Raw genomic sequence first — 72089 nt, 5'->3', positions numbered from 1 at the left:
CCAGGTGGTCCTGTCTCACATGTTATATTCAACATGTCACTCTAGATTTGGTGTAGAGACCCATATTTCATTACTTTATTTAGCTGCTTGGAGGGAGAGGTATATGAAATGAAACATTCTAAACTCAAAGCCCATCTTTATACTAGTATATATCTCTATGGGTTTCCAGGTATAAGTTGAAATATGAAAAAAATCCTACTGTAGAGCTCTAGGCAACCTGGATTTTAGATGATGGCAGGGACTGTGGTCATGGACCTCAGCCTCACTTATATCATGGAAAGACCTGAGACAGAATTATAGCTGAAACTGACCTTTAGATTCAACTACATGAAATAAAAGATTTTTTTTCAATTATTTTCTTTGGCTTCTGTTAGTTTTTATTCTTTCTTTACTTTTTCATTTTTAGTTTTCTCTTTCTCCCTCTCAAGCAAGAGTCTACAACTGCAGAATACTTATTTTGGGCAAACCCTATTGGGTGCTTTTTAAATAAAGAAATGGGTGAGAAATGGTGAACCCTTAATATCAAGTAGCTTATAATGAAAATGTGTGTACATGCATGTGTGTGTGTGTGTGTGTGTGTGTGTTGTTGTTGTTGTTGTTGTGGGCTGGGGCATGAAGAAAGAAAGGAAACCACTGAATAAAGAAAAATAATTGTAGCCCAGTAGCAGGAAGTTTCTATTGGGGAATTATGTAACTAGCTTATAGAAATACAGGAAGCTTTGTGCTTAAATTTCCATACATATAGAATGAGAAAGTAGGATTAGAAAGGTTTCCTCACTGGTTTCCCTGTCTCCTATTTCATCCCTGTCTAGGCTCTTTTCTCTGTTTTCAGAACATTATTTCTTAAATTCATTTCTCACTTCATCACTTCCTTGATCAATGAGTTTCAGGGTAAAGTCCCTAGCTCAAAATAATCTTGTCTCTCCTCTCTCTCTAACTCCTGTTTCCAAATGTGGCTATAGCCTTTCAATCATGATCCCTAACTCCCACTTAGCTTTTTCATAGCTTAGCATTTATATATGCTATTTTCCTGCCTGGAGTGCCCTCTAATTTTTATCCATTGTTAACGTCTACTAATTTTTAAATTATCTTTGGAGGTGAAAAATACACTTTGCTTATTCTCTTTCATGAGAAAACTGGTTAGCTCTTTCTTTCCTGTATTCCTATAACTCAGCATATTTAAATGTTCACTGATTATCAAGGACTTGTATTAGCTATAGCAAATGACTATTTAATATTTTTAAACTAAGTTATTACTATTCACTTTATTATTGCTTTATTTTTAAAGACTAGCCACCATCAACTGAGCTTCTGCTATGTGTAAGTAAGAGAGAAAATATAGCAGTCTACACTGTAACATGCAGTTATAAGGGCTGGGAATTTCACATATGAATTTTGAAGAGCCTTTATTAAGCTGTATTTTTTGGTTTGATTTACTTTCAATTACTCTCTTTAATTGGCTAGGGTAACCTATTTCATTTAAGATCCAACACCCGGGGGCTGGAGGGAGGGAGAAGGGGAGAACTAGGAGTAGAAAAGTACTGAATACTATGTCAGAGTGGGGAAAAGGATCATCAAAGTTTCTCCACCACTCCTAACCCCACCTCCCTGTAGGAAGACCTCAGCTGAGGTACCAGAGGAAGGCCTGTGAACTTAGGTGCATGGGCTAAGAATGTAAAGATGCATAAAAACATGACCAACCCGAGAGGATTGAGTCCTTGGCTGCCACTCCCTTTAGAGACTGCGATACACTGGCTGTGAACCAAATCTGGTGATGGGAGGCCAGCTTTCCTCTGTGAGACCTGCCAGGTAAAGCCATTGTAATTGCCTATGGTTTGGCCTGAAATATCATACATAGTTTTTTTTTTTTTTTTTTTTTTGGAGGGGGGAGTGATTTAAACTTGGCATTGACATATATATACTACCAAATGTAAAATAGATAGCTAGTGGGAAGCAACTGCATAGCACAGGGAGATCAGCTCCGTGCTTTGTGACCACCTAGAGGGGTGGGATAGGGAAGGTGGAAGGGAGGCACAAAGAGGGAGGTGATAAGGGGATATATGTATATGTATAGCTGATCCACTTTGTTATATAGCAGAAACTAACACAACATTGTAAAGCAATTATACTCCAATAAAGATGTTAGCAAAACAATTTAAACCCATACATAGTTTTTAAACCAGGAGTTTTATTACTCTACTCGTTATTGAGTTCATTCCAAGCACTCCTTTTGGGCAACATGCTTATGTTGGCTTCAGGAGAGACTAAGCAGTAATTGGCTCATATCTCTTCTATCTTTTCTACAATAATGCAGCTTTCTCTTCTTGTGTTGCCACTAGTGCAGGTAGCCAGCAATAGTCTTTCATATGTATCCTCTTTCAATGATGGGGTCTTCAGGATTTCATAGTTGAAGGTCTAGGGTGGTCCCACTGAAGCCTTTCACCTTTACCTGGATGTAAGAGGGAAGCACCCATTCCCATGCCCCATAAGAGGGGATATTATGTCACAGTACTGCAAATTTTCCAAAGAAATTCTTGCTCTGAGTTTCTTTATCTTCAACAATTTTATAACTATGAAATGAATATAGGTCTAAGTGCTATCAAAACCCAGTTTTTGGTTATCTTCTTTGCAAGTCCTACATAGTACATAAAGTCCATATTTTTAAATATTGCAACGTTATTTTATGTTCATCCTGACACATAAGGGTAGCACGAAAGACCCCAAATAGCCAAAACAATCTTGAAAAAGAAGAACAGAACTGGAAATCACACTCCCTGACTTCAGACTATGTTCATCCTTTTGGGAAGCTGGCTAAAACTGAAATATAGTATAAGATTCCCATTATACTTAAAACACTGCTGAGAAGGAAATAATGTAATTATTCATTCTTGATTTTATAGTTGAAAAAAATAAGGACCAAAGAAGTGCAATAGTGTTTGAATCATTATTACGCATACTATCAGGATCCTGGAGAATTATTTATAATTAATTCTAGCAGTCATCCCCATACAAGTTTAACTAACAATATAATTTAGGGGAGAACAAATAAGGACTTTGAGCTTCAGGTTTTTCATTTTTCACCTAATTTTCTTTTAACATTAAATAAAATAATAAAAGTAAATTTGCTAGCATGGGGCTGATCCATTGTGTGTCCAGAAAGTATAAACACTGTCCTTTCCTTATTACTTTTCTTCATGTTCCCTCTCTAAATCCACATATATTTCTAAAAAAAAAATCATATAACTTTAAAATAAAATAAAAATCACTTAACTTTTTTTTTTTTTCATTTGCAGCTAGGATAAATTTTGAGACTCCTTATTCTAATGCAGGTCCTAGGGAAGGAAGAAGATAACCTAGAGGGGGAATTATTGCATCTCAATGTGAAGAAAGGAGGGAAAATTATACAACAAATCGTGTTTGGGTGAGGGACTAAAAGAGGAAATGAAGGTCTGGGATGGAGAAACAAATAACAGTAAAGGAAAAGATCTTCATGTAGCACTGAAAATATAAACTGGTGGAGAGATCAAGGGTCTCAGGCAACTAATGATTAATCTATAAGCATGGCTTGATTTGTAAATAAATAACCTGGAACAACATTAACTTGACCAGTTAGAGCTCTGAACACACAGATGCAGTTAAAAAACTAGAAAATATTAGACAAGACAGCAGAAGAATGACAGTGCCTGGAAGGAGCCAAGTGCATCATTTATTGAGTATATGACTTACATGCACTATAAGCAAATGCCATATCTCAGTAAATGGGGGTAAATTTATCCTATTGGAAGGTCAAGATTATTTTTGGTTTTACAATTCTCACAGCTGGCCTGCTGAGAAAGGATTTTGTAAAAATTAATGCCCACTGTGAAATTTAAGTTTTGTAAAATATCTGGTGATTATCTCAGAAGAAAGATGCAATTCCAATGTGAAATTTATTCTGAGCTTGTATCACTCCTGGTCCTAAGTTCCTCCCCATATATAATTAGGCACATCAGGAATAGCAAATTATATCTTCCTGCAATGCCAATTTCTCTGTCTTATTGATCAAATACCTACTATTAGTCACTATAACAGGAAGCCATGCCTGACATCTCTTTTGACACACTCCATAAAATGGCATGCTAGTTCTGATGAAGCTGTATTTCCTGATATTCCTCATCCTTTTTCCTGTTTCAATCAATGATGTTATTTCATCAGTGGTGGTGGGACCAGTGGACTCAAGTTCTGATTCAAGGATCAATTATTGGTTTAACTTGGAATCAGGCATGCTTGTACATATGGATGAAGTATGGGGGAGAAATAAATTTGTACTTGATTTGGAGAGGCTCTGTATCATCATTGGACAATGCTGCAGAGAATTGGCTTGGGTCCAAACTGATTTCAAGTCACAGTATCCCCAGAGTCAACTCAGGGGTAGATCTTTAAGACTGAGGGTTCTGCTCTGAGAGGCCAGGTTCCAAAGCTCTGATATGGATATCTGAAATAAAAATCTCAACTTATTTTCTTAATAGAAAAATAGAAAGAAGCACAAACTAAGAGATAGAATGATAGAAATTACTCAATTTGAAAAACAGAGTGAAAATACACTGCAAAAATAAGAGACTCAGGGACTTGTGGGACTGTAACAAAAATGTAGTAATATTTGTGTCATCAAGCTTTCAAAAAAAGAGGAGTGAAAAAGCAGGGTTGGAAAAAGATTCAAAGAAATTATGGTTGATATTTCCCCAAATTTGGCTAGTCATAAATGTACAGATTCAAAAATTGAGTGAATTTCCAAAGAGGAGAATCTAAGGAAATTCATATCAAGTCCCCTTATATTCAAACATTTACAAACTAAAAAAAAAAAAAAAAAAAAAAAAAAAAAAAAAAAAAAAAACTTGATTAAGTGTGAGAAAAACATCTTACTTATAGGAAAAAAGGATTTGAATGACTGTAGATTTTCCACCAGAGACCATGAAGACTAGAAGGAATTGGCAAAACATTTTTCACATGCTGAAAGAAAAAAAATCTGTCAACCAGAATTCTGTATCCAGCAAAAGTAACATTCAGGAAGAGGGGGAAATCAAGATATTATCAGAAGAAGGAAAACTAAGGGAATTAGTTGTCAGCAGAACTACCATGAAAGAATGGCTAAAGGAAGTTATCTAGACTGGAAGAAAGAAAGAAAAAAGAAATCTTGGAACTTCAGAAAGGAATAAGAAACATGATAAACAAAAATATGGATAAATACAATGGACTGTTTTTTGCATTTGAGTTTTCTAATTTATATTTGATGATCAAGGAAAAATAAAGCACTGCTGGATATGGTTCTAAATATAAAAAGAGGAAATATTAAACACAATTTAATTATAAACAAAGCATGGTAAATGGATGTAAAAGGGTATAAGATTTCTCCACTTCACTTGAACTGTTAAAATAATGACATGAGTAGACTTGGATAAGCTATGTATATATAATATAAACCTAAGCAACTGCTAAAACAGCTACACAAAACACTACATGTAAATTGAAATGGAATTCTAAAATTCCTTCAACGGGGGCCAACCTCAGTTCCTTGCCACATGGGCATCTCCACCATGAGCAGCAAGGGAAAGAATCTCCCGTCAAGATGAACTTTACAGTTTTATGTAATAGAATGAAGGAAGTGAAATAATCACCTTTGCTGTGTCCTATTGGCTAAAACAAGTCTCATGTCTCAACTGGAAAAGAGAGGAGATTGCACAAGGGCAGGGGATAGTGTGCACCACCTTAGAGCCTGTCATTCACAGATGACTTCTTTGAAGCTTTTGTATTTCTTTATCCTTTTCAGCCATTTTTCTTTTCAGAACTACATTTTCTATTTTAAGTTCTATCATAACTTCAACTTGTACTAATTTTCAATAATAAAATTATTTTTAAGTGCAATTGTATTTGAATGTATGTTCACTAAAATTAAATTAAAATTGGTATGATATCAACTAATTTAAAATTAGCTTCATATAGTTTCAATGTTCTTTTTGTTGTAAGTTATTGAAAACTATGTATTAAAATTAAAATGTAGAACACAAATTATGTTAAGTAACGTCAAAAATTTAAATCAAAATAATTGAAGTAGAGCTGTCATTTTAGTTCATTTTTAAGAAAATATAATTGAATTATATTAAATAAAAATGAAATTATAACTATTGTGATATTCAATATATTTATAGATACTATAAACAATAGATATTTTATTCATGCATTTAACATTTTTACCTACATATTTACAAGGTTAAAGTTAAATGTCAATTGTAGAATAGTGCAGAATGTTCCTTAGCTGTTATGTCCAATTGGAGAAAATACTGTACCTTTCAAATCTTGAATGTGACCAGGAAAAAATGTAATAGAATGGAATGTGAGCTAAGAAATTATACTTCTTTATGCAAAATTCTATTGCCTTCATACTGAGAAAAAGGTTAGAAAAATTAATTTATTACCAAGAGCTTCCTCTTCTCAAAACTTTTTTCACTTAGACACGATGTCTGTCTCCAGTGTTGGAAGTTGAACAGCACAGACCCTTTATGGCAGTGGGATACAGTTACCTCTGTTTTGGTCATGGGTCTTGAGCCAAGAGGGTAGATGTTTTGGGTTTTGGATCATACATTGTTAGTCCTGATTTATCCTTCTGTTCTCTAATAATTTTATTTATTTTAACTTATTAATGACAGTACAATTTAATAATTTCATTTATAATTTGTCAATATGTGGGGCCTGGAGTAAAAGCCTCTTGCCTGGGTATAAGGGTGATACTAACCAAGGCCACCAGGAAAAGATTCTGCAAAGCCACAGACATTTCCTTCTGCTGAAAGGATGAGTTCATAAATTGGGGTGGTCCAGCAATTTTTCCTACAAGTAGACCCACTGCTGGGGAAAACCAAAGAGCTCTGGAAAACAGAGGAATTTACCTTCTATGGGCCTTAGTGTTCACATCGTTTAAAAGCAAATGATGATGATATGGTGAAGATATATATTCAACAAGAATACCCTGCAGATAAAACAAAAAATTGTAGAATGAAGTGTGATGGTGGAATTGTGATCCCATCAAACTCTGCCAAACTATTGTTCTTGATAGAAATACAAAAAAGGCTGATATTTCTCTATGATTACTTCAATTTCCCTTTTCTATGTTGTTTCTTTGTTTTCCACATGGCAGGGATCTCAACTTTGTTAGGAGCCACAAGTCTATGAATATTTCAAAAGTTTGTCTTTCATCTTCTACACCAAATCCTATTTTCAGGAAATAAACTGATTAGCAATTTCATCCTCAGGAGACACAAATACAAGAGACTATGATGTTCCCCTTTTCAAAGGACTTTGTATTTTCAAAGGCATATCCTTAAGCCAAGGAATACATTTCTAATGTTTGAATTTTGGGCTTCAGGGAGTGAGTAGAAAAAGCTTTATTTGGGGAAAGAGAAGGGAAGTTCTTAATCTGCTGAAGTGGCTCCTCAGTGCTTTTTCTGATCGTTTCTGAACTTGACTTAGTCATAGCTCACTATTAAGAACATTCATCAATCAATACATGACCCAACTCCTTAATGGTGTAACTCTGTTAAGTTTCCATGACAAAATTCATATAGTATTTGAGACTATAAGAGTTTCTTCTCAGGCATCTCTCACAAGAGAAGAGAGAGATTTGTGGGAGGTTGAGGATGTACAGGGTATAATCAGGTACGTTGGTAGCTGCCCACCCTGTAGACGTCTGAGTCCTTCTGTGCAGAGGCTCTATAATCCCCTAGTGTGTTCTGAATTTCAAGTAGTCCTTTCCCTCATGGATTTTTCAGCAGACCTTTGATGCTGGTCTGGTTTATACTCCAGGAGCCAGGCAAACTATAGCATTAAGCAATCAGAGTGCCACCATTCTCTGTTCTGTGCCTTTCCTACAACAGAAAAATGGCAGAGGCGGGTGAATTAGAAAAATAAGAAAAAAAGAATCTAAAGAACTTTAAGTTACTCTAGAGGACTGTTCCATTCTAATAAGACATTTTTTGTCTATTTTCCACTATATTCTATTGTAGCTTTGCCTATTCTCAGGGAATAATCACTCTAGGCCATTGCCATCAGTAACAACCACTGAAGTAGGGTGTAGGAACCACTCAAAGACCCACACAGAAAACTAACTCTGGCCCCTTCTTAGGTTTGGACGGTCTACATGTGATTCTGTTGTCTCTTTCATTTTTTTTCCCTTTAGTCCTTCACAAACATAATGGGAAGGAGAAATGTATACCTTATTTTCTGAAAGATCTGGAAACAGAATAAAGCAAAACTTAAAAACTGTGAAAATCAGACTTGCTTTTTTTTTAAAATACAGTAGGCTCTTATCTATTTTATGCATATTAGTGTAAGTGTGTCAATTTTTAAAATTAGATGTAGTTTTAATAAGTGAGCATGGCACTGATGTTACTCTAGGGAAGTCCATTACATAGCAACAAAATTCTCCCCATAATAATATTCCCCTATCTACCAGTTGATACCTATATTCTACACCTTGAATCTAATTTCGTACGTATACACACAGCTCATAGGCAACTGCTACCTTGACTTCTAACACTGAGATTAGTTTGAATTTTATATAAATGGAATCATATGTATTTTTATTTATTTATTTATTTATTATTATTATTTTGTGTGTGTGTGTGTGTGGTATGCGGTCCTCTCACTGTTGTAGCCTCTCCCGTTGAGGAGCCCAGGCTCCAGACGCACAGGCTCAGCGGCCATGGCTCATGGGCCCAGCCGCTCCATGGCATGTGGGATCTTCCCGGACCGGGCCACGAACCCGTGTCCCCTGCATCAGCAGGCGGACTCCCAACCACTGTGCCACCAGGGAAGCCCCCTATGTATTTTTAGTGTATGACTTTCTTTATTCAAAATTATATTTGTTGATTATTCTTTACTGTTGCTTGTAGTTATGAAGTGTTGCTTTATTTACTGTACAGTAATCCATTGTATAAAACTAAAGATGCGTTTTGAAAGAGAGAAAATGAGAGAAGCTTGAGTGTGAGGCTTCCTAGTTCAGGGAAGTGTATGGATGCTTGTTTCTTCTTGGTGGTTTTTACTCCATTCTGGTGTTCGAACATGGAGAGACCTCCCTACTACCTTCATTTGGAAAGATGCCTACTATTGGCAATCTTGGGAAGTGTGGTGTGTCAGGGATGCATGCCACAGCTGGACAAAGCGTCCTCTAACTGGACTATCTCACACTTCTCTTCTCAGTAATGTAAAACCCACCACTGGAGCATACACCAATATCAATAACTCCGAATTTGGGATTAGCTTCTACTAATGATAGATTTTATCAAGTGAAAGATGAAAAAATCCAAATGGAGGAATCAGACATTTTCTGTTAGTTTATAAAACTAAAATCTCACCTGTTAGTACAGAACTATGTACTTCATTAAGTATTTTCATATGCAATATTAGGGTACAGGGGGAGAGAATAGAATGAATGGGAGATTCAGGTCCAGATGGCCTATAGTTTGAACTCACTGAAGCTCACTTAGCCTTGCTTTTGTCAGCTCTGGAATGAGGATACACAGTTCTCTGATCTAATGAAGGGTGAGAGCTCCCACAGTGGTCAATATTATTGTTTCTGCCTGTGTTTACCTGCATGGCAACGGTTGGAGACAGGCAGCTTGCGTTTGTAATCTGTATTTTACTGATACCAACATTGAAACTTAGAGAGGATATTGTCCAAGGCTATTCAGCCTGTAATTGGAAGATCTGAGACTTTGGTTTATAACTTAGTCTTTTCCTTTCTATCTGCCCAACCTCCCCTTGATAGAACCCACAGCATCTCCTATTTGAGATAAATAAAGCCTCATGTTAATGGCACCAGTTTATTATTATTATTATTTTTTCTGACTGGGCACAATGCCCTGAAAATTTCTTATTAATCTGGTAAACAAGGCTGTTCAACACAAGGTGTCTTAAAGTTCTTTCTCTCCCTTCTTCCTTCCTCTCCTGGACCTTGTTTAAACCTAGAACAACACTTTAGAAACAGTGCACATGTGCTGTATTATGACCAGTAAGAGTGAGGCTGTATAGCCCTGGTTCCCCCTAGTTGTCTGGGGATCAACACATGTTCCAGGCACCATACTCCCCCCAGGTGGCAGTGTGTTCCAGGAAAGTCCTGAGATGGGACACATCACAGAAGAAAAGGACAGTGACTGTGTTTTACTAAATAAGCTTTGCTACTTTAAAAATGTTATCAAAGGTCGTCTCTGCCCCAGCTCTACTGACACAATCATTTTTCTACTGTGGCGGCAGCTTAAGGAGGAAATAATGACCCAGTGTATATAGTGCATAGAACTTCGGCCTGGGAGTCAGACCAAGTCTGGGTAATGGCTCTGCTACTGTCTCTCTGAGTGATTTGAAGTCTGGGTTTATTTGATGCCTTACTCGAACATGTGATGCTAATCTTGAGACCTAGGGCAGTATCTTTAGGTTGGAGAGGTATGTTGGCACCCTTAGTTTATCTGTGAAATAAAGGTGTATATAATATGATACCCAAGATCAATTACAGATGTTTATATTCTGAGACATGATAATGCACTGAAAAAATAGTCCCATATCAATTTACAGTTTCAATTAAAACAACATGTTCTAGGAGGGGAATTTGAGATAATCATTTTTATAATGTTATTCTTATGTTTTCTTGATTTTAAAATGTCTGTGATATTAAGAAATGCCATTGTTTATAACAGCTTTCCAGGCAAAAAGTACACTCTTGAAAATAAACAAAATGTATTCTCCAGTTAGCTGGCAGCATTACTTATTTACACAATTAATATGACTTTAGATCTTCACTATCACATCCTAGAATCCAACATTGCTTAGCATCTAAGATTTCTTCACATTCAGGTTCTAAGACGAACTCACTTTCTTTTCTTTTCTTTTTTTATTTTTGGCTGTACACGGGCCTCTCACCGTTGTGCCCTCTCCCGTTGCGGAGCACAGGCTCCGGACGTGCAGGCCCAGCGGCCATGTCACAGGCCCAGCTGCTCCGCGGCATGCAGGATTCTCCCAGACCGGGGCACGAACCTGCGTCCCCTGCATCGGCAGGGGGACTCAACCACTGTGCCACCAGGGAAGCCCACGAACTCACTTTTGATTCTTTGCCATTTTGAGTGACAACATGAGGACATACAGCCTTTTTAGTTGATTTGTGATGGTGACCATTTTATACCAATACAATTAACAGAATGACTCTTGTAGTAAAATGAAAAAGATTGAAGTTTTATGTCCATTTCTAATTTGAGTAAAATAATAGTTCTTTTTTCTCCCTAAATTGAATTATACATCACTGAAAATTAAACAGCTTTTCTTGAGAGGTCACTGGGAACTTTTGACGGATTTTCTATGTCTTTCTAATAGTAATTCACTACGTGAGAATGAGGAATGCCAATCTCTCCAATTTTGCAAATGCTTGATCTACCCTGAAAGGTTTGACACTTATAATAGCCTTTAATTGCAGTGCCTGACACGTGTCAGGAAACACATTTTTATAAATGTCTTAATAATGAAAGACTTCATAGATTGATGTGTCTAGTCTTCTAAAGTCCTGTGAAGTAATTGCTTTTACTTCATAAGATATTTTGTAAATTAATTATTCTTCCAGTGCTACAGATTTGGTTTCCTTTAAAAATAAAAAACTTTCTTGCTACTTTAATCCTATGGTTTTTTTTGGTTTTTTTTTTTTTTTTGCATTTATAGTATATTCTATCTGTAGTGTCACATCTTAGTGTAGTTTTTGTAAAATATTTTCAGTGATGAAATACAAATCTAAATTACAATTCAATTGCATGTATTGACTGCTGTGAAAATAGCTGAACTGAGGCAATAATCTCAGAAGCAGATACCTTTTTAACATGGCACAATTAATACATGCTGAGCACTGAGGCCTACTTTAGCACTTAAATCTTATTTCTAAGGTGGGGAAGATTATTTTGACAGAAACTTAGAGATACATACTGATTTGGTTATAGTTAAAAGATAGGGGAAAGAGTATTTTAAAATCAAGAAACTACATGTATCTATGAATGCGTGCACAAGTGGAACATATTTACTTCTTCTTCTTATTATTATTATTATATTTAAGCAGATAATAGTTTAACCATAACATGGATGCTAATTTTGAATAGGGCAATGTAGCAAGTGCCTGAGAGTTAACAGGGCAGGGATCTCTCCAGACAAAATAGAGAGAGATTCAATTCATCTTTGATACGTGTATTCTTGCTATAAAATCTTTACCATGACCTCTTCTATAAAATATGCATATTCCTTCTCTAAAAATGTCTTTCACAGATTTCAGGGTTTCACTTTTTAAGTCATGAAATACACAACTACCCAGAAACTCTTTGTAGAACTAGACTTGGAGTCAAATAGATTCAGAACTCAGTAGTTGATATTATTTTAATTAGCATACTTCCTTTTAAGTTGTGATTCTTCATACTTGGCTAGTATATACTTTTCAGATTTCCAATATGCTGTTTCTTCAGTAAGCACTTATTCTCAATCCTAGAAAAAGTTGTAATAAGCTTAAAAAATTAAGATACATAATTAACAGTTCAAATGAAAACAAAAACCACAAGGCAAGTTAGATGAAATATACAATATCATGGACCTAAAAAAAGAGGAATTGCCTCATCCTTTATCTCGTAGTCCCTGCCTTCCCAGGTTTAGGCAATGTCTCACCTTCAACTCACAGTTTCTGAACTTCTGTTAAATGTAAGTTCAAGATGCCTGGAAGTATTCATATAGTTCACACCTAGCCCCCTTAGCAGGAGAAGAGAAATGGCTGTTTCCAGAGTGATCAATTCCATGCTGATTAATCCTTCACAAAAAACAGAAGTTAAGGGGAAACTATACAAATCAGGTCTGTTTGTTTTTGCTTTTTAAATTACAGTGGAAATAAATGAAGAGCACCCAAATGAGACCAAGCAGAGGGTATTTATTTGGAGCTTGCTATATAACAAGGGAGTCAGCCATCCCCACTTAAAATTGGCAGAGATGCAAAGGCCAGCAAAGGAGTGAGAAAGCTTTATAGTGAGAAAGGGGAAGACCTCAAGTGTGCCCTGATTGGAGGCTGTTGGCATGAGAAGCTGGAGGCATGTGAACTGTTAGCGGGGCATCCTATGTGATTGGCTTCAAAGTGTGTTTGGATTTCTCTGGTTGGTCCTGAGTTTGAATTATGGGCAAAAATTATGGAAGCTCATAGTTATTGACCATGTCCTGAGCATTCTGGGTATATTGCTTGCAAAGGTTATAGGTAACTTTGCTTCCTGGGCTGACTGCAGTAGAGGATATGGGTCAGAATTCTACTGTCATTTGTGCTCTGACCTTTGTCTACTTGTATATTCAGTCTCTCATCCATGTCCATATAATTTAAAAGCTGCCAAAAATTTCCCACAATAACTTTGATACTGTATGTGACAAAGGTAAAACAAACAACCCACACACTTTTCAAACAATGTGTTTCAAATTTTCTTTCGGCAGTATTTGATTTGTCGGGTAAAAAGGACTGGAGATTGGAATGCAATTTTATTTATAAGTGATGATAATTAGGATTCAGTAAAATACACAGTTGCACAGTTAACACTCCCATGCTCAACTAAAACACTATATCTGAAACTTTCCTGGAATAATATGCAGTGCATGTTTTTTCTGGTAATCAAAAGAGGATATTTTAAGATACCAGATCCAGTGAAACTGAATAGAGTCATAGGAAGGGAAATGGACACTTAGGACTGGGGTGGATCTTAGTGATCCTCTAAATTGGAAGAAGATTAAGTAAAATATTCGAATGATCACAGCCCAGTTAGTAGCAGAGTTGATGTAGTTCTTCAAATCAGTCTACTGCGGGGATCAGCAAACATTTTCTGTAAAGGACTAGATACTGTCTGTTTCATATTAGTATTACTTTTCATGCATCCCTTCAGAAATGGAAAAACTATCCTTAGCTAGTAAGTTGTGCAAAAAAAAAAGACCATAGTTTGTTGATTCCTCGTCTAGTATATTAACTAATTAAAGACCATGTAAGCAGAGCAAAAACGAAGTTTCCAGTTGATTCTTACTCTCCACCCCCAAAATTGAGCACCAGAAAAACCCCACTGAAAACAGAAAAACAAAGCTAAATTTATTGAACCTACTGCAGTAAGGGAGACACCCACCTTGACGGTTCTTATGTGTCTCTGAAGGGATAAATGTAGAAGAGGGTATGTATTGGATTAAGGCTTGAATAGGGTCATATTCATCTAAAACAGCAAAAGATAAGTTTTGGAAGGCAGGAATCTGTCTGAGATCAGGTAGAGTTTATAACAAAACAACTTTGAAATTGTAGTACAAGGTGAGAATGTAATTATTGACAAGCAAAATGTTATGCTTAATAAGTAATCTGCTTAGTTTGTTCAGTTTTATCTTACAGTAACAGGTATTTCTTGAAGCAAATAGCTAAGGTTTTTTTTTTTTTCCTGATTCCAGTATTGTTCAGCAAAACCAGAAAAAAAAACCCGTGGTTTGTTACAGATTTGGTAGCATAGGATAGGTGCATAAGATCATGTTGACTTCAGTTCTCACTACCAAGACATAATTTAGTTATAAAAATTAACTTGAAAATGGGCAAGCCATATATTTATGTCTCCAGCACCTAACAGTAGTGCCCTGCACCGTGTAGAAGACGGGTGGAAAAATACTGAATGTAACTATATGATTTCAATTTTTAATCCAAAAGGATTTAATTAGCTAAAAACAGTGATCATGTGTTCCATCACCTTGAGCTAAAGGCTTTGTAAATAATAATAAAGTAGATGGAATTAAATGAGCAGTAGTTAACTTCTTACCTAACAGCATTTCTATTTTAACCTGAAGTTTACTGGGAAAAAAATCTCCTTCTAGTATCCTGGGTCTGTTTTTGTCTAATTATCTCTTCTGTTTTGAGACTGAAGTATTCTAGCTCCACTTGTGATAGCATCTGTAAAAGAAACCAATATTCTTCTGCAACATACAAAGCTCCCAGTGAAAGAGTTGCTTACAGGTAAGGGCGGGGAGGTACCACTGGCTTAACCTATTCATGTCGCAATCTGAAAGCAGTAAACTCCTAGACACCTTCATTTCCCCAGGTCCCCTTGCTAAGCCCTCAATTTAGAGAGAAAAATCTATTTCTTATATTTCTAAGTGGAAATTCTCAGCTGGTTGTAGATAAACTGTGCAAGGGAGCTGTCAAGAACGCATGTGATAAAATCCCGGGAAATGTTCTTTATTTCACATATCATTTGTCTTTGCCTTGTCTTTGCCTTTGGCTGCCTTTAGTAGTGCATTCTCTCCGTCCTTGCTGAATAGAGCCCCCTCTCTCCACAAACATGCATACACGCCCACACATTTCTGATGCAGAACAGGACAAATGCATCCCAGGGCTTTTTTTTTTTTTTTTTTTTTTTTTTTAATAGACCAAAGGGCAAAACTGGAGGGAGAAGAAATAACTGAAAATAAGTTTAGAATAATCAGCATAAAAAAACAAAAATTGAGAGTGTGAGACTGAGGACTCCAATGCAAGTTAAGTTTAGGATGAATCATGGACTAGGTCATGAATTAGAGGTTCTTACCTATCGTAGGTTCTTAAGGCAGAAAACATCTTGCTCACATAATTATATAGCTCATAATTATATGAATGAATGAACAAATACATGAGCAGGGAGAAAACAGGCGGTTTCATGGAAAGTAAGTACTGGCAGATATTAGAGAATTGAAGTTGATCATTAGGGACTAGACAATGCTCTGGAAAATAGATAGGATTTCTCTCACAGATGCTAAATGCACGGGAAAACCACAGTAAATTGAGCCAGCATTTTCAGGGAAGCTTTGATTTTGCATATCATGGATCATGTCCTTTGGGGATACACAGGGTTTCAGCAGGACCCTGGCACCAAATGCCCCAAAATGGAGCAATATTATAAAACTGGATAGATTACCTTGTTCCCATCTCTTTTTTAGAGAAATAACAGATACAAATTTATTCCATGAAATAATAAATAGTCTTTTAAAAAGAGCTTCAAGAAATTTTTCATTTTGCTCTTCTATAAATTAGTAAAATGATAAACAACTAAAGATTACATAGTATTTATTTTGTGCCAGACTGGATTCCAAAATTTTTATACTTTTTAATTTAGTTAATCAGCATTATACTCATCATTTTGATTCACACATGAGGATATTAAAACAGTGGTAGATAGTCATAGTTATTTAACTATGTCATGAAATCAAATCCTTGGTAGATCCAGGACTTGATCACAGACAAGATAGATCTAAAATCCAGGCTCAAATTCACCATAGTCAACTATGATTACCTCATGGGATTGTTATTTGTTTGAATCAAAACAACCTATGTAAGAAAGTTTTAAAATGTTATAGCAATTTGAAACAAAAGTGCTTTCCTTTTCAGGTAAAAAATATACAATTGCTAGATGCTTTAGACAGTGGTGATTGCCTTTATCGTAGTGTAATGGGCATGGAACCAGGAGCTGGACAACTCATACTCTAATTGGTGCTTTGAAACTAAATTTGCTAGCCAAGTTTCTTGGCTTCTTTGATTCTCAGTTTTCTTATCTAGACAATGAAAATAATGGTAGGTCAGCAATCTTCATACAAGGGTTGTAAAAACACTTTAAACTGTACATGGGAAAGTGATTTTCAACTGTAAAACATAATCAACGTATTTAATATGTTGAATTTTGCTTCCAACAATGACAAACTAGATTATTTTGTAATAACTCACCAACTGACAATGACTAGGAAAGTTGAATTATTAAAAAAAAATACTGTTTGAGCTTTAGCAACCCATCAAGGCACTAAGGAAATAAGATATATGGAATCAAGTTCCAATGTAGGAGGGAAGCCTACAGAGGTGGTCAGGTTCTGGTTGGTTTATCTGAATGTTTATTTGCTTTAGTCATTCTTTATCTCCTAAAATTGTATTTGAGGGAGTGAGACACCAGATAGAACCTTCAGTAAAGTTACAAAAAATAATTAGAATTCTAGGGCCACCAAAATGGAGAGATTTTAATAAACATTTTGTGATTTTAGTTGAAACGATAAATGTCTACATCCTATGTATTAGTTTCCTATTGCTGATGTTAGAGATTACCACAAATTTAGTGGTTTAAAATATAACAAATATATTATCTTGTTATTTTGGAGGCCAGAAGTCCAAACTGTATCTCACTGGGCTAAAATCAAGGTGTTCCTTTATGGAGGCTCCAGAAGAGAACCTGTTTGGTTTGTTTGCTTTTTCCAGTTTCTAGCGGCGGCCCACATTCCTCGGTTTGTGGTTCCCTTCCCTCTCCAAAGCCAGTAGTGGTTGGATCAGACTTTTTCCACACTGCATCACTCTGACACTAAGATTCTTCTGGATTCCTCTTCCACAATAAGAACCCTTGTAATTAGATCAAGCCTCCAAGATAATCCAGGATAATCTCCCTATTTTTTTTAGGCAAAAAATGAATATTTATTTAGAATGAGAAATGAAGACACTATAAATAATCAATTTTTATAAAGTTGATAAGTACTTAAAAAATCACAATTTTTTAAGTGTAAATATTTTGTACTTAATAATTTTATAATAATTCCATTTTTCTACATTTTATTGCTGCATGCTATTGATACTCTTCATATGACAACTATTTCACAATATTTTCTATGGAATCTATAGAAAGAAAATATAGTTCAGTATTTCTTCTAGCATGGTTGAGCAACATTTTTTTTTTCTCTTCTTGAAAGTCTCAGCTCATCACTCTGTGTTTGGCATCTGTAACTTCTAGATTCTTTCTCAGGAAGCGATTCCTGTGGAGACAAGGCTTTGGGGAACTTCACTCCATTGATTGCTTCTAGGCATCTGGCAGCACCTATAGTAGCCGGTTTAGCTTTGCTCTTTATTCTCTAATCCATTTCCCTTCATCTGGTCATAGGCAGCCTAATCTCAGCCAAGACTGAGAAGCATCTTATTCATATCCTTCTCCTTGACATCAAGAAGAGAGCTGGAGATGCTACCCTGGGTCCATCAAGGGGCAGCTTTCCACTGCAGGCATGTTTCCTCTGACCCCTGCTCGTACACAGCCCCAGGAGTAATGTTGGGGCTGAGGGGTTGACTTCCACGCTGGGGTAGTGCTTCAAGCCTCTGTCTCAGGCCTGGGGCTTCTGCTCCCTCCATATGTTCCCCAAGGAAAACCCCAGGTCTTTAGGTGCCTGGGCAACTGAGGAGCCCTGAAGATAAGGCTATAGATACTCACATCACAGATTTAAGAGTCAAGTTATGATCAATCTGTTCTATAATCTCCCTATTTTGATGTCTGCTATTTAGCAACCCTAATTCTCCTCTGCAAAGCAAACTAAAATAATCAGTTTCTAGGAATCAGAATACACATATCTTTGGGGGCCATTATTCTGTTTACCACCTGCTAGGCTTAATGTGGACTATAATTACATATGCCCTCCCAGGAAGTAAGTTCAAATGTGGATACAATGAACCTCTGATTGAAGTAAGAAGATTTGGGATTGTTAGCGTTTCTAAATGGGCTTCATGTAAGGAGCAAAAGTAAATTTTCTCTGAAGGACAAGAATGATATCTACACCCTCAAGTTTTCTAAAATTTTTAGACTACCTGGCACCCAAGCAAAAGAATGAGGTTTGTGTGAGGATAATACTCGAGAAAATAACATGTGAAATATAGGGCAATTAAAACAGATTAATGTGATATAAGAATTAATGTTATCATATATCATGTTTAAAATAACTAAGATCAATACATTCAAATATTTAAAAACAGAGACTTAGATGTTATAAAATATTCAAATGACAGTTCTATACCTAAAGAATATAATCATTAGAATTAAGAACTCATCAAATATGTGTTCCAATTATCAATTTTTTAATTGTTAGTTCTAATTCACTTTTTTAAGGAAACGGCTTTGTGATAATTGAGATGAGCTTTATAAATATTTCCCCTTTGCAAGTTAGCATGATGTTAAGCCTTTTGAGTATAGGATGCTAGATGTTCAGTGGAGAAGGGAATGCCCTCCCTTTCTGGTTTTAGGGCAGTTCACTTGCCAGATCCCAGAGGAGTGATAATTTTTTTCTCCATTTCTTGGCCTGTGCACTTTTTCCAGTGCTAGGAGCCAACCGGACACCTACCTCTTGTTCTAGTATTTAAAAACAGCATGATTTTTCTCACTCTTACTTTGGATAATGGAAATATATATAAGAGCCTAGGACACGGCAGACATGAACTCATGCCTAAATTGCTGCCCCCACACTCTCTTCTCAGCCTTATGCATACCCATGCCAGAGGCCATGTGGTACTGACATCTAGTGAGCTGGCTGCCTGACTTTCATCCCTCTTGCCACCCTAATCCAAGCTGACAGAGAAGTGTGCTAGATTCCTGCAGAAGGAGACCTCACCAGCTCCCAGCTCCAGCAATGTAGATTGCCCTCACTCCCTCTGTATGCCCAAATGTGGGCATACACCCTGTGTCCCAGAGAGTTAGGTTGTTTCTGTTTGTTCAGTGGTTGTGGAACAGCTCTGTCAGGGCAATCAAGTGAAATCACCCTCTATCTAGTGAGCTTTAGCCATACCAATTTAAGGTCTGCATCTCTTTTCCAAGTTTACCTTTTCTCTGGGACTCTCTCTGAGCTCTAGGGAATCCTTTACTGTTTTCTTTTCATCTTTATACTTAGTCTGCTATTATAGCTTAATAATTCTTTATATTAATCACCACCAATTTAAATAAACTGTGTGGTTTCTGTTTCCTGATTAGACACAGATTGATTCAGTTTACTGAATAACAGATTAGACACGGCTAGAAAAAGAATTAGGTAGCTAGAAGGCAGGTCAGAAAAAAAGTATCCAGTCTAAGGCAGAGACAATTTTTTTTTTGAGACAAAAGTTTTTAAAAAATGAAAAGAATCTAAAGTGACTCAGAAGGCAAAAACAGAGGAAAAGGGGTAGTAGTAATATTGGAAAATTTCTAAGAATTTTGTCATACCAAAGAAAGACATCAAGCAAAGATTCAAGAAATATTGTAGAACTCAAACAGAATGAATTCAAAGAAAAACATACCAAGACGCACTATTATAATGTTACAGAAAAATAAAAACAAAGAGAAATTCATAAAAGTGGTCAGAAAAGAATGTCATAATGCTTTTGGAGAAGGAAGAAAACTGAAAGGATAATTCACAACAGAAAATAAACAAAAGGAAGCCCAAAGACAATGAACTCTTACCTTTAAAAACTTTTTTAAAACCTCTTAATTTAGAACTCAATATAAAATAAAAATATGTTTAATTTTGAAGACATTTTCAGCAAAACAAAAACAAAATATTTGTTAGGAAAAGATATAAAGTAAATAAAATAAAATTACCAAAAACATTTTGAGACAGGAAATATATAATTCTAGGTAGAAAAGAGAGAAGCAGGAATAAGGTAAAGAAGAAACAATTCCAGAAATATGTACACAGACTATTTAAAATAACATAGATAACTAATAAGAACCTACTGTATAGCACAGGGAACTCTACTCAATATCCCGTAATAACCTATATGGGAAAATAATCTAAAACAAATGGACATATGTATATATATATAACTGATTCATTTTGCTGTGCACCTGAAACTAACACAACAGTGTAAGTCAACTATACTCGAATAAAAATTTTTAAAAATAACAATAATTGGAGAGATAGGTATTAAACTAACAGATAGATGGGTAAATAGAGTAGATATATAGAATTCAACTGCAAGACTATAATAATAAAAGAGGTTGGAGGAAGGTACAAGAAGTTAAATTGTTCTGAGATTCTTACAATATCTTGATAGTGGTAAAATTATTTAAAGTAAGTCTCAACAAGTCAAGGGTGCATGATACAAAAGCATGCATAAATAAAAGCTAGCCACAAAACTACCTTAAAACTAAAATAAATGGATAAAAGGGAGAAAAATATGTGTAACTGAATGTCTAAGTAGAAAACAAATAGTACAATGGTAGGTTAGAAATATACCAGTAATTATATTAAATAATATATTCTTAATGCCAGTTAACTGAATTGTAAGGAAGATCCAAAAAAAAAAAAAAAAGGAAAGAAGCACAGCTCAACATCAATTTCACTGAGAAAACTTGAAACATCTCAGATACAGTTTGCAACACTTTAATCAAACAAGATGCCTTCAGTTACAAGAGATAAAGCAGATGCACATTATTTCAGCTCAGAAACAGTTCCTCCTCCATTTCTTACTTACTTTTATACTATGCAAGAGACATTTCACAGTCCTTCCAGTGCACCTGGAACTCATCAATAAGAATTTTCACAATGAATAAATCTGATAAGCAGGTAAATTGACTTGGTATGTCACAAGGTTAAGTTTCATCATGTATCTTAACTGACTACATTCCAAGAGCAGTATTCTGAAAAGGACAAATTCCCGAGTATCTCTAGGTCTGGGCTAAAAAGTCAGTCCAGTTTTTAGTTATTTACCTGTACCATATAAACACTATTCAAAAGAAATCAGTTTTAGTTATACTAATGTCAAGAAAAATAAACTTCATGGCAAAAACTACATTCCATGATGGTAAAAGTGTCAATTTACCAGAACTATATAACATCTCTAAATGTATACATCCAATAACATATGTAAAGCAAAATTCATCAGAAATAAGTGGAGAAAGTCAAATCCATGATCATATTGGAATATTTTAATGTCCTACCCCCATACTTAATAGAATAGGCAGAGATAAACAATTACTGCTGACATAGAATATCCAAGCAACAATTTTAAAATTTTGACCTAATTGATATATTTAGAAAAAATGTACCCAATAACTACAGGCTAGATATTTTTATTAATTGCTCATGGAATAGTTACCCAAACTGATCATATTCTGATACACAAAGCAAGAAACAGGCTCATATAAATTATGTTCTTTGATCACATGTATTTAAGATGGAAATCAATGCAAAAATAGAATATTAGAAAATCCTCATGGAAAGAAAGAATTAACAGATGGTTGGTAAAATTGTCTCAAATCTCAAAGATACCTGAGAATTTGATTCTTGACCAATCCTTCTTGTAATACTAAACTCAAAATTTATATACCAGATCCAAGATAAAGTTGAATCCCTTTGATGTTACTATACATTACAGCAAATACCTCTACCTTCTTGATAAAATTGTTTATTGAGTAACCTGTAAGTGAAGAGTAACTTGTAACTGATGTGATGAAGCTGTAGCAGAGAATGAAAATTAGTCACATAATTTGAAGGGTTCTGTGACTAAAAAGATATAAAAAGTAAGGGGATAGGCTTTCAAGTACCTGAAGACCATGATGGCTGACTAGCTACCTGCTTCACAATATTTCTTCCCAAAACAATTTAAAAAAAGGAAAATGAAAAGTGAATTTACATCAAATCCATACCTTCTGTATCTTGAGGGCAAAGAATGCCTAAACTTCAAAATAATAGTGAATAAATAAGGGAAAGTTCAAATGCTTGCCTGTGATCATGCCTATTTCTGCCCCATCCTAACTCTGCTGCAGTGTTTGTGGCAAAGAAAGGTAAACCAAGAAGAAAACTGGTGAAGACAGAAATAAAAAGCTAGCAAAGTGGTCTAAAGCCTAAGTTTACCTTAAATCCTAAAATACTAAAAAATGGGAAAATCACAGTATGGACTACAGAGATAAGACTTCAAAGTATATGTGACTTAAAGAGTCAGGCACAATTTTGAGGGAACAATCTCCAAAACACCTTGCTTCTGAGAGAGAATAAAGACAAAGGGGGCAAAAAAAGGGGGGGGATTCTGTTCTTTGGCAGTTTGTTAGTGAAGGGTTAAAGAAGCAAAAGGGGAAAATTCAGTGACCTATGAGAGAAGAAAACCACAAAACTGGAGGACTCATATCTCTTTCTTCCACCATCAAAATAAGCAAGCAAGCAACAAACAAACAAAATCCACTTAAAGTACCAGGACTTTGTTATACTGACAGAAGAGGGTACCATTAAATTAAGAACCTAGTAAAACACTCTAATACCGTAAAATGAGTAAAAGAAAGGTCAATAGGCTTGTATAGAGAAAATAAAATATTTTGAAAAACAAAATTTCACATATATCAAGAAAAATATTGGCCCCCAGTCACCAAATGAAAGGATTAGCACTTTCCTAAACTGAAGTGGTCCAGGCTCAGCCACACTTGTTCCGTGTAACTACAAACATCCCAATGCAGGGTGGTTTTCAAAATCTGATGCTGTGCCTTGGAGTCAAGAAGACACCACCATTCCATCATGCATATGACATTTCTTCTACTGTATCCCTTCTGAAAGTTAAATAAACTTGGTTCTGAGTGAAGTGTATTACATCTTACGAATTTGATTTTCAATCAGAATCCAAGACCATTGCCACTGGTTAGACAAAGTGTAACGCACAGCTTTGGAAATTAAAAAATGCCATTCAAGTAAATAGTGAGTCCAAGAAGAAATCACAATGGAAATTAGAAAATATTTTGAACTGAATTGTAATAAACTTATGGCATATTAAAACTTATGCAATATCCATAAAGTTGCATTTGAAGGAAAAGTTATATCCTTACATGCATACATCCGAAAGAAAACTGTAAATCAATTACATAAACACTTATTTCAGTAAGTTAGAAAAGTACAAAGAAGGAAATAATAAATATAAATAAATAAATGAAGTAGAAGACAAAAGTTGGTTATTTGAAAAACAAATATTTTTAAGACATCAGTAACTGAAAAGACATATTACAAACATCAGGAAACTACTAGAAGGGGCATCTCTATAAATCATATAGGTATTAAAATGATATGAGGATATTTCAAACAATCTTACATCAGTAAATGTAAGTTAGATTTGGAAGTTGCACTAGGTGAAAAGAGGTATTGAAACTTTGGACTTTACTAAAATTAAGAACTTGTGTTTATCAAACACTATCAAGAGTGTTAGCCCCAATATGGGAAAAGACATTTGCAACAGCTATAACTAACCAAAAAAATTTGTGTGACTCACTTTATTGCAATATTCGCTTTGTCGTGGTGGTCTGGAATTGAACCCGCAATATCTCCAAGGTATGCCTGTAATCAGAGTACCCAGAGAGGAACCTGGGATAAACGTTTTAAAAATAATTTAATGGAGATAGAAATGTAATTTTATATAAGCTAAGAAAGAGAACATTTCATTAACAGAATAACAAGTTAGAAGACTCCAATGGGGTGGAGCTGTTCCAAAAATCATGTACCTGGAGAATTCAGATGATGAGTAGGACTGAAAGCTCATTGGTTCGACATTTATGAAAGGTTATATAACTATACCTCAAAGTGTCAATTTCAAGGCATCAGGGTCAGTAAGTATCTTTGTTTTCTTAATAGTCCATCCTGGATCTGTGTTCTATGTTTATGAATTAGTCTAAAATCTTTTAAAACTGTTTCTATTTCTAGTTTGTCTGTGTATTAAAATGGAAACTAAGTTTTATGACAGTTGAAAAACAAATGGATCTAGAACTTCCTTGAGATAATTCCTGACCTTTCTAGAACTTCCTTGATAATTATTCCTGACCTTTCAAATTATGAATGAATGAAATTTTCACTTCATCAGCACCACATCAACCCAGTTGGACCAATAACATTAAATGTAGAATGAATAATGAAAAAATTGCTCCCTAAAGTAAAGCAATGAGGACAATGCATCACCAGTGCTGGGAAATTTATGCAGAATCTCCCTCGGGACTCAACTGACATTGAAAAACAGGTACATCCCTAAGCATTGATGCTATGTCACAAATTCAGCCCTCTCAATGGCAGTTGTGTGCATCTTCACCCCTGCAACACCAGGAGCCATTCTTAAGAGATGAAAAGACATAGGTATTCTTTTCTGATAAAGAATGAATGCCATCACACAGATGTTTCATCCTTCAATGAAAGAAACTTCTATTGCATTTTATAGATTTGGTTGTCCAAGAAACTGTCATTTAGATAAAAGACAGACGGTGAAGCTAAAAGAGCTAGAAAAATAATCTTTAGGTGGAGGGAATTGTTTGTTCCTTGAGAAGACATCAAAATAGATACTGCTAACTAGACCACAAAAATAGTTCCCTACCGGAATAGTACTGTCAGCTTTAACAAATGTTTATCATATATACAGCACAACTATTGTAGAGGCCTAAAAAGAAGCTGAAGACCTTGTAGCCTTAACTAGGTTACTCCAAAGGGAAGTACAGAGCATACAACACTGGATTCTGAAACAAGACGTAGTCAAATTAGTAGCAAGGTCTTTATGGTTGAGACTGATACAGCTGTAAGAAAGTACATTAATTTATCCTTAAAAGGTGATAGTTAAGTAGTTAAGACCTTAGGATATGGGATCAGACAGCGATATGGTTGATGCCTGGGTAATAGCACCTTTTGTGCTTTGCAGAGCTAGCTTCTGGGAAGAAGGTAGGAGTCTTGTAACCAAGAATTTTCCTCCCTTAGGAGGAAGGGATTCGGGAACTTGGATTTGTCAGAAACATACACCTACACACACACGTGTATGTGTATGTACTTATATATTCTATGTAGAAACATTTAGTGGGCCCTGCATGATGATAAAGGCATGTTCTTAGTGGCTGGTGATACAAGGATGAATGAGAGAATAAACAATGGTCCCTTTCACACAGGTTTGTACACAAAATATAACTTTATAATTCACTTACCTGATCTTATCTTATGTATATAACTTTGTCCCATTTTACAAATGATGAGAGCAAGGTCAAGAAATAGAGATAGTTAATGGCCAGAGAGGAGGCTAGGACTGCTTATCAAAATTCAGTGTTCTAAATACTGCTACACCATTAGACAAATCCAATCAGGTTATTTCTGTGCTTAATCCCCCACAGGGTGGTCTGTTACCATTAGAGTAAATGACAAACTATACAAGAAAGATCAACATGCCCAGGTCCCTAGTAAATACTTCAGCATCCTGTCTGGCCACTCTCCCATCCCTCTCTCATTTACAGGCACCCCGGCCTTCAACCAGTACCTCAGATATACAGTCCCTTAGCATCTTGTACTCCTTCATGACACTTGGCCTATTTAGTTTTATTAGTCATTATGAGTATTGATTTATTTACTATCTGATTTCCCAGCTAGGCTGTAAGTTTTGTATTGGTAATTCCATCTCTGTGTTGTTTACTTGGTCTATGCCCAGAGCTTTGCTCAGTATCTGGGACATAGAAAGTACTCCCTATGTTTCTTAAGTCACACACTAACTCCAAATAAGAAAATTATCTTCCTATGACCTTGTACAGTCCCTCATCCTATGCCATATTTCTGAGAGCAGGCAAATTACATCCAGCTTCTTTGGTTAACCTGTGTAACTTCTGCCCATTCTTCCAAATACAATTTAAGACACTCTAGGACAGTTATTTCTCCATCTTCCCATCTTCACACATTTGCTGTTAGAATCACACATTCAACACTTGATTACATTCATTATTTTTATTAAAAAGTATGTATATTTCATGATCATGTTTTCTTTCTCAATGAGATTTAAGATTTTTTTAAAAAGAAATTCTGAAAATATGTTTCTTCTAATTTTTTTTACAAAGCCTCGTGCCTGCTGGGCATCTACAAATTGATAAATAACAACTTGATGACATTGATTTGGAAGACACTGCAGGGTAGAGAGCAGTAAGGAGGCAAAGGTTTTTGATAGAGCACGTGGTCTGGAGCTGATCAAAGAGAGGGTTGAGGAAAGGCAGCCCTTTTTCTTTTCATTTATTTTTTAAGAGGCTGCATGTCTAGAGATTGTTATGAACATTTCAAATCATATCTGAGTAAATAACAGAGTAGATATTTGTCTCTCAGGATGCATCTGTGAGAAATGTACTGACAAAGTAAATCTGAAAACTAATAAGAAAGTTAATGTTAATAGGAGACATATTGTTTGAAAACTCCAAATACAATATGCACAGAAGTCCTAATTTAACTTCATATAAAAAAACCAACACAGAAAGAGAAGCAAAACCCATTGGAATTTAAAATCATTTAAAATCACTTAAAATCATCTGTGTATTTGGCCTCTTTTATTCAAATATTTTTGGAATTTTCAAACACTGAATTTAATCAACACAACAATACAAAAATTGACAATCTGACAGAAAGGGAATAATTGAATAGACTTTCTTCTTTCACCATGAATAGAACTTGTGGACTGAGGAAAAATATTTGTTTCCTATTCATTCCATGTCATGAATCTATAGAAATGAACAACCATGTTCTGAAAATCCCTCTCAGGCAGGGAACATGAGGCTCTTAATCTCAAAATCCTGTGTCCCAACCTGTACTGAGCTGATAGGTTTCTTTTTTTCTTACTAAACTGTGGGTCCAGAAAAAAAATTTTTTTTTGTATGCCTATTGTTATGTAGTGTCTGGCTTTTAAAAGGCACTTTGTAGAAGTGAAAGGATAGAAGAAGAAATTCAAGAAGATGCTATTGTGAAAAATAATATTTCAAAATCATATTTGGCAAAACATGAAAGTCCCTCAGCCACAGTTCAGAAAAATGAATTTTTAAACAGACTTGACTTAAGTAGGAACAAAGATGACAAACTCCCTGCTGCAACATATTTCCAGAATCTGCCTTCTAGAGTATCTGACATTTCCTTGTTTGTTTTAGCTTTGGGTTAAGGCCTTGCTGGCTCCTGTTAAAGTATTATTGTAAGATCTGAGATATGAGTAATCATTGAACCTATATCAGCTATATGAATTAGTGTATCAGATATACCAAGACAAAACTTGTTAAAGGATGAGGACATAGGCAAGATAAGTTTTGACAAGAGACAAAGGGAATTATGTTTCTGGGCTTATCCTCTTAGAGGAAAAGTTTTATGATCACCTCGAAGTAAAAAAATAGTTGTCAAAAGGGAATGAACAGGATAGGGATAGGAGAGGTAAAAGTGTTTAATTCTCCGTTTTGAAGTGGACCCACCACAGACAGTTCAGCTCAATGGTGTGGCTAAGTTTTTAATCCTGATTGGCTTAGATACTCTGCTATAATATGGAAAGGAATTACAGAAATGAAAACTGTGTCATTGTCACAGAAGTGTCACTGCAGTGACACAGAAATATATCTTTTCTCTCCAAGACTTGCAATGAGCTACATTCATGCAAAGTTGTCTATGCCGACGAGCTATGTTAGCTACTGAGCACAGTTACTCTACCATCTCTAAATCTGTTTGGGAGCTAAAACCAAGACCGTATGCACAAAGGGTTTCAGGTAGGTGTTAGGGCTAGGCAGAAGCATGGGTTATGTTGATATGACAATGCTTTCTCGCTTCATAAAATAGTGATGAAAGTCTTTTCTTGGTTTTATTTTTTCTCTCAACTCCACTCCTTACCCACCACCCTACATCAAAGTTTACACTATCTCAATACATTCTGTTATTTTTTTCATACAGGTGAATCCATGAATGTTCATCAGTTACACTATGCATCTAACAATTACAAAATGCATTTTCTTAGAAGTGTTGGATGGGCATGTTGGGGCCTGGGAAGAGGTGGAGGTGTGTATAGAACACAGAATTCCTTTACTTCTTCCCCAACTATGTCCTCCTGATCTCTGTAAACTGTAAAATGCTATGATACAGAAACACGCACACCTGGAGGGAATGATCTGCCTTGAAGTGGAGAGCTGAGACTTTGTGCTCAGAGCACAAGATATCTGCATCTCTCCTTCTGTTTTCATTCCCAGTCTCTCCTTATCTCACTTGAGATGCTGAAATACCTTTACAGCTAGTCTCCTTGTTTCAAGATGGCCACACTCTCCCTCAGTCCATTTTTCATACCACACCCAAATGATATTTCTCAGTCTGAATTAGGATTATATAATTTCCTTGATTCATATCTTCCGATAGCTCTTTATAACCCTTAGGATGAAATTCAAAAACCAAGACAGACATATACATCCTTTTCAGATTTGTTCTTTTCCTGTGTTTTGGCTTTCTCTTTTATACTATCTAGACAGTCTATGCCACTTGTCATAGGGCATGTGTGTCTTAAGCTCTTGAACATGGTATATACTAAAAGTGATTGAAGGAGATGAGAAAAATAGATTTAAAAATTTACCTTTCTGTTAGTCTTAGATTTTTATATATTGGTCAGATTCACTTTTAACAGTAAATACAGCATAATGTGAGTTCCTTGAGGTAAAGTTATGCCATATGGCATTCACTGCTGTATCCTCAGATTCAAACACATTAAAGAAAAGAAAAGAAGTGAGAGAAAGAGAAAGAGAGAGAGAGAGAGAGAGAGAGAGAGAGAGAGAGAGAGAGAGAGAATGTCTTCTTCGGGTTGAAACTATCTCAGGAATGCTTACAGAACAATTGGGCTCCAATGAGTTGGATCCTTAGTTAAATAAAAATTAAGGGGAAAACATTTTGATCCAACTCCTACTGCAGAAAATGTGTCCCAAACACCTTATTCTATCTTTCTTCTAGTATGGCACCCATTGTTCATAATTGACTTTTTCTTATATAGAGGCTTGACTAACACTCTTGGTCCCTAGTCTATATGCTCATTTTTTTTTTTATGGTCTCATTACTAGAGGAATATGTATTATAGTTGAGTTTAAGTCAATTGTGCTCCATGAAAAGATGCTCAACACTGCTAATTATTAGAGAAATGCAAATCAAAACTACAGTGAGGTGGTGCCTCACACCAGTCAGAATGATCATCATTAAAAAGTCTACAGAGATTGGGAGGAAGATGGCGGAAGAGTAAGACGCAGAGATCACCTTCCTCCCCACAGATACATCAGAAATTCATCTACACGTGGAACAACTCCTACAGAACACCTACTGAACGCTGACAGAAGACCTCAGACCCCCCAAAAGGCAAGAAACTCCCCACATACCTGGGTAGGGCAAAAGAAAAAAAGAATAAACAGAGACAATAGGATAGGGACGGGACCTGCACCAGTGGGAGGGAGCAGTGAAGGAGGGAAGGTTTCTACACACTACAAGCCCCTTCACGGGTGGAGACTGCAGGTGGCGGAGGGGGAAAGCTTCGGAGTAGCGGAGGAGAGCACAGCAACAGGGGTGCGGAGGGCAAAGCGGAGATTCTGGCACAGAGGACCGGTGCCCTCAGGCACACACCAGCCCGAAAGGCTTGTCTGCTCGGCCGCCGGGGCAGGCGGGGCTGGGAGCTGAGGCTCGGGTATAGGCTTTCAGTCAGAGCGCAGGGAGAGGACTGGGGCTGGCGGCAGGAAGAGAGCCTGAAGGGGTTAGTGCACCACGGCTAGCCCGGAGGGAGTCCGGGGAAAGGGTCTGTAGCTGCCGAAGAGGCAAGAGACTTTTTTCCCTTTTGTTTCCTGGTGCGCAAGGAGAGGGCATTAAGAGGGCTGCTTGGGGAAGCCCCGGAGACAGGCGCAAGCCGCGGGTAAGGCGTGGACCTTGGAGACGGGCTTGGGCCGCCGCCGCCGCCGCCGCCACCCGCCGCTGCCGCCGCCCGTCGCGGGGCCTGTGTGCGAGCGCGGGTCACTGTCCGCCCCGCCTTCCGGGGGGCCTGTGCACCCCGCCACTGCCGGGGTCCCGGGACCCGGGGACGGCTTTCCCGGGAAAGCGCACGGAGCGCCTCAGTCTGGTGCAACGTCACGCCAGCCTCTGCCGCCGCAGGCCCGCCCCACACTGCGCGCCCCTCCCTCCCCTCTGCCTGAGTGAGCCAGAGCCCCCGAATCAGCGGCTCCTTTAAACCCGTCCTGTCTGAGCGAAGAACGGACGCCCTCCGGCGACTTACGCGCAGAGGCGGGGCCAGGTCCAAGGCTGAGACCCGGGAGCTGTGAGAGCAGAGACAGGGAAATCTCTCTGTGCAGCCTCGGAGGCAGCGGATTAAAGCTCCAGGGTCCATTTGATGTGCCCTGCGTCTGTGGAGTGCATGAATGGACAGTGAATCATCCCAAATTGAGGAAGTGGACTTTGAGGACAAGATTTAAGACTTTCCCCCCTTTTCCTCTTTTTACAACGAATTATTCCAAATTAAGGAGGTGGACTTAGAGAGCAAGATTTCAGACTTCTCGCCCTTTTCCTCTTTTTACAACGAATTATCCCAAATTGAGGAGGTGGACTTGGAGAGCAAGATTTTTGATTTTCCCTCCTGCTCTCTTTTTGTGAACGTGTATGTATAATCTTCTGTGTAAGATTCTCTCTGTATAGCTTTGCTTCCACCATATGTCCCAGGGTTCTATCGGTCTGTTTTTTTTTTCAATAATTACTTTCTAATTTTAATAACGCTACTATATTTCATACTTTATTCTATTTTACTTTACCTGCTCTTTCTTTTTTTCCTACCTTCCCTTCCTCCCTCCCTCCCTCCGCTCCTCCTTTCCTTCTTTCTTTTTCTTTCCTCCCTCCCTCCCTCCCACCCTTCTTCTTTCCACTTTCTTTTTCTTTCCTTCCTCCCTCCCTCCCTCCTGTCTTTCTTTCTTTCTTTCCTTCCTCCCTCCCTCCCTCCCTTCTTCCATTCATTCTTCCTTTTGCTTTCATTCCTCCCTCCCACCCTCCTTTCTTTCCTTCTTTCTTTCCATCCTTCCTCCCTCCCTCCCTCCCTCCTTTCTTTCTTTCTTCCATCCTTCCTTCCTTTCTTCCCTTCTTCCTTTCTTTCCTTCTTTTTCTTTCTTCTACTAATTCTTTCTTTCTACTTTTTCTCCCTGTTATTCTGAGCTGGGTGGATGAAAGGCTCTTGGTGCTGCAGCCAGGAGTCAGTGCTGTGCCTCTGAAGTGGGAGAGTCAACTTCAGGACACGGGTCCACAAGAGACCTCCCAGCTCCACATAATATCAAGCAGCAAAAATCTCGCAGAGATCTCCATCCCAACACCAGCACCCAGCTTCAGTCAACGACCAGCAAGCTACAGTGCTGGTCACCCTATGCCAAGCAACTAGCAAGGCAGGAACACAGCCCCACCCATTAGCAGAGAGGCTACCTAAAAACATAATAAGGCCATAGGCACCCCAAAACACACCACCAGACGTGGACCTGTCCCCCAGAAAGACAATATCGAGCCTCAACCACCAGAACACAGGTATTAGTCCCCCCCACCAGGAAGCCTACACAACCTACTGAAACAACCTTAGCCACTGGGGACAGACACCAAAAACAATGGGAACTACGAATCTGCAGCCTGCAAAAAGGAGACCCCAAACACAGTAACATAAGCACAATGAGAAGACAGAAAAACACACAGCAGGTGAAGGAGCAAGATAAAAATCTACCAGACCTAACAAATGAAGAGGTAATAGGCAGTCTACCTGAAAAAGAATTCAGAATAATGATAGTAAAGCTGATCCAAGGGTCTATATCCAAGATCCATAATCTTGGAAATAGAATAGACAAAATGCAAGAAACAGTTAACAAGGACCTAGAAGAACTAAAGATGAATCAAGCATCGATTAAAAACACAATAAATGAAATGAAAAATACTCTAGATGGGATCAATAGCAGAATAACTGAGGCAGAAGAACGGATAAGTGAGGTGGAAGATAAAATAGTGGAAATAACTGCTGCAGAGCAAAATAAAGAAAAAAGAATGAAAAGAACAGAGGACAGTCCCAGAGACCTCTGGGACAACATTAAATGCACCAACATTCAAATTATAGGGGTTCCAGAAGAAGAAGAGAAAAAGAAAGTGACTGAGAAAATATTTGAAGAGATTATAGTCAAAAACTTCCCCAGTATGGGAAAGGAAATAGTTAATCAAGTCCAGGAGGCACAGAGAGTCCCATACAGAATAAATCCAAGGAGAAATACACCAAGACACATATTAATCAAACTGTCAAAAATTAAACACAAAGAAATCATATTAAAAGCAGCAAGGCAAAAACAACAAATAACACACAAGGGACTCCCCATCAGGTTAACAGCTGATCTCTCAGCAGAAACTCTACAAGCCAGAAGGGAGTGGCAGGACATAATTAAAATGATGAAGGAGAGAAACCTGCAACCAAGATTACTCTGCCCAGCAAGGATCTCATTCAGATTTGATGGAGAAATTAAAACCTTTACAGACAAGCAAAAGCTGAGAGAGATCAGCACCACAAAACCAGCTTTACAACAAATGCTAAAGGAACTTCTCTAGGCAAGAAACACAACAGAAGGAATATACCTACAATAACGAACCCAAAGCAATTAAGGAAATGGGAATAGGAACATACATATCAATAATTACCTTAAATGTAAATGGACTAAATGCTCCCACCAAAAGACACAGAGTGGCTGAATGGATACAAAAACAAGACCCATATATATGCTGTCTACAAGAGACCCACTTCAGACCTAGAGACACATACAGATTGAAAGTAAGGGGATGGAAAAAGATATTCCATGCAAATGGAAATCAAAAGAAAGCTGGAGTAGCAATTCTTATATCAGACAAAATAGACTTTAAAATAAAGACTATTAGAAGAGACAAAGAAGGACACTACATAACGATAAAGGGATCGATCCAAGAAGAAGATATAACAATTGTAAATATTTATGCACCCAACATAGGAGCACCTCAGTACATAAGGAAAATACTAACAGCCATAAAAGGGGAAATCGACAGTAACACAATCATAGTAGGGGACTTTAACACCCCACTTTCACCAATGGACAGATCATCCAAAATGAAAATAAATAAGGAAACACAAGATTTAAATGATACATTAAACAAGATGGACTTAGTTGATATTTATAGGACATTCCATCCAAAAACAACAGAATACACATTTTTCTCAAGTGCTCATGGAACATTCTCCAGGATAGATCATATCTTGGGTCACAAATCAAGCCTTGGTAAATTTAAGAAAATTGAAATTGTATCAAGTATCTTTTCCGACCACAATGATATGAGACTAGACATCAATTACAGGAAAAGATCTGTAAAAAATTCAAACACATGGAGGCTAAACAATACACTACTCAATAACGAAGTGATCACTGAAGAAATCAAAGAGGAAATTAAAAAATACCTAGAAACAAATGACAATGGAGACACGATGACCCAAAACCTATGGGACGCAGCAAAAGCAGTTCTAAGAGGGAAGTTTATAGCATACAATCCCACCTTAAGAAACAGGAAACATTTCGAGTAAACAACCTGACCCTGCACCTAAAGCAATTAGAGAAAGAAGAACAAAAAACCCCCAAAGTTAGCAGAAGGAAAGAAATCATAAATATCAGATCAGAAATAAATGAAAAAGAAATGAAGGAAACGATAGCAAAGATCAACCAAACTAAAAGCTGGTTCTTTGAGAAGATAAACAAAATTGACAAACCATTAGCCAGACTCATCAAGAAAAGAAGGGAGAAGACTCAAATCAATAGAATTAGAAATGAAAAAGGAGAAGTAACAACTGACACTGCAGAAATACAAAAGATCATGAGAGATTACTATAAGCAACTCTATGCCAATAAAATGGACAACCTGGAAGAAATGGACAAATTCTTAGAAATGCACAACCTGCCAAGACTGACTCAGGAAGAAATATAAAATATGAATAGACCAATCACAAGCACTGAAATTGAAACTGTGATTAAAAATCTTCCATCAAACAAAAGCCCAGGACGAGATGGCTTCACAGGCGAATTCTATCAAATATTTAGAGAAGAGCTAACACCCATCCTTCTCAAACTCTTCCAAACAATATCAGATGAAGGAACACTCCCAAACTCATTCTACGAGGCCACCATCACCTTGATACCAAAACCAGGCAAAGATGTCACAAAGAAAGAAAACTACAGGCCAATATCACTGATGAACATAGATGCAAAAATCCTCAACAAAATACTAGCAAACAGAATCCAACAGCACATTAAAAGGATCATACATTATGATCAAGTGGGGTTTATTCCAGGAATGCAAGGATTCTTCAATATACACAACTCAATCAATGTGATACACCATATTAACAAGTTGAAGGAGAAAAACCATATGATCATCTCAATAGATGCAGAGAAAGCTTTCGACAAAATTCAACACCCATTTATGATAAAAACCCTGCAGAAAATAGGCATAGAGGGAACTTTCCTCAACATAATAAAGGCCATATATGACAAACCCACAGCCAGCATTGTCCTCAATGGTGAAAAACTGAAACCATTTCCACTAAGATCAGGAACAAGACAAGGCTGCCCACTCTCACCACTCTTATTCAACATAGTTTTGGAAGTTTTAGCCACAGCAATCAGAGAAGAAAAGGAAATAAAAGGAATCCAAATTGGAAAAGAAGAAGTAAAGCTATCACTGTTTGCAGATGACATGATACTATACATAGAGAATCCTAAAGATGCTACCAAAAAACTACTAGAGCTAATCAATAAATTTGGTAAAGTATCAGGATACAAAATTAATGTACATAAATCTCTGGCATTCCTGTACACTAATGATGAAAAATCTGAAAATGAAATCAAGAAAACACTCCCATTTACCATTGCAACAAAGAGAATAAAATATCTAGGAATAAACCTACCTAAGCAGACAAAAGACCTGTATGCAGAGAATTATAAGACACTGATGAAAGAAATTAAAGATGATACAGATAGATGGAGAGATATACCATGCTCCTGGATTGGAAGAATCAATATTGTGAAAATGACTCTACTACCCAAAGCAATCTACAGATTCAATGCAATCCGTATCAAACTACCACTGGCATTTTTCACAGAATTAGAACAAAAAATTTCAAAATTTGTTTGGAAAAACAAAAGACCCCGAATAGCCAAAGCAATCTTGAGAACAAAAAATGGAGCTGGAGGAATCAGGCTCCCTGACTTCAGACTATACTACAAAGCTACAGTAATCAAGACAGTGTGGTACTGGCATAAAAACAGAAAGATAGATCAGTGGATCAGGATAGAAAGCCCAGAGATAAACCCACACACATATGGCCAACTTATCTTTGATAAAGGAGGCAGGAATATACAGTGGAGAAAGGGCAGCCTCTTCAATAAGTGGTGCTGGGAAAACTGGACAGGGACATGTAAAAGTTTGAGATTAGATCATTCCCTAACACCATACACAAAAATAAGCTCAAAATGGATTAAAGACTTAAATGTAAGGCCAGAAACTATCAAACTCTTAGAGGAAAACTTAGGTAGAACACTCTATGACATTAATCACAGCAAGATCCTTTTGGACCCACCTCCTAGAGAAATGGAAATAAAAACAAAAATAAGCAAATGGGACCTAATGAAACTTCAAAGCTTTTGCACAGCAAAGGAAACCATAAACAAGACCAAAAGACAACCCTCAGAATGGGAGAAAATATTTGCAAATGAAGCAACTGACAAAGGATTAATCTCCAAAATTTATAAACAGCTCATGCAGCTCAATAGCAAAAAAACAAACAACCCAATCCAAAAATGGGCAGAAGACTTAAATAGGCATTTCTCCAAAGAAGATATACAGACTGCCAACAAACATATGAAAGAATGCTCAACATCATTAATCATTAGAGAAATGCAAATCAAAACTACAATGAGATATCATCTCACACCAGTCAGAATGGCCATCATCAAGAAATCTAGAAACAATAAATGCTGGAGAGGGTGTGGAGAAAAGGGAACAGTCTTGCACTGCTGGTGGGAATGTGAATTGGTACAGCCACTATGGAGAACAGTATGGAGGTTCCTTAAAAAACTAAAAATAGAACTACCATATGACCCAGCAATCCCACTACTGGGCATATACCCTGAGAAAACCATAATTCAAAAAGAGACATGTACCAAAATGTTCATTGCAGCTCTATTCACAATAGCCCGGAGCTGGAAACAACCTTAGTGTCCATCATCAGATGAATGGATAAAGAAGATGTGGCACATATATACAATGGAATATTACTCAGCCATAAAAAGAAACGAAACTGAGCTATTTGTAATGAGGTGGATAGACCAAGAGTCTGTCATACAGAGTGAAGTAAGTCAGAAAGAGAAAGACAAATACTGTATGCTAACACATATATACGGAATTTAAAAAAAAAATGTCATGAAGAACCTAGGGGTAAAACGGGAATAAAGACACAGACCTACTTGAGAATGGACTTGAGGATATGGGGAGGGGGAAGGGTAAGCTGTGACAAAGCGAAAGAGAGGCATGGACATATATACACTACCAAACGTGGGGTGGATGGATGGTGGGGGGCAGCCACAGAGCACAGGGAGATCACCTCGGTGCTTTGTGGCCACCTGGAGGGGTGGGGTGGGGGTGGGGTGGGGTGGGGAGATGCATGGGGGAGGGGGTGTGGGGGCAGGTGTATATGTATGACTGATTCACTTTGTTGTAGAGCAGAAATTAATAAAAATAAATAAATAAATAAATAAATAATGTAAAAAAAAAGTCTACAAATAACAAATGCTAGAGAGGGTGTGGAGAAAAGTGAACCCTCCTACACTGTTTTGGGGAATGTAAGTTGGTGGAGTCACTATGGAGAACAATATGGGGTTCCTCACAAAACTAAAAATAAAGTTGCCATATGATCCAGCAATCCCACTTGGGCATATATCTGGAGGAAACTCTAATTCAAAAAGTACATGCACCCCATTCTCATTGCAGCACTATTTACAATAGCCAAGATGTGGAAACAACCTAATGCTTGTCAACAGATGAATAAAGAAGATGTGGTACATACATACAATGGAATACTACACAGCTATAAAAAAGAATGAAATAATACCATTTGCAGCAACATGGATGGAACTAGAAATTATCATACTAAGTGAAGTAAGTCAGAAAGAGAAAGACAAATACCATGTAATAGCACTTACCTGGAATCTAAAATATGACACAAATTAACTTATCTACAAAACAGAAACAGACTCACAGAAATAGAGAACATACTCATGGTTGTCAAGGGGGAGGGGGGTGGAAGAGGGATGGACTGGGAGTTTTGGGGTTAGGTGATACAAACCATTATATACAGAATGGATAAACAACAATGTCCTATTGTGTAGCACAGGGTACTATATTCAATATCTTTAGATAAATCATAATGGGAAAGAGAATAAAAAATAATGTATATATATATATATATATATATATGCATAACTGAAACACTTTGAGTTACAGCAGAAATTAACACAACATTGTAAATCAACTATATTTCAATTAAAAAAATAAAGTGGATCATGATCAAAACAGCACAAATAGCATGTGGTTTTCTTTTAAAGTAAATATACTTTTTCTGTGATTAACTCCTACTTATTGAAACCTCAGTTCTGGAGACAAAATAGTGTTCATTAAAAACTATTTAAATTTACTTGCTTAGCTATAGTTTTAGGCAGGCAGAATTAAGGAATTGGAGGTCCCATTGATAACCCTGGCTCTGCTGCTAATTTGCTATAATGGTTGGAAAGCCAAAAAATACTGGGCATAAGGCTAGTACATTATGATAAGAGAAATGAGCTAAATTACTCTAGAAGTCGTTTGCACCTAAAATAATAAGCACAAAGTCTTTAATTTCTTGAGTTCTTAATATATCCCAGACACTGTACAAAAGATGCCTAATTTAAACCTCACATTTGTCTCTCAATTTGGCACTGTTTTCCTCTTGGAGATAAGGAAAATGAAGTTTGAAGTCAGAGGTTTTCTGTCACTGTCCTTTCAGTAATTCATTAATTTCTTTATGGCTACTAGGTTAAAAAAAATGCCAAACAGTTTCATGTTTTAAGTAGTTACAGGTCCACACAACTTAAGTGTTTATGTCCTAATAACTTAGTAGCTGTTTGAAAAAAAAAAATAAATTGAAAGAAAAATAATATATTGATTTTAGTTTCTTAAATAATGTCAATTAGTTACTAATGGGATGTGTGTGCGTATTACATACTCCCTAACTTCTCAAATCTCAGAATCAGATTGAACTCCCAAATCTCATTTCCTGTTCTACATTGATATTCAGCAAAGATACATCCTAGAAAGGAATGCACTGTGATCTAGTATTGAAACTTCGAACTACCTTAAGCTGGTAATTGTCCAGATTCTGACAGAAGTGGTGGATCATGGTGTTTCTCTAAGAAAATAAAACATCCTGCGGTAACTCTCTCATTTCACTGTGGAGTGCCAGCACAGCTGGAACTGCAGTTAAGTAACTTGCTCAAGACCACATCAGCAGAAAGCAGTAGAGCTGGGATTCGAACCCAATCCCCTTTGAACCAAAAGCAGAGTTTTGGGCTACAGAACACAATTTCTGGTGTTCATATGAGGAAGTAAAATGGTTTCAGCCTCACTGGAGAACGATGGCAAACTATGCTGAGGATGACTTTATTGATATTAGCATTTCTAGTAATTAACAATACCAAACTGTGCCTAGTTAATCCTTCTAGCTACTCAAATCTTTATTAAGTGTGGAGCCTATGAGAACATATTTAGTTTTAAAAAATGGCCCCACTTTGCAGGAGTTTATAGTCTCTAGCTGGGAAAAGAACATGTATATTAAAGTTTAGCAGAAGCAACTCAGCTAGTACCGACAAGCTAAAGATCTTTGTGTTCCTCTTTTAGAAGCATTTTAAAATTCTCAATTGTAATTTTGCTTGCAGGGAAGTAACGTTTATGCCCACAATAAAATGTGTGGTTTAATTAAAAATACTTGGCCTCAAACAAACAGCTATTTTGATTTCTCTGGTTGTTTATTTGCATTTCAGTTGTTATGTTCAGTAGTCCTATGTTGTTTATTTTCTATAAATATTTTTATGATTTTTTACTATCTAACACATTTTATTCATTTTAATGCTACTTGCCTTTTTGAAAACATTTTTAAGAGACAAAGCAAGTGAAAAATATAATCATTGTATTTCAGAATGTCACTGCTTTAGTAGATTTGTTCAGCCAAAAGGAGCCATAATAATGAGAAATCCCATGAGATACAGAAAATTGTTGATCCACTGTCAGTTTGCTGCACAATTTGCTTATAATCAAAATATCCAAAGAGTGTTATATTGAAATATGGCCATGAATTCAGCTGATTTTATAAAAGTTTTTATGCATCATCCAATGGAAAAGTTTAACACATTTTTTATGATATAATGGATACTAGTATTTTCTGAGCAACTTTTCTAATACATTAATTTTATTATTATTTTTTTATTTTATTTTTTTTTTGCGGTACACGGGCCTCTCACTGTTGTGGCCTCTCCCGTTGTGGAGCACAGGCTCCGGACACGCAGGCCTAGCGGCCATGGCTCACGGGCCCAGCCACTCCGTGGCATGTGGGATCTTCCCAGACCGGGGCACGAACCCGTGTCCCCTGCATCGGCAGGCAGACTCTCAACCACTGCGCCACGAGGGAAGCCCAATACATTCATTTTAAATGAAATTAGTTCATCTAAGTGAAGTAATATCTACTCCTTTACAAATTGATTCTCCATGATATTTAAGTGTGAATTCCCAGCCTAATGCACACAGGAGATTTGATAAGGAGGAGCTCCAACAAACATTACAGAACCCTCAGAATCATTTTTACTTCAAATGTTAACTGAGAATTGCAATCTCAATATTTATTAACATGAAAAGCACATCTCAGTATAGTACATACTGCTACAGCTTACATTGAAGAATTAAAACTAAGTTGCACAGTGCATGCAAGGTCTCAAACTATCTTTTGTAACTGCATCAATGGATTTAAATGAAGCCATTTATTTATGTCATTTATATGGTGTTTACTCCACAGTCTAAAATAATAGTCTAAAATAATAAAACATATTTTTCTGTATCCCAGAAAAAATGTTCTGGTAGCCATTAATAATCTATATAATTTATAAACATTAAAGTGTCAAAATAAAGTATATTTATGAGAAGAGAATGACATTGTGTAAGTGAGTTAGTCAATAAGGGGCCATAGCTGTTGGTGGAATGAAAGTAATTATTTTGAAATATTTAAAGTGGGTGGTACTTTTAGCCAGATAAGGCTATAAGGAAACTGAATTTCAAATACAAAGGTCATGGAAGGCCTATAAATGACAGATTGTCTGCAGAAACATACTTAGAGTTGAACAGTAGCTATAAATGCAGATGCACAAGTTGCATCAAGATTAATCATTCCAGGCCTCCCTGGTGGCGCAGTGGTTGAGTGACCGCCTGCCGATGCAGGGGATACGGGTTCGTGCCCCGGTCTGGGAGGATCCCATATGCCGCGGAGCGGCTGGGCCCGTGAGCCATGGCCGCTGAGCCTGAGCGTCCGGAGCCTGTGCTCCGCAACGGGAGAGGCCACAACAGTGAGAGGCCCACGTACCACCAAAAAAAAAAAAAAAAAAAAAAAAAAAAAAGATTAATCATTCCAACTTCATACAAAACCCACTGAGCACTAAACTGATGACACTTTTCTGACTATTTAGGACTGACCATCTCACATGAGTTATGACTGACTCTAATAATTTATTGGTTTTGTTTTCTTTCACACTCACATTCCTATTTGCAGGACAAAATTTTCTTTCCCTTTTTTTCACGTTGTTTTATCTCCTCTTCTCTCCTTTTCTCCCTTCCCTTTCTCTTTCCCCTTCCTCTTCCTTCTTTGTGAAGGCACTGCTGGTGGTGCCCTCTAGGAGCATGATTTTAGCTGAAAACTAATGGTTCTTATCCATTAATTAAACAAATATTGACCCAGTATATATCACCTGTGATTCAAGATGGCCAGTATGACATGGAACAGCATAAGAGATGAACCACAGTGGCAAGTAGGAATAGAAAACTATTGCAGGATAGCAAAGCAAGAAGAGGTTGTGAAATATGACTGGAATTACAAATAGCATACTTGTCTTTTGGGCTTAATGGCGCCACCACTACCTCTGATAACTAATATGAAATCCCTACTTTTATTATGTTTATTTCTATGTTATTTGTAAACTTCTCTTTTTACTTATATTTCTATTAATGATTTGTTATATTCTGTAAGATTTCTTCCATGTTGGGGATCCAGTTCTACTCAAATGGTCCAGAATTCCAATGACACAAATTTTGTTAGGTGTGTCCTATGACTTAAGTCAACCTTGAAAAATCACAGTTATTAATTGATTCCTGCATTGGCTAAACTGTAGCATCTGACTGGATGCGCTCTTAAAAGAATTATTCTTTCAGAATATTTTCTTGTATCATTGCTAATTGTTTATTTATTTATTTCACCATTTAAGTAAATATTCCCTTACTTAGTGAATCTTTTTAAAAATAAAATTGGGAAGCAGTATAATATGGTGGAATAAGTACTCAATAAGGATTGGCAATACCTGAGACTTAGTCTGTATCTGCTTTAAATTAGTGTATAAGTTTATTAGAACTGCCATAATGAAGTACCACAGACTAGGTAAACAACAGAAATTTATTTTCTCACAATTCTAGAGGCTATACGTTTAATCAGGGTTGTGACAGTGTTGGTTTCTTTAGAAACCTCTCCTTCACTTGTAGATAACCATCTTCTCCCAGGGTCTTTACATGGTCTGCTCTGTGTGTGTGTGTGTGTGTGTGTGTGTGTGTCCAATTTTCCTCTTATAAGGACATAAGTCATATTGGATTATGGTCCACTATAATGACCTCATTTTAACCTAATTACCTCTTGAAAGAACCTATCACCAAATATAGCCACATTCTGAAGGACTGGGAGATTGTGGCTTCAATGTATAAATTTTAGAGGGACAAAAATCAGCCCATAACAATAAGCTTTGGTAATTTTTTGGCCTCAGTGAGTTTAGTTTTCTTTTCTCCTGTAAAACTGAGTACAAGTTTCTACCTGATTTCACATCCTGACAACTCTGATGATCTATGACTATATCAGTTATGTATCACATAACATGGGAAAATGCATTGTTGAACAATAAATTTGATTTTGAATACATGCAACATGTTGACTTCAATGATCATAATAATGGTAATAAAATTGAGATTTTAAATGTCTTCTGAGTCAATAAAAATAATTATGCATAAAATATATTCATTAAATTATTTGAACATCAGAAATATATAGCTGATATTTGATTGTGTACATACGGGGTGCAATTCTCTTGATAGTTTGTAATACATTTTCAGGTATTTATTTATTTTTGTCACAAATCTCGTGAGCTTGCAAGGACAGGCACTGTGTCTGTTCATTTTTACAGATAAGTTGAACAAAATTTAGTGATGTAATATCTAAGAGCTCACACTTAGTAAGCAGCAGAACTAAGACTCAGAGTTAATTAGATGTCAAAATTTGGGCTTTATCTGCCATACGATGCTAATTCTTTTGGGAAAATAAAAATAAAATAAAGAAAAAATTGAGCAAACTGTATTGTTTAAGCCCTCAAAAAATGTAAATGGAATATCTATCAAAAAGTCAAAGGACATTAGTTCGAGAAAAGAAATGAGACATCAAATTGATAGAATTGAGAAAAGTTGTTGTTGCTCACTAGAACAAATAAATATAGAAAAATTATGTTTCTCTCAGCTCAGCAGTTAAAAAAGTTCTCAAAGAAAATTCAGTGTGGAAAATGAGAAAAAAGGAAAATAACTTGAAATGAGGTGAGGAAATTTAATGTATGAGATTATAAATGAGAACTTTAATATTAACCTAAATTACAAGATAAATGAAAAGACTAAATCAACATATCTAGTTAGCTAAGGTTTGCTGCAGGTAGACAAGGAAATCAGACAATCCCAAACTAAATCTCATGCTTATTATCTAGGGTACAGACAAAATGACTCTAAAATATTATTAAACTTTCTCCAACCGCAAAACTGTTTATCACATTTTGGTTTTATATATGCTGTGAGAAAAAAATTATTCCCAAAGAACTACCATAATCATTTCATTTCTTATATCAATCTATTATCCATTTAAATACACCAACATTTAACCTTAGAATTGAATAATTAACAATCATGTATTATCAAATTATAAACTGCTTTCTTGATTCATGGCACATCCTTTCCTTTGCCTGTGTCCACTCCTTCCTTCCCCTGTCAGTAATGGGTGGTCCAAATGGTTGTACCTTACGTTGGTGCCTGTGTCTGCACTTGCTCCAGAAAAAACATACCCTTATTTTATAAGCAAACACTCATATAGTGCTTGTTAAATGCTAGACAGTAATCTTAATCTGTATCAATATTAACTTACTACAGATAATAACTCAGGAGTCTTCTTTCTCAGTTATTTTTAATAAAGACTTTAAGATCTCAACATATCAACCCAAGTCCCAAACAGCTGATCCAACTGATTTTCCAGCTTTCCCCCTTCCCCACCACCATCAGACACAATACTATGGATTGAATATTTCAGCATTTTATCATTCCCCAGTGAGTATTAGGTGGTAGGCAGTGTAGCACAGTCAGTAAGTGCACGGCATGTTGGCTTTGGAGAGTTTGAGATCTCTGCTCTGTCATTTCCAGTGCCATTATCCTACTGCCTCTTCGTCATGAATTTTCTAATCAAGATGTGAATGCATACTGTTCACAACCCAGACTCTTAGCAATTAATGAAGGCTGCCTCTGGTGGGGTAAGAAGTAATGAATGGGCATACTCAAAATACAGAAAACATAGTGTCTCAATTTGAAATGGAATGTACGCCAGCAAGGAATCACATTCAAGGTAGTCAACTAAGGCAGACAGGCAAGATGACTCATCAGGGAGCTGAAATGTGAGAAAATCATGTGAGCAGATGGCTGGACCCTCATCCTTCAATGAGTTCCACTCTACTCCTTCTTTTCATGTCAGGTTCACCTCCCTTTTTCCAGATTTCTTCCTTGCCTCTCACACTTGAATATTTGTCTGCTACTTCTCCTATTCCCTTAGCAATCTTTGATACATCTAATTAAATAAGTTAACTTACTGACATTGGTGATTGATAGTAGCTCAATATCCACTATCATTCTAGAATGTATTTTAATACACATACTCAGACACAGGTGCACTTGTTCATGTGCCATGTATATGTGAGGGATTGCCATCCTTTTACATGGGGCAGGACAAGCAGGCAGGAAATAAAATCCTTTAGAAAGAAAGGTTTGCTTTTCTTCAGGAAGGCTCATATTCTGTTGATTGGAACCGAGGGGTGCTTGTCTCATCCCAGTAATTGAACAGTGACTGGAAAGAAGTGAGAGTGATAAAGGAGAGAACAGAGTGCCACTGGGAATGCAATAGACATGGCTGAAACTTTTCCAGCCAAGTAGAGTTTCTGTAGGTGTACTGATTTTTTTTTTGTCTTTTTGAAGTACAATTTGAAAGGCTTCTCTTTATTTCGTGAGTGAGAACGTTTTTAAGCAAGGCTATGACAAAGACATGTTTATGGTTGATATTGTGTCATTTCCCAGTTTATGGTACTTGTTTGGGGAATATGTTTATATCCTTCTTCGTGCTGGCATTTACCAAGCAAAGATGCTACTTGGAAAGGGTGATTTATTTTTTTGCACCATTATGTTTTGAAAGACTTTCAGGTTACAAGAAGCCTTTGAAATTAGAGCCCATGATTTTAAGATTAATAACAGTAATTACAGGGCTCTGTTATAGCAGAAAGAAGATGTAGCTTCCCTGTGAGATTAAATATGAAAGGTCCCTGGTCCAAAGGAATAATAAAATATTGTTTTTTTCTTCAAGGACACCACCAGAGTGGTGGTGTGAGAGTTAAGCTTTTTTTCTGAAGATATGGTGATACTCCGCAACCTGGCCCTGAAGACCATTTCAGGTCGTAATCACTTTTGTTTGATCCTTTTTTTCTGTGACGCCAACACTCACCTGGGAAATTAAGATTGTTTTGAGCCTTTCTCCACAGCCACATACTTCAAAGTTCACAGTGACTTAAAATGTTCCCTGCAGTAGCAGCAGCTGACAGACCTGCCATCTGGTTAGGCAGCAGTGACAGCGACAGTCATTTCTCTTGATGATGAGTGGCCAGAGCTGGACAGAGACTGGAGAGTTTTGGGAAATAAGAACTGTCTCCCCCCAAATCCTTTAAGCCTTTATAATAACAGAAAATGGCAAAGTTAAAAGCAACTTTAATGATTTTCTCCCATTAACTTGACTTTTTAAGGGGCCCTTTGGGAAATAGGAAGGGAAAAGGTAAGATAAAATAAAAGGAGTTGGAAAAAATATTGGAAGGTGAGCTAGAATGGAGTGGATGAAGAAGCAAGGACATAGGAAAAGATAGGGAAAGAGGTAAAGAATGATGTGGAAGAATAGAAGTGTGAAAAATGAGAAAGGGAAAAAGAAAAGGTGAAAGGAAAGGGGAATAAATTGACAGGAAGGAGAAGTGGGGATGGCTAGTAACACTGATGACAGAAGGAAGAGTAATGAAGAGGGAACACAAAGGAAGGGATAGAGAAAAGTGGCACCGAAATGCGATTCCTTTCTCTATCCCATCATCCTTCTTACTCAAAAGAAGGACTTGAAATTCAAGCTCAAATATAGAATCTCAGGGTTGTATCAACCATGATCTTTAATAAGAAAAGATACATTTAGAAATATAGAAACAGAAAGGCCATGCTTGAAACCATTCCTTAGGACACACAAGAAAGATAACAATGCCAAGTCTTAAGTATGACAGGGCATCAGGAAGCTCATATTTGGAAAGTCATGTAGGATGCTAAGTGCTGGAGAGTATGTGTCCTCAGGAGACTCTAAAGTCCTCCATGGGGGCTTCTGCATGAACATCATCTGGTGAACTGCATCTCCCTACTTGTCCTCATCCTTGTCATCAATTACCAATTGTATCTTCAATCTCTTTGCTTTCCCCTTGTCACTTTTGTATCTGCAGTAGATTAAATTATGATTCGCAGTTCCTCACCTTACCTGTATCCAGACGTTTTTTCCCTGTTATTTTTCAATTCTTCCCATCAGAGACAGGATATGCACACTTCTACACTTTGACTTTGGGTTTGGCTGCATAAATGCTTTGGACTAGTCAGATGTTGGCAGATATGGTGCAAATGATGTCCTCAGATATACTTATATGATTGGATCTTCTGTCTCATGCTTCTGTTATTGCCAGGAGAAAAACATGCCCACGTGTCCTTCAGGTTCTCAAAGAATGAAACACGTAAGGAGCAGACCTGAAGTAAACTGATGCCAGGGAACAAAGCCAAGCAGAGCTCGGCCAAGATCAGCAGAACTACTCCAGCTAAACCACAGCTACATGAGCAGGAGATAATGTTCATTGTTTAAAGACAGGAATGAAATTTTAGAGTTGGTTTTCAAAATATTTTTTTTTAATTTTTTAAAGTTATATATATATATATATATATATATATATATATATATATTTGTGTGTGTGTGTGATACGTGGGTCTCTCACTGCTGTGGCCTCTCCTGTTGCAGAGCACAGGCTCCTGATGCACAGGCTTAGCGGCCATGGCTCATGGGCCCAGCTGCTCCGCGGCATGTGGGATCTTCCCGGACCGGGGCACGAACCCATGTCCCCTGCATTGGCAGGTGGACTCCCAACCACTGTGCCACCAGGGAAGCCCTATTTATATTTTTAAATGTTGTCTTGACTTAGTTTTCAGGCCCTGGTTAGAGGCCAGTCAGTTCCTCTTCCTTCCCAACAAGGATAGGAAATTCATCTGTAGCCTACTGATTTGTTAATTCACTTGATCATTTGATTATTTTTGATACCTACTGTATACTTGGCAGTGTGTAAGTCCCTGTTACAGTAACAAAGATATATAAGGCATGTAAAAGGCCATTAAGATCTTCTTATTACAGTAAAAGAGGTGAGATATTGTTATAAATAATTATTAGTCAACATATCACAAAGAATCAGCCATGAGAAATCCAAATTTATGAAACCCAGAGTTCTATGGTCAAATTAGTTTAGAAAAATACACACCCACCTTTGGTGTGGGTACTGTGGATACTTCTCACCCACCTTTGAAAATTCACAAACAGAAACTCCTCTGAGTAATATAAGGATCCTATGTAACTAGGATCCATTTCATGGGTAGAAAATAAATGTTTATTGTTTTTTGTATTTTTACCCACATAACCCCTATGACAACTTGTGAGAATATTGTTGCATGGATCAAATTTTGTAAGATATTTCTATAAGTAAAGGTATAAAGTAATAAGCAGCATAGGAGAGCAATCAATAAAGTGAAGTGCCATATTCACAGGGTACAGAGAAGGGGGAAAAAATCCTTCTTTCTGAGAGAAGGAAATAGAAGTGTATGGAAAGAGCCACATTAGAGCAAGTTTTGAAGTGTGACTAAGGACTTCAGAAGTAAAAATTGAAGGGAGAAATGTCTGAATTAAAAGGAGAAAGGCATAGAAGGTCTGTGTGGTCCAAAATATTGATCTATTATATACAAAAAATGATTTGATTTACTTTGCCTGACTCTTGAGCAGCAGCAATGAGACAGATTATTTTTTTATCAAATATGAGGACATTCTAAGGAACAAAATAGAGTGTAAACAGAGTAGGTATAAGGTCTCCCACCCTTGGAAGTATTTCAGTGGAGGCCAGAAAATGGGATAAACATACATACAGATTTGTGTGTCAAATAATTGGTGAGGTGAATAGACCCCTGAGGGTAGTTAACTCAGAGTCAGTCTTTAATTCTATGAGTTAACATATTACTTTGTCAACTTTGTGGAGCTACTGAAGATTTTGATTAGAAGGACTTAAGGCACAAACTGTGTTTGGGGAGATTAATCTTGCAGACCTGCATAGGATGTATCAGCAAAAAGCAGTGAAGTGACAAGGAGGCCACTTACAAAGAATCATGTACAAGCACCAAGATCATGCCCTTTTCCACCAACAAAGATGCCATTCAAATTCCTCCTCCCACTTTCCCACGGAAGAGGTGACCTTCTTTATAGAACTGGGAGGAAAGATGGACTTTAGTTCATTTGTCTGGTCTTCTGTGAAATTCAAGCTGAGATTTACTGTGGGGTATGGTAGTGAAAAGGTGGGTAATAATTTAAGCTTTGCAACTGATATAACTTTTTAGCCTCACAAAATATTGACATAAAATTATTGATAAAGTTTATCAAGATACTTAAAGGACATTTCTCATTTTGTATACTATTTGGTAATAAAACCACTTATGCAAATATAGAACATTTGTGGAGAGGTCAGAACATTAGTAACATAAAGTATGCTTCAATTTCTGTGAAACTTAATTTCCTTTTTTGAAAAAAAATCTTGATAATTATATATCCCTTAAAATAGTAGTTATCATTTATTGAATGACTACCAAGTATTAGACACTGTGTATGATGCCTACTATTTATTATTACATTCAAATATTAAGGTAATAACAATGATAAAGGTTTAAAATTAAGCTAAAATTTGGATGGTATTACAAAAAGTAAAGCACGCCTGATGTGGCTGAGAGAGAACTGCAGACCAATTGCAGAATAAGACTCAGGGCACCATTTTATTAATGGTGCTTAAAAGGATAAAAACTAATTCTAGACTCTTTGGTAAAAATAGGACTAAGATGCTGCTTTCCCTGCTCTAATGCTTCCCTATCTCTATATATACATGTCTAGCAAGAAGCTTGTACTAAGATAACCCCTTGTACCAACTTATGTTACCAGCCAGAGTGTCATTTGTTTACCAGCTATAGGGTGATGGTGCAGTAAGTTTCTTTATGTGGTCATTGGATTAAGAAATTTCCAGCCAAACTCTCTCATCCCCAGCTCTTCAAAGAACAGATTCTCTGAGCTCTTAGTTGGGGTAGGAGGGATTTTCCATTTCCCTTTAAACCGTACTAAACAGAGCGCCAATCATACATATAACCTTGTGGTTATTAACTTCCAAATATAGAGAAGAAAATTAATTATTTGTCATATTCTCTACTTGATAACCCCTATTCAACATCTACTATGTGCCAGGAAGTGCAATTGGGTGTAACACCCATAGAAATTGGGAAAATCATGGCGTCATATACCTGAGAAATAGTCAGACAAGAAATCTGTCATGTAGTAAAGATTTAGCTGTCATCTAGTCAAACATTTTAATTTTACAGATAAAAAGACACAAGAGCAAAGAAGGCCACTGACTTGTCAGACTCACATGAGATGCCAGTGGTGCAACTGAAATTAAAACCTTAGTCAACTAGCATCTGGACCGGCACTAACTGAACTCTAAATCTCAAGGTACATATTAATTCGTCTCTCTTATCCTTTGCCTTTGCTTTTATTAGAAAGCCTCTGACCTTTCTGTCCCCAACTAAACTGATTCTCATTTATCCTCATGATTTCACTGCCATGTCCCTGATCAGTCCCTTGTGCTCTCTTTTCTCCATCTCATTCAAGCCCTTAGGTTTTCCTGTGGATCCATTAGCTTGATCACTGTGTTACACGACCACCTCCAGCTGATTAGGTTCACTCTTGCCAAGCTGTAATTGTTCCTGAGTTGATTGCAGATAATACTGCCTCCTATTTTTGTAGAAATGAGAATAACATATTTTCAATAATAATTAGCTTCTTCACATTTTTCTTCCTTAGCTATGCAGCCTCTGACACTTACCAGTCCTCTGTGATTATAAACACATAATTTACACATATATTACTGCTTCCTTGGATAATGTTTCAGCACTAAAAAAATCCTACTGTACACATTTCCACTTCCGATTGAGTTCTTTATCCTGGAATTGATGTAACTTCCTTTTCAACCCTAGGGATGTCTGCATGTTCACCCACTACCTTTACCAGGATCACCTGCTCTTTCATCCAGTTTAACAAAGCCTATGGTTCAGTATTGTTTAATAGTCAAGGATGTAATAGAGATTGTGTCAAGATTGAAACATTTTTTTCAGGATATTTCACAATTATATTCTTTTTCTCTTTACTTTCCACTCACTTTCATGAAGTCTCACTTATCAGACGGCCAATGCAAAACAATTACTTAATTACTTCCTTTGGGTCTTCATGCAATACACACCTATTACCAGGAGCTCTAGTATTTAAGATGGACATGGAGATAAAAGATATTCCCTGCATTCTAATTTGTGGGGAAGTCAGACAATTAACCAACAGTAACTACAATGTGGTACATAGTATGATGGAATTAAAAACAGAGTGTTATAGTCAAAAGAAAGAGAGATAACAGATCATTGAATCCTTCCCATGGTGGGAGAATGAAAGCCTTCACAAAGTAATAGATGGTTAAACTGAGTGCTGAGTATTGAAAGAAAAGAAAGAGTAATTGACAGAGGGGGAATACTATTCCACTTGCAGCTGGGGAGATTGAAGTGTAAAATAAAACATTGTCATTCTCAAAAATATAGGGTCAAGAGTCTAAGAGATAGATTGCAGAGAAAACACAAAACACACTCAAAGGAAGTTGGACACATTCTGTGAAATTTTTAAGCGTCCCAATTCTACTTGAGATTTCAATGTATCATTTCCTTTTCTTATCCTTTAAGATTCTTGGTGAAGCTCTTCCATGGTGTAAGGACACACTGAGATGTTGGTTGTCTGCAATGCAGAAGAGGGTCTTCACCGGAACACGACTACTATGCTGGCAGGATGACCTTGGACTTCCAGCCTTCAGAACTGATGAAGATAGTCCAATGATGTAGGGCTGAGACATGAACACCTTCCAGATAGTTGTTTAAGTAATAGCAATAGAGGAACCAAGATGGTGGAGTAGAAGGATGTGCTCTCACTCCCTCTTGCAAGAACACCAGAATCACAACTAGCTGCTGGACAATCATTAACAGGAAGACATTGGAACTAACCAAAAAATATGCCCCACATACAAAGACAAAGGAGAAGCAACAATGAGACAGTAGAAGGGGTGCAACCACAGTAAAATAAAATCCCATAACTGGTGCGTGGGTGACTTACAGACTGGCAAACACACAGACCACAGAAGTCCACCCACTGGAGTGAAGGTTCTGAGACCCCCTTTAGGCTTTCCAACCTGGGGGTGCGGCAACGGGAGGAGGAATTCCTAGATAATCAGATTTTGAAGACTAGTGGGAATTGATTGCAGGGTTTTCACAGAACTGGGGGAAACAGACACTCCATTCTTAGAGGGCACACACAAAGTAGTGTGTGCACTGGGACCCAGGGGAAAGAGCAGTGACCCCAGGGGAGACTGAACCAGAACTACCTGCTAGTGTTGGAGGGTCTACTGGAGAGGCGGGGGGTGACTCTCTTTCACCGTGGGGACAAGGACACTGGTAGTAGAATTTCTGGAAACTACTCCTTGGCACAAGCCCTCCCAGAGTCTGTCATTAGCCCCACCAAAGAGCCCAGGTAGGCTTCAGTGTTGGGTTGACTCAAGCCAAAAAACCAACAGGGAGGGAACCCAGCCACATCCATCAACAGTCAAGGGGATTCAAGCTTTACTGAGCTCTGCCCAGCTGAGCAACAGTCAGCTCTACCCACCACCAGTCCCTCACATCAAGCTTCTTAGATAGACTCATCCACCAGAGGGCAGACAGCAGAAGCAAGAAGAACTAAAATCCTGCAGCCTGTGGAACAAAAACTGCATTCACAGAAAGACAGACAAGATGAAAAGGCAGAGAGGTATATATCAGATGAAGGAACAAGATAAAGCCCCAGAAAAACAACTAAATGAAGTGGAGATAGGCAACCTTCCAGAAAAAGAATTCAGAATAATGAGAGTGAAGATGATCCAGGACCTCAGAAAAAGAATGGAGGCAAAGATCGAGATGATGCAAGAAATGTTTAACAAAGACCTAGAAGAATTAAAGAACAAACAAACAGAGATGAACAATACAATAACTGAAATGAAAACTACATAGAAGGAATCAATAGCAGAACACCTGAGGCAGAAGAACGGATAAGTGACCTGGAAGACAGAATGGTGAAACTCACTGCATTGGAACAGACTAAAGAAAAAAGAATGAAAAGAAATTAAGACAACCTAAGAGACCTCTGGAACAATGTTAAACACAACAACATTCGCATTATAGGGGTCCCAGAAGGAGAAGAGAGAGAGAAAGGACCAGAGAAAATATTTGAAGAGATTATAGTCAAAAACTTCCCTAACATGGGAATGGAAATAGCCACCCAAGTCCAGGAAATGCAGTGGGTTCCATACAGGATAAACCCAAGGAGAAACATGCCGAGACACATAATAAACAAACTGGCAAAAATTAAAGACAAAGCAGGCTTCTTTGGTGGTGCAGTGGTTGAGAGTCTGCCTACCGATGCAGGGGACACGGGTTCATGCCCCAGTCTAGGAAGATCCCACATGCCATGGAGCAGCTAGGCCTGTGAGCCATGGATGCTGAGCCTGTGCGTCCAGAGCCTGTGCTCCACAATGAGAGAGGCCACAACAGTGAGAGGTCCGCGTACCAAAAAAAAAAAAAAAAAAAAAAAAGACAAAGAAAAATTATTGAAAGCAGCAAGGGAAAAACAACAAATAACACACAAGGGAACTCCGATAAGGTTAGCAGCTGATTTCTCAGCAGAAACTCTACAAGCCAGAAGGGAGTGGCATGATATACTTAAAGTGATGAAAGGGAGGAACCTACAACCAAGAATACTCTGCCTGGCAAGGATTTCATTCAGATTCAATGGAGAAATCAAAAGCTTTACAGACAAGCAAAAGCTAAGAGAATTCAGTTCCACCAAACCAGCTCTAAAACAAATGCTAAAGGAACTTCTCTAAGTGGGAAACACAAGAGAAGAAAAGGACCTACAAAAACAAACCGAAAACAATTAAGAAAATGGTCATAGGAACATACATATCGATAATTACCTTAAAAGTGAATGGATTAAATGCTCCAACTAAAAGGCACAGCTTGCTGAATGGATACAAAATCAAGACCCATATATACGCTGTCTACAAAAGACCCACTTCAGACCTAGGGACAAAACAGACTGTAAGCGAGGGCATAGAAAAAGATATTCCATGCAAATGGAAATCAAAAGTAAGGTGGAGTAGTAATACTCATATCAGATAAAGTAGACTTTAAAATAAAGAATGTTACAAGAGACAAGGAAGAACACTACATAATGATCAAGGAGGGATCAATCCAAGGAGAAGATATAAGGATTATAAATATATATGCACCCAACATAAGAGCACCTCAATACATAAGGCAACTGTCAACAGCTATAAAAGAGGAACTTGATAGTAACACAATAATAGTGAGAGAATTTAACACCTCACTTACACTAATGGACAGATCATCCAAAATGAAAATAAATAAGGAAACAGAAGCTTTAAATGACACAGTAGACCAGCTAGATTTAATTGATATTTATAGGACATTCCATCCAAAAAGAGCAGGTTGCACATTCTTCTCAAGTGTGTACGGAACATTCTCCAGGATAGATCACAGCTTGGATCACAAATCAAGCCTCAGTAAATTTAAGAAAATTGAAATCATATCAAGCATCTTTTCTGACCACAACACTATGAGATTAGAAATGAATTACAGGGAATAAAATGTAAAAAACACAAACACATGGAGGCTAAACAATATGTTATTAATAACCAAGAGATCACTGAAGAAATCAAAGATCAAATCAAAAAATAAATAGAGAAAAATGACAATGAAAACACAATGATCCAAAACCTATGGGATGCAGCAAAAGCAGTTATAAGAGAGAAGTTTATAACTATATAAGCCTACCTCAAGAAACAAGAAAAATCTCAAGTAAACAATCAAACATTACACTTAAAGCAACTAGAGAAAGAAGAATAAACAAAACCCAAAGTTAGCAAAAAGGAAAGAAATCATAAAGATCAGAGCAGAAATAAATGAAATAGAAACAAAAAAAAACAATAACAAAGATCAATAAAACTAAAAGATGGTTCTTTGAGAAGATAAACAAAATTGATAAACCATTACCCAGACTCATTAAGAAAAAGAGGGAGAGGACTCAAATCAATAAAATTAGAAATGAAAAAGGAGAAGTTACAACAGACAACACAGAAATACAAAGCATCCTTGGAGACTACTACAAGAAACTCTATGCCAATACAATGGACAACCTGGAAGAAATGGACAAATTCTTAGAAAGGTATAACCTTCCAAGACTGAACCAGGAAGAAACAGAAAATATGAACAGACCAATCACAAACACTGAAATTGAAACTGTGATTAAAAATCTTCCAACAAACAAAAGCCCAGGACCAGATGGCTTCACAGGTGAATTCTATCAAACATTTAGAGAAGAGCTAACACTCATCCTTCTCAAACTCTTCCAAAAAATTGCAGAGGAAGGAACACTCCCAAACTCATTCTATGAGGCCACCATCACCATGATACCAATTCCAGACAAAGATACTACAAAAAAAGAAAATTACCGACCAATATCACTGATGAATATAAATGCAAAAATCCTCAACAAAATACTAGCAAACAGAATCCAACAACACATTAAAAGGATCATACACCATGATCAAGTGGGATTTATCCCAGGGATGCAAGGATTCTTTAATATATGAAAACCAATCAATGTGATACACCATATCAACAAATTGAAGAATAAGAACCATATGGTCATCTCAATAGATGAAGAAAAATCTTTTGACAAAATTCAACACCAATTTATGATAAAAACTCTCTAGAAAGTGGGCATAGAGGGAACCTACCTCAACATAATAAAGGTCATATACGACAAACCCACAGCAAACATCATTCTCAATGGTGAAAAACTGAAAGCATTTCCTCTAGGATCATGAATGAGACAAGGATGTCCACTCTCACCACTATTATTCAACAGTTTTGGAAGTCCTAGCCATGGCAATCAGAGAAGAAAAAGTACTAAAAGGGATACAAGTTGGAAATGAAGACATAAAGCTGTCACTGTTTGCAGATGACATGATACTATACATAGAGGATCCTAAAAATGCCACCAGAAAACTACTAGAGCTAATCAATGAATTTGGTAAAGTTGCAGGATACAAGATTATCCTACAAGAAATCTCTTGCATTCCTATACACTAATGATGAAAAATCTGAAACAGAAATTATGGAAACAATCCCATTTACCATTGCAACAAAAAGAATAAAATACCTAGGAATAAACCTACCTAGGGAGACAAAAGACCTGTATGCAGAAAACTATAAGACACTGATGAAGGAAATTAAAGATGATACCAACAGATGGAGACATATACCATGTTCTTGGATTGGAAGATTCAATATTGTGAAAATGACTATATTACCCAAAGCAATCTACAGATTCAATGCAATCCCTATCAAATTACCAATGGCATTTTTTTACACAACTAGAACAAATCATCTTAAAATTTGTAGGGAGACACAAAGGACCCCGAAGAGCCAAAGCATTCTTGATGGAAAAAAACGGAGCTGAAGGAACCAGAGTCCCTGACTTCAGACTATACTACAAAGCTACAGTAGTCAAGACAATATGGTACTGGCACAAAAACAGAAACATTGATCAATGGAACAAGATAGAAAGCCCAGAGATAAACCCACGCACCTATGGTCAACTAATCTATGACAAAGGAGACAAAGATATACAATGGAGAAAACAGTCTCTTCAGTAAGTGGTGCTGGAAAAACTGGATAGCTACATGTAAAAGTATGAAATTAGAGCACTCCCTAACACCATACACAAAAATAAACTCAAAATGGATTCAAAACCTAAATGTAAAAGAGGACATTATAAAACTCTGAGAGGAAAACATAGGAAGAACACTCTTTGACATAAATCACAGCAAGGCCTTTTTTGATGCACCTCCTAGAGTAATGGAAATAAAAACAAAAATAAACAAATGGGAACTAATGAAACTTCAAAGCTTTTACACAGCAAAGGAAACCATAAACAAGATGAAAAGACAACCCACAGAATGGTAGAAAATATTTGTGAACGAATCAATGGACAAAGGATTAATCTCCAAAATATATAAACAGCTCATGCAGGTCAACATTAAAAAACAAACAAGCCAATCCAAAAATGGGCAGAAGACCTAAATAGACATTTCTCCAAGAAAGACATACAGATGGCCAAGAAGCACATGAAAAGCTGCTCAACATCACTAATTATTAGAGAAATGCAAATCAAAACTACAATGAGGTATCACCTCAAACCAGTTAGAATGGACATCATCAGAAAATCTACAAACAACAAATTCTGGAGAGGGTGCGGAGAAGAGGGAACCCTCTTGCACTGTTGGTGGGAATGTAAATTGATACAGCCACTATGGAGAACAGTATGGAGGTTCCTTAAAAAACTAAAAATTGATTTACCATATGATCTAGCAATCCCACTACTGGGCATATACCCAGATAAAACCATAATTCAAAAAGACGCATGCGGGCTTCCCTGGTGGCACAGTGGTTGAGAGTCTGCCTGCCGATGCAGGGGACACAGGTTCGTGCCCCAGTCTGGGAGGATCCCTCATGCCACAGAGTGGCTGGGCCCGTGAGCCATGGCCACTGAGCCTGCACGTCCGGAGCCTGTGCTCCGCAACGGGAGAGGACACAATAGTGAGAGCCCCGTGTACCACGAAAAAAAAAAAAAAAGACACATGCACCCCTAATGTTCATTGCAGCACGATTTATAATAGCCAGATCATGGAAGCAACCTAATTGCCCATCAACAGACGAATGGACAAAGAAGTTGTGGTACATATATACAATGCAATATTACTCAGCCATAAAAAGGAACCAAACTGAGTCATTTGTTGAGACGTGGATGGATCTAGAGACTGTCATACAGAGTGAAGTAAGTCAGAAAGAGAAAAACAAATATCGTATATTTACACGTGTATGTGGAACCTAGAAAAATGGTACAGATGAGTCGGTTTGCTGGGCAGAAGTTGAGACACAGATGTAGAGAACAGACATATGGACACCAAGGGGGGAAAACTGTGATGGGGTGGGGAATATGGTGTGCTGAATTGGGCGATTGAGATTGACATGTATACACTGATGTGTATAAAATTGATAACTAGTAAGAACCTGCAGTATAAAACAAACAAACAAACAAACAAAAGAACTAATACTAAACTTTCATTGGGTTATTTGTATGGAAATATGTTAATATAAATATTTCAGACATTACATGAAATTTCTAAAAATCTTATATGTTCTGGTATAATGTTATGTCATAATTCTAGTTATTATGTTAAAATGTGTATCTCAGAACTAACTAAATTTCCTTGTCAATTTCATTATTATGACCTTCCATCAAATCTTAACCATTGTCATTTTTAAATCGTTTGTCATTTACAGAAAGTTCTGGGTGTACTCTGATGCTTTTGCAAGTATGTTCCTATAAGAGGGTTTCATCTTCAAAGAATTCATGGAAAAAACTCTGACAAGTACAGGTTTCTGGTAACTGACTGTGCTCCTGAACTGAACGAGTAAGCATTTTTAGAACTCTAATGAAAAACTGATGAACTCATAAAAGTGCTAACAAAAGATCAAGATGAAAAAAAAAAAAAAGAATTAATTACATGGGACTGAGTGAACTGATTATAATTTTTGTGACTTTCTGTTTGAATTAAAAAAAAGACTATTGGTGAAGAAATAAAATTTGTAATATTTTAAGCACTTTATTTGCTACAAAAACTTAGAGGAGCTTAGAGAAGTTAATAAACCATATTTAAGAGTTTTTTTTTTTATGGGTAAGAGGGAATCACTGAAGATATTTGAGAAAGACAATTGTTATATTGATGAAAGGTATACTTAGTGAAGGTATTCTGGCCAAGATATTAAGATACAGTTTCACAACAGCAACAGTTTGGAGAAAGTGGTAATAGTTTGTCGGTGAGAAAAGCCAAGACTAACATTTTAACAAGATTAAAAGTCAAAACCTAAATCAGAGAGGCAATTTAAGTAAAAGATCATGATGGCCAATTGAATGAAAATAAAAGATCATTCTGAATTATTAAATATGAGTGAATTCAGAAAATTTTAGTGTTATTCCCTAGTGCTCAATAATATTTTGTTTGTGAATTGGAACATCTAGATATGATATGAACTCAAATACAAACTTTAACATGCACACAGTGGCTTCACCAACCAAATTGAGAAACCAAATTTATAAATGGAGAAGGGGTGTCCTGAAACTGTCTTGGGAATTTGGGAAAGATGCTTTCCACATACAACATTATTGAAACATTTTCTTTTAAATATAATGTTAATGGGACACTATTGAAAGAAGATACCAAGAGTTGACATTGACATAAAATATGACCAGGAATTAAAGGGAAGTGTCCATTTTGGTGCATTCCTCTTCAAAATTGGGGGAAGAAATGGAACTATAAGCAGGAAAGATCAACGACAGTTCCTAGCACTCGGACATGTCTATGCGGCAACAGATTGGCAACATTAGAAAGTAATAGCATGTGAAAAACTGAGATTTCCATTGGTGAGTGAAAGAAGTAAAGACCAGTCAGTGTACCTGGAAATAGTCACTAAACAGGTGGGCAGCATCAGTGGGAATCTCTTGGCATTGCCAAAATGTGTCTAAGAGATAGATTGTAGGGGATTGTTCCATTCCTCTGACATGGAACAGAGGCCAAATTAAAAGGATATTTGGCCTCTAGTGCAGTTCTTTTATCAAAAACAGGTAAGACACTACAGTGGAAAGAGTATTTTTTCTAGCATTTACCAAGGACCTGGCTCTCTCCTAACTTCCCTTAGGCTACTGGATCACTGAATTGTTTATTTAAATTTCTAACAGCCTGCCCACCTATTTGAGATATGAGTGTTTTTATAACAACAAAATGGAAAGGGAGGGGATCCCAGGAGAATACAACCACCTTATTTTCTTAGGAAAGGTTTAACCCAATTAAGGATGATTTGAGAATGTGAGAGAGAGCAGGAGAGCAAGAGGAGAATAGAAGCAGTGTATGAATTAAAAAAAATATTTTGCATTAAAAATAAAGCAGAATATGTATTCTAAAAATGAAGAAAAATACACATCTACTTTTTAAAAATAATCTCTATAAAAGAAATACTATTAGAACCATATTCTAGGCATATTCAAAATGACTGAAAAGTATGCAATATATGACATAAGAAATAAAGATGAGGTAACATAGTAGTCAAGATTTTTGGTTTCATTTTAATGTTATCCATTACAAAAGAGCTTAAACTAAGTAGAAAGTGTATTGACTAGCCCAACTTTTAACTCCAGAGAAGACTAAATGCAGTCATAGCTGGTTCTAGATGCTCAAATAATGCCCTAAGAATAGAAGGCATTCTCAACTCTCCTCTAGGCTTTACCTTGCTGGTTTTCATCCCTTTGCAGATTCTCCTCAAATGATGTTCCTCAGTAACCACAGTTAAAAGCTGTTTCTGTAATAATCCCAGTAAAAAACATCCTTGACTGAGATTTTATATTTCCACTGGATCACGTGGAATATACATGGGAAAAACAGTCAAGTCTCTCCCACACTCAGCTCTACTAATGGGGATAGGATCTGCTCCATCCATAACCCCAGAAAAGAAACTGAAGTAATGGTCATTCTACAATGGAAGCTCAAGGCACTGTTATCAGAAGAAGGTAGAAAGCATACCAGACAGAAGACAATACCAGTTTTCAGTATATTCCATGTCTTCCTTGGTAACACAAAGATTAAATGCCCTTGTTTCCATAAGACTCATTTAAAACTAACATCTAAAATGATATAACTACTTCACATACCACTAAAGCTCTACTCATCTTATCTCCTCAAAGAGACAATACTATGTTTTTGTAAGAATACAAGTCCAAGATCTTTGAGTGATGTGTTTTGTTCATTTTCCTATGTCTAGACCAGATGGGGAGTAAAAACAATCATAATTTAAAAGAAAAAAAGAACTTATTTAGAAAAACGTGAAGAGTGTAAGAGTTTAATCTATAATATTCACCAGCTTCTTTAGCCAAGTTTGGAGTTCTTTCAAAATGTAATGATCTGAATTGTCAGAGATTTTGTAGTGACGATTAAGAATGCCATCTGACTTCCATTATAATAGAGAAAGCTTATCTCCATTGCCATCAATGAACCCATTTCTGTCACTGCATCTCCTGACATCAGCCCTGGTTTACAGAGGGCCACCACTACTGAGGTGTGATTTTGGCGCCGTCGGCAGTGCAAGCTTGCCAGCTTAGTAAATGGAGTATCTTCAGTGTCTTTTCATGTGGGTGGGTTTTCTGGAGACTTGGAGTGTTGTCACTCTAGCAAGTCACTTCTCTGAGCCTCTTAAACTCCTTCTTCATCTTCTATCACAGCAGTCCTGGAATTACCACTTCACTGAGAATGGGTTTTCAAAAACTGTTCTAGCAGCACTTTAACCACCAACTCTCAGAGTCCTTATCTGGATGTTAAATGTAGATCATAATATAATGTTAGCATATCAACGATTTCTTACTAAGTCTAGTCTTTGACAGGGATAAATGAGATACTGCAGACATATTGCAGAGGGATCAGGTGAATCTCATTGTTCTTGAGTGCATCAACCCAGATGTTTGCATCCAGCCCTAGTCTCAGGGTTCCACTCTTAACCAGCCATGCTTCTGACCTTGGCATATCAGACATGCTGGAGTGGATAATTCAATCTTCTCTAATGTACTATTGCCCTTATAATTCAGTTCAAAGTCTCAGTTTTTTCTGGCCCATAAGTTCAGAATATGAGGTTCTTGATGTGCTGTCTAGGAGTCCCTCTGACTTTCACATCTAACCTTAAATCTGTGATTCAACACCCTCAGCTTTTCATTGTCTTTTGCCAGTGCATCAATTGCAGGCTGCAATAGACAACTTCCTTTTAAACCTCCCAGTAGCCTGTGACATTACAACAATTCCTACGAGCCATAGGTTAACAGTAGTGGACTTAACATTAGTAGTAGGGTTTTCTTTGTCCCCTGGACAGCTCTGAAGTCCTCTTTTAGGACTCTTTTCTTAGGCCATTCCTAACTACAATTGCTAGCACACAGATTTCTTCTATTTAGTTTAGTCTGTAACAAAACAACAAAAAGTGTGTGTGGGTGTATGGCTTCACTCATCAATTCAACAAATATTATCCTGCTTCCCCTATAACCCAGCACCCACAGATGCCAGCAATACATAGATTTATAAATCCATTCTTCCTACTATTGTGAGTCCCCAGTTTAATGTGAGAGATATCATGTAAAAAGATAATGATAGCACAATGTGAAAATGAAGAACCATGTAATTTTACCTGAAGAAAGGAGGTTAATGTTGTTAAAAGGACATGTAAGACATTATGGAGCTGGATAGTAGAGAAAACGTGTTCCAGGCAAACCTGGCAGGTAAGATATTGCAGAGACAGGAAACAAAATATGGTTACATGAAGCAGACTTATTTTAATTAACTAAACATAATTAAAGTAACTCTGATGTGAGAACACTTAGCAACCTTGTAAAGAGTGTATTATTTAGAATTCATTCTGTTTTATTTTAATTGAGGTAAAAGTCATACTACATTTAATTAATGTGGTATTTTATAGTGGTTAATTTAAATGAATTAAAGCTGATTTTAAAGTTTTTAAAGTTAATTTTATTTACTTATTTATTAATTTTTAAAGTTTATTTATTTATTTATTTATACACCTTTATTGGAGTATAATTGCTTAACAACGCTGTGTTAGTTTCTGTTGTACAACAAAGTGAAGCAGCCATATGCATATATATATCCCCATATCCTCTCCCTCTTGAGCCTCCCTCTCACCCTCCATATCTCAACCCTCTAGGTTGTAGCAAAGTACTGATCTGATCTCCCTGTGCTATGCAGCTGCTTCCCACTAGCTAGCTATTTTACATTTGGTAGTGTATATATGTCGATGCTACTCTCACTTCACCCCAGCTTCCCCCTCGTCCCATTGTGTCATCAAGTCCATTCTCTAACTCTACATATTTATTCCTGCCCAGTCACTAGGTTCATCAGTACCATTTAGTTTTTTAGATTCCATATATATATGCTTTAGCATACGGTATTTGTTTTTCTCTTTCTGACTTACTTCACTCTGTATGACAGACTCTAGGTCCATCCACCTCACTACAAATAACTCAATTTCATTTCTTTTTATGGCTGAGTAATACTCCATTGTATATGTGTGCCACATCTTCTTTATCCATTCATCTCTTGATGGACATTTAGGTTGCTCCCATGTCCTGGCTATTGTAAACAATACTGCCATGAACTACATGTCTCTTTTTGAATTATGGTTTTCTCAGGGTATATACCCAGTAGTGGGATTGCTGGGCTATATTGTAGTTCTATTTTTAGATTTTTCAAGGAACCTCAATGCTCTTCTCCATAGTGATTGTGTCATTTACATTCCCATTAACAGGGCAGGAGGGTTCCCTTTTCACCACACCCTCTGCAGCATTTATTATCTCTAGATTTTTTGATAATGGCCATTCTGACTAGTGTGAGGTGATATCTCATTGTAGTTATGATTTGCATTTCTCTAATGATTAGTGATGTTGAGCAAATTTTCATAGACCTCTTGGTCATCTGTATGCCTTCTTTGGTGAAATGTCTATTTAGGTCTTCCATCCATTTTTTAATTGGGTTGTTTGTTTTTTGATACTGAGATCCATGAACTGTTTGTGTATTTTGGAGATTAATCCTTTGTCTGTTGTTTCATTTGCAAATATTTTCTCCCATTCTGAGGGTTGTCTTTTCATCTTGTTTATGGTTTCCTTTGCTGTGCAAAAGTTTTTAAATTTCTTTAGGTCCCACTTTAAAAAATTTTTTTTCATTACTCTAGGAGGTGGGTCAAAAATGATCTTGTTGTGTTTTATATCAAAGAGTGTTTTTCCTATGTTTTCCTCTAAGAGTTTTATATTGTCTGGTCTTACATTTAGGTCTCTTAGCCATTCTGAGTTTATTTTTGTATATGGGGTAGGTAGTGTTCTAATTTCATTCTTTTACATGCAGCTGTCCAGTTTTTCCAGCATCACTTATTGAAGAAGCTTTCTTTTCTCCATTGTATGTTCTTGCCTCCTTTGTTGTAAATTAGGTGCTCATATGTGCATGGGTTTATCTCTTGGCTTTCTATCCTTGTCCATTGATCTATATTTCTGTTTTTGTGCCAGTACCATACTGTCTCAATTACTGTAGCTTTGTTGTATAGTTTGAAGTCAGGAAGCCTGATTCCTGCAGCTCCATTTTTCTTTCCCAAGATTGCTTTTGTGGGCTTCCCTGGTGGCAGAGTGGTTGAGAGTCCACCTGCTGATGCAGGGGACATGGGTTCGTGCCCCGGTCCGGGAAGATCCCACATGCCATGGAGAGGCTGGACCCGTAAGCCATGGCCACTGAGCCTATGTGTCTGGAGCCTGTGCTCTGCAACGGGAGAGGCTGCAACAGTGAGAGGCCTGCATACTGAAGGAAAAAAAAATACTAATAATAAATAAATAAATAAATAAAATATTGCTTTTGTGTTTCCATACAACTGGAAAAATTTTTTTTCTGATTCTGTGAAGAATGCCATAGGTAGGTTGATAGAGATTGGATTGAATCTGTAGATTGCTTTGGGTAGTTTAGTCATTTTCACGATATTGATTCTTCCAGTCAAGAACATGGTATATTTCTCCATCCTTTTGTGTCATCTTTGATTTTTTCATCAGTGTTTTACAGTTTTCTGAGTACAAGTCTTTCACGTCCTTAGGTAGGTTTATTCCTAGGTATTTTACTCATTTTGTTGCAATGGTAAATGGGATTGTTTCCTTAATTTCTCTTTCTGAATTTTCGTTGTTAGTGTATAGAAATGCCAGAAATTTCTGTGCATTAATTTTGTATCCTGCAAATTTACCAAATTCATTGATTAGTTCTAGTAGTTTTCTGGTGGCATCTTTAGGATTTTCTATGTATAGTATCACTTCATCTGCAAATGGTGACAGTTTTCCTTCTTCTTTTCCAATTTATATTCCTTTTATTTCTTTTTCTTCTATGATTGCCATGGCTAGGACTTCTAAAACTGTGTTGAATAAGAGTGGCAAGAGTGGACATCCTTGTCTTGTACCTGATCTTAGAGGAAATGCTTTCAGTTTTTCACTGTTGAGTATGATGTTTGCTGTGAGTTTGTCATATATGCACTTTATTATGTTGAGGTGGGTTCCATCTATGCCCGTTTTCTGGAGAGTTTTTATCATAAATGGGTGTTGAATTTTGTTGCAAGCTTTTTCTGCATCTTTTGAAATTGTCACGTGGTTTTTATTCCTTACTTTGTTAATATGGTGTATCAGATTGATTGATTTGTGTATATTGAAGACTCCTTGCATTCCTAGGATAAATATAACTTGATCATGGTGTATGATCCTTTTAATATGATGTTGGATTTTGTTTGCTAGTATTTTGCTGAGGATTTTCACATCTATGTTCATCATTGATATTGGTCTATAATTTTCTTTCTTTTATGTTACCTTTTTCTGGTTTTGGTATCAGGGTGATGGTAGTTTTGTAGAATAAATTTGGGAGTGTTCCTCCCTCTTCAATTTTTTGGAAGAGGCTGAGAAAAATCAGTGTTAGTCCTTCTCTAAATGTTTGATAGAATTCACCTGTGAAGCCATCTGGTCCTGGACTTTTGTTTGTTTGAAGATTTTAAATTAGAATTTCAACTTCATTACTTGTGATAGGTCTGTTTATGTTTCCTAATTCTTCCTGGATCAGTCTTGGAAAATTGTATTTTTCCAAGAATTTGTCCATTTTTCATGGTTATCCATTTCATTGACATATAGTTTTTTGTAGTAGTCTCTTATAATCCGTTGTATTTCTGTGGTGTCCTTTGTGATTTCTTCTTTTTCATTTCTAATTTTATTGATTTGTGTCTTCTCACTTTTTTTCATGATGAGTCTGGCTAAATGTTTGTCAATTTTGTTTATCTTCTCAAAGAACCAACTTTTAATTTTATTGATCTTTGTTATTGTTTTCTTCAGTTATATCTCATTTATTTCTGCTCTGAACATTATGATTTCTTTCCTTTTACTAACTTTGTGTCTTCTTTGTTTTTCTTTCTCTAGTTGTAGGGTGTTGGGTTAGACTGTTTATTTTGAGCTTTTTCTTGTTTCTTGAGGTGAGATTGAATTGCTATAAACTTCCCTTGTAGAACTGCTTTTGCTGCATCCCATAGGTTTTGGGTTGTCATGTTTTCATTGTCATTTGTTTTTATGCATGTTTTAAATTTCTTCAATGATCTCTTAGTTTTTAGTAACACACTGTTTAGCATCATTTTATTTGTGTTTTTTACAGTTTTTTTTCCTGTAATTGATTTCCAGTCTCATAGTGTTGTGGTCAGAAAAGATGATTGATAGAATTTCAATTTTCCTAAATTTCCTGAGGCTTGATTTGTGACCCAAGTTGTGATCTATCCTGGAGAATGTTCAGTGTGCACTTGAGGAGAAAGTGTATTCTGCCACTTTCAGTGGAATGTTCTATAAATATCAGTTAAATCTATCTGGCCTCTTGTGTCATTTAAAGCTTGTGTTTCCTTACTTGTTTTCTGTTTGAATGGTCTGTCCATTGGTGTAAGTGGGGTGTTAAAGTCACCTACTGTTAATGTGTTACTGTCGATTTCCCCTTTTATGGCTGTTAGCATTTGCCTTATGGATTGGGGTGCTCCTATGTTGGGTACATAAATATTTACATTTGTTATATCTTCTTGGATTGATCCATTGATCATTATATAGTGTCCTTCCTTGTCTCTTGTAATAGTATTTATTTTAATGTCTATTTTGTCTCATATGAGTATTGCTACTCTAACTTTCTTTTGATTTCCATTTGCATGGAATATCTTTTTCCATCCCCTCACTTTCAGTCTGTATGTATCCTTAGGTCTGAAGTGGGTCTCTTGTAGACAGCATATATATAGTCTTGTTTGTGTATCCATTCAGCCAGTCTGGGTCTCTTGCTTGGGGCATTTAATCCATTTACATTTAAGGTCATCATTGATGTGTATGTTCCTATTACCATTTTCTTAATTGTTTTGGGTTTGTTTTTGTAGGTCTTTTCCTTCTCTTGCATTTCCTTCCTAGAGAAGTTACTTTAGCATATGTTGTAAATCTGGTTTGGTGGTGCTGAATTCTCTTAATTTTTGCTTGTCTGTTAGAGTTTTGATTTCTCTGTCGAATCTGAATAAGATCCTTGCTTGTTAGAGTAATCTTGGTTGTAGGTTTTTCCCTTTCATCACTTTAAATATATCTTGACACTTCCTTCTGGCCTTAGAATTTATTGAGGTGCCCTCGAGGACTGGGAGAGGATTGGAAGGCATTTTCTCTGCCCACTCAGGCCCGGGAAACCTGCTGGGCTCCCAGACTGGTACCCCTGCCCTCTGAGACCAGAGGCAAGACTGGGCCTCTTCTGTTCTGTTGAGCCTGAACCCCACTCCCTAACCCCCAGGGCATTTTCCAGCCCTGCAAGTCCTAAGCATAGATCCCACCCACTGCCTAAAGCTCACCCATGCCTAAGCCCTGCCATCCACATCAAATGCCTTTTCTGCTTTTTTTTAAAAAAAATAATTTTAAAATGAACAAATCTGTGGTACCACCTCTGTCTAAGTCTAAAACATTTCCATCACTCCAAAATATAACTCCATATCCATGAAATCCCCCATTCCCCCTTTCACCAATCCCTAGAAGCCACCAATCTTCTTTTGGTTTCTATGGATTTACCTATTATGTACATTTCATATAAATGGAATTATATAATATGTGACGTTTTGTGTCTAGCCTTTTTCACTTAGAATAATGTTTTTGATGTGAATCCATATTGTAGCATGTATCATTCCTTTTTATGGTTAAATGATACTCCATTGTGAGTATATACCACATTTTGTTATTCCATTTATACTTTGATGGTCATCAATGTGTACTTTGTGTATAAGTATTAGTTTGAGTCCTCATTTTCAATTATTTTTGGTGTATACCTGGAAGCAAAATTGCTGGGTCATATGGTAATTCTCTGTCTTCCTTTCCGAGAAGCTTCCAAACTATTTTCCACAGATTTAAACCATTTTACACTCCCAGTTGGAATTCTTTTTGACCAAATGTAATGGAAAACTTGAAAAAAGTATCTTTAATGATAGAGAAATACATTTTTCTCTTATAAAAATTACTGTGGTACATCTGGGGTTCAGACAACATTCTCCTATTTTAACAATAAGGCTTCTATTTCAGAGGTCAACAAACTATTGCCTGCAGTTCCATTTATCTGTCAGTTAAATTTTGTTGGTACCTAGCCATTCCTGTTCTTTTACATACTTTTTAAAGTAGCTGAGGTATTACATGGCAGAGTTGAAGAGACACAAAAACAGAATGGCCTGCAAACCCCAAAATATCTGGACTTTCACAGAAAAAGTTTGCTGAACACTTATTTTGTTGGCCTGTCATATTTAGCATGGGCTTCCTACTCGTAGCTCAACATGGCTATTTGAGATCTAGTCATCACGTCCAGAATCCAGCCATCAGGAAGGGGAAAGAACAGAGAAAGGATGTGCCAACCTCTTTACAACTGTTTCCCTAAGGAATCTCAAAATCCATTATTCTAAATTAGCCCCAAGTCCATGACTAGCTACAAAGAAGACTGGAAAATGCAGTCTTTATGTCAGGTAGTGGGAAATTCATCTTAAATTTGCATTCACTTGACAAGGAAAAAGGGGGGAAAGAAGTGTTTTGAATGACTAGCCAGCTCTGGCATGGAGCCAGCATCCACTAGTGGAACTAGCATGTACCCTAGATGTATCCAGAGTCCCCCTGAGAATTGTAGGATTTATATAAGCAGGTAGGAAACCAAAGAGCCTTCCAGGACCAAGTAAAGAATCTCAGAACAAATTAGGGCCTTTTTTTACCCATCCCAATCATCTTGCAACTTTTGGGTAGATCAGTAATAAATCTCTATCTTCCTTGGTAAACTGAGTGATTTCTGAGCTCACTAGCCCTCATTTTCTGGTTAATTTAAAAGTCTGATTACAGTTTTACCTCTCATAATTGAGATCAATTTAGCGTAATCTCTAGTTCTAATTGGATTTTCAAGGTTTTGCATTTGGAAAGGGACTGAAATTCAGAGAAGTTGTCAATGGCACACTGTGTAGTATTGGGATAACAAATATATATTATTTTTCTGAAAGACAAAGATGTTAAACATTGTTTCTACATCAACTCAGGAAGAAATATCCATAGAAGAAATAAGAATGAGGAAAATTAGCACAATACAGTATTTACTTAAACATATGGTTTAATGTGGTCATGGACTCAGGAGTGTCAGAGCAGAATACATTTATACTTGCATAAGGTAGTAAATAAATAGAATACTCACAAGATTTCTTCCATTTAGAACTATTTTTCATTTGCCTAAGAATATAAACATCAAAAAGAGCTTGTTGTTCTATAATTTTTCCAAAGTCCAGACATCGATTAAAAGGGTAAGTTCATTAAATATGCAATGCTATGAGTTCTTAATGTATACACAGTCCATCATTATGTTAGAAAGCAGAGGAGAGAGCGTTGCAGTCCAAGGAAATATGGTGTTCAGAGGCTTGTTGATTTATTCACATTAGGGTCATTTTATTTCTAAATTATGCCCATTTTTTGAGTAAAACAAATGGGAGCTGTCATGAGAATTACAAAACTCCAATGTTTTTTTGTCTTTGCTTTTTAGTTTTTAATTTGCATAACATAAATATTACTCCTTTGGTCTATAGTTCTGTAAATGCCTAGAACTGTACAACTACTACCACACAATCAAGATGTAGAACTGTTCCACAACCCCACCCCTCCAAATTATCTTGTGCTTCCCCTTTGTAGTCAACTTTTCTTTCCACATTATGTAGCCTTTTGAGTTTGTCTTATTCCAGTTAGTAGAATGCATTTGATTTACCCATGTTGGTGTGTGTATCAGTAGTATTTTCCTTTTACTATGAATAGTATTTTTTTCGTATGGACATGACATTAGTTTATTCATCACCAATTAAAGGATATTTTGGGTTGTTTCCAATTTTTACCAATTATGTATAAAGCTGCTGCAAATATTAATATACAGGTTTCCATGCAAATGTAAGTTTTCTTATCTTTTGGTTCAGTAGCTAGGTTTGATTGTTGAATCATATGGTAAAAGTGTTTTTAATTTTATAGGAAACTGCAAATAGCCAGAGTGGTTGTGTTATTTTGATTTCTTACTGACAAAGTATGAAAGTTCCAGTTGCTCCCCCACCAACACAGTTTCTGATACTGTCAGTTTTTTTCTTCACTTCCCTCTCCTTCCCTCCCCTCCCTTCTCCTCCCCTCATTTTCCCTTCCCTTTCCTTTTCTTTCCATACTATGCCATCCCACCCCATTCCTTTCATTTTCTTTTCTCTTTTTCTTTTCCTCTATCTCTGTCTCTTCTCTCTTTGCTATTCTTATAGGCACCTAGTAGTATATTACTGTGATCTTAATTTTCATTTTCTTAATAATTAATGATATTAAGAATCTTTTCAGTTGCTTAATTGCTATCCATATATATTTTTGGGTAAAATGTCTATTTATATCTTTTTCTTATGTTTTCAAAATAGACTTTATTTTTGAGTAAAGTTTTTGATGTGTAGAAAAATTCAGAAGGTAGTATTGGGAGCTCCTCTATGCCCTACACCTAGATTCCCCAATTATTATCATCTTAGATTAATACAGAACACCTGTTACACTTAACAAACTGATTTTTTGTATTGTTATTAACTGAGTCCATGCTTTATGATTTTCTTATTTTTTAATCTATTGTCATTTTTCTGTTACAGGATCCCATCTAGAACAACACGTTGCATTTAGTTATCATGTCTTCCTAGCTTCCTCTGGCTGTGACAGTTTTTCAGAATTTCCTTGTGATTGATATCTTGACAGTTTGGGGAATACTGGTCACATATTTTATAAGATACCCCTCTTTTGGAATTTGTCTGATGTTTTGCTTATGATGAGTCTGGGTTTATGGGTTTTGGGGAGGAAGACCAGAGAAGTAAAGTGCTGATTTCATCAAATCATACCAAGTGTACATGCCATCACCCTGATTCATGACTGTTGATATTGACCTTGTTCACCCAGCTAAGGTTGTGTTTGTCAGGCTTCTCCAATGTAAAGTTATTCTTCCACACTCTTCCTTTCTACACTGTATTCTTTGGAAGGAAGTCACTATGCACAGATCAGACTTAAGGAGTGAAGACTTATGCTCACTTCCCTGAGGTCAGAGCATCTATATAAATTATTTGGATTTTTTCTGCATGAGAGATTTTCTCTTCTCTACCATTTATTAATTTATTTAATCATTTGTTTATTCCAGTATGGGTACATGGATATCATGAATTTTATTTTATATTTTGGGTTATAATCCAATACTACTTGATTTATGTTTTTGCTCAAATTTTTCAAGCTTTGGCCATTGGGAGCTCTTTCTGTTGGCTCCTTTGCCATTTTGATATACCCCCTCAACATGTTTTTAAATTTTTTAAAAATAATTTTCTTACTTTTTGGCACTTTAAAATGTTTCAGGCTCATTGTATATGTTTCCAACTAGATAGCTTAATTTTTTTCCTTTTTTTAATTGGGCTGGGTTTTTTTTCAGTTTTAATAGTGTTTCTTTCTCTTCATCGTGTTTTGTACAGAGTAACAGTTTTTAATTCTGATGAATTCTGATGTACTGTGTTTTTTACTTTCATTGCTCATGCTATTGATGTTTTCCCTAAGAGCTCATTGCTTAACCAGTATCACAAATATTTTCTCTTATTTTTTTCTTAATATTTTATAATAGTATTCCATTTTATACTTAAGCATATGATTGGTTTTGATGTGTTTTTATTATATATCCTGTGAGGTATATATAAATCGTTTCATTTTTTACATGTGGATGTTCTATCATTCAGTCATCATCTGTTAAACAGAAGTTTTTCTCTTCTTCAAATTGCATTTGCACATTTACCAAAAGTTAAGTAGCCATATTTGATTGGGTCTATTTCAAGGATGTCCTTTCTGTTCCATTGATCTAAGTGTCATCCCTTTCACCTATAATATATTGTCTTGATTACTGAAATTTTATAGTAAATCTTGAAGGTAATGTGTGAGTCCTGCAGCTTTATTCTACTTACTTCAAAATGTTTTGGTTATTCTATTTTCTTTACCTTTACATGTTAATTTTATAATCTGCTTCTCAATACCTTTAAAATATCCTTCTGGGATTTTGACTGAGAACTATTTTTGT

The sequence above is a fragment of the Mesoplodon mirus genome, assembly GCF_964341445.2.
Source record: "Mesoplodon mirus genome assembly, chromosome: 14".
NCBI classification, from domain to species: domain Eukaryota; kingdom Metazoa; phylum Chordata; class Mammalia; order Artiodactyla; family Ziphiidae; genus Mesoplodon; species Mesoplodon mirus.
Note: the sequence above shows the minus strand (reverse complement) of the source record.